Source organism: Phacochoerus africanus, chromosome 6, assembly GCF_016906955.1.
Source record: "Phacochoerus africanus isolate WHEZ1 chromosome 6, ROS_Pafr_v1, whole genome shotgun sequence".
NCBI classification, from domain to species: Eukaryota; Metazoa; Chordata; class Mammalia; order Artiodactyla; family Suidae; genus Phacochoerus; species Phacochoerus africanus.
This window is the reverse complement of record NC_062549.1, coordinates 110922907-110994496: the sequence shown is the minus strand read 5'-3', so window position 1 is coordinate 110994496 and position 71590 is coordinate 110922907. Positions and strand designations below refer to the sequence as shown.

The 71590-nt window shown below is 43.0% G+C and overlaps 2 protein-coding genes across 2 annotated transcripts; both read left to right on the top strand.

Annotated features, from left to right (window-relative positions):
- Positions 1-11333: 11333 nt before the first annotated feature.
- Positions 11334-12839, top strand: GPR61 (G protein-coupled receptor 61). Its single transcript, XM_047783085.1, has one exon. It carries the CDS (start codon positions 11397-11399, stop codon positions 12750-12752), a length of 1356 nt encoding a protein of 451 aa, XP_047639041.1. The 5' UTR covers positions 11334-11396; the 3' UTR covers positions 12753-12839.
- Positions 12840-17109: 4270 nt separating this feature from the next.
- GNAI3 (G protein subunit alpha i3) lies at positions 17110-67055 on the top strand. Its single transcript, XM_047785100.1, has 9 exons — positions 17110-17366; positions 46025-46067; positions 46183-46324; positions 50032-50189; positions 52696-52824; positions 56058-56187; positions 56541-56694; positions 62717-62929; positions 63020-67055. The coding sequence occupies exons 1-8, from the start codon at positions 17249-17251 to the stop codon at positions 62905-62907; spliced, it is 1065 nt and encodes a 354-aa protein (XP_047641056.1). The 5' UTR covers positions 17110-17248; the 3' UTR covers positions 62908-62929; positions 63020-67055.
- Positions 67056-71590: the final 4535 nt, after the last annotated feature.

The following is a 71590-nucleotide window of genomic DNA, read 5'->3' as shown; positions in this document are numbered from 1 at the left end:
GAAGGAAGGGTCAGGTTCCCCTAGGGCTCAGTTGAGCTGGCAGGGCTGAGTTAACAGCGCTTAGTGGGAACTAACCCAGAGATGTAGAGCAGGGGCGCCCCCTTGAGTCAGGGACCAGGAACTGCTGGGAGTGCTCTGTGGACCCCAAATAGGGAAACCGGACCTAGCGAGCTCGTTGTTCTTAGGTCAGAGCCCAGGAACCGGTGGTGAGGGGGGCAGTGCTGGAATGAGCAGCTGGGTGGTCCAGGGTGTCCTGTCGCTACAGATCAGGCTGGGCAGCTTCTTAGGACACCATGAGTCTGAAAGGGAGATTTCCCGGCACTCGTTTCCACTCTACCCTTTGCCTCCCCTACAGAAGGGACGTGCAGGTCAGGCGTCGCCCCGGACGCATGAGCACCATCTGGTCTGTACATCGCTTCATCTCTGAGGTCCCTTTCCTCTGTGTTCACTCTGTCGTGTGTTCACAGGCCCTATCTCTTGGATGGCCTACGTGTTTTTTCTCCTCTCTTTAGGCCTGGGTTTCTCTGGGAAATTCGAGCCTTGAATTCACCCTGGAACTTGTGGGTTCAAAAAATACTTAACTGACTCACTAAAAGACTGGAGATGGGCACACCTGTGAACCTGCATGTCCCTGCTCAAAATGCTGATCTCTGCTAACTTTTCAGCCTGGCTGATCAGGCCCTCACGGTCCAGCCAATCTCCTTCTCTGGTCTCACTGCTTCCCTACACACAGATTATTTTTCAGTCTGACTGGACAACTCGTTGTGCCCTGATACTCCATAAACCTGCCTGTCTCCGTGTTTTGGCTACATCAGCTCCTTCACCTGAACTCTTCTCCTTCCCGCCTCTTTCAGCTACAGTGTAAATCCTACCCCTCCTTTAAGACCCATGCCACTTCCTTCATGAAGACTTCCCAGATTTCCCAAGGAAGTGGGTTCACTTTTTCCTTTGAATCTCCAAGGCCCTTTGACTCTTCTTTGAGGCTTATAACCTGCTTTGTCTCTATTTTAGATTGTTAGCACGAAGAGGGCAATGTTTGTATTTGTTTCACTTTTGTGTCCCCCCCCCCCACCCCAAGATGGAGCTGTGCATATAGTAGGTGCTCAGGACAAATTTCTTGACTGGAATGAAACAAAGCCCTTGGGAGCTGCAGGAGGGGGAAGTGGGATGCCCTGAGGCTTCAGGCGATGCTAGGAGTGTGCTCAGAATGGAGACGCAGGGATGGTACATGGAGGTGAGTGGGGAGTCTGGGCCTCCTTAGACCCTTGCCTGGGAAGGAGGAGAGCAGGCAGCTGGATGTGCTGGGTTGAGGAAGGAAGTCTGGTATTGGGGGGGACTTCTGGTTTGCTCCAGCATCAGGTATAACGGACCCCGAATTGTCCTTAAAGACAGGAAAACAAAACAAAACAAAAACCAACCAGAAATGAGGGAGTAGGGGAGTTTCTCTGGTATCGCAGCAGGTTAAGGATCTGGCCTTGTCACTGCAGTCATTTGGGTCACTGCTGTGGTGCTGTGGAGCCTTGGGCAAGTTACTTCCCCTCTCTGGGCCTGTTCTTCTGTAAAGTAGTTACCCACGACCCTTGCAGCTCTGCTATTCTGACTCCGGGCCAAGGTTCTGAAGTAGAGGGGGAATGATTAGTGGGCATTTGTACACGAACCTCCTCGGGCCTGAGCACCAGGAATGATGCCACCTAGGTTCTGGGCCAGAGAGGGTGACAGAATCCAAAGCCATGAGGGAGGCAAGAGCTTGGGGCAGCCGTGGCCTTTCTGGGCATGGGAGGAGGTGGGTAGCGGGGAGACGAACTCCCAATTCAGGGTGAGCAAAGTGCCCAGTTATGAGGCCCTGGGGAGGGGCTTTCAGGGACCCCCACCCCTTTCCTTTGCTGTGCTTCCCTGTCCTCTTCCTTGTCCCATCCCCAGACTCAGTAAATATACACAAATATATATGAATATACATACATATATATGTGCATATATATATATACATATAGTTTGGCCACACCCACAATATATGGAAGTTCCCGGGCCAGGGATGGAATCTAAGCTGCAGCTGCCACCCATGTCACAGCTGTGGCAATGCCAGATCCTCAACCCACTTCACAGGGCTGGAGATCAAACCCACGTTGCCACAGAAACAATGCCAGATCCTTAACTGGCTGGGCCACAGCTGGAACTCCTGCGGACTTAGGAAATATAGCTCTGGGTTTTAAATCCCAGCTGCCCAGCTGAGTGGCTCTGTCACTTAAACTCTCTGAGCCTCAGTTTCCACATGTGTACATGGAGTTATTGAGAGACTGTTAACTGAGAGGTTAACTAAGTTAATTGAGAAGGTTGTTGTGAAACTTCTCCCATGAAAGTGCCCAGTTCTGGGGCTTTGGCAGATCTCCCTCCCTCCCCGAGTCTGGAGAAGGGTACCTGGTATGGACTGCTCCTCAGGCCACAGGGCAAATGTTAGTGGTGCTTTGCACTTTGCAGGTACATGGGGTGGCGGCGGGGCGGGGGGCGGGGGGGGAAGCAGAGGAATGCTGCCCAGGCCACCCTGACGCTAGTGAGAAAGGGCACTCTGCCTGGAGACCTGTTTATTGTGCAATTATCAAGACCCAGCAGCTCTCTGGGAATTTTTTTAGGGGGTCCACTGAGCCCCAGCGGATGGATGGGGTGGGCAGCATGGGGAAGGTCCCTGCTCTCAGAGCAGGCCTGGTCTGCACATGCACTGTGGGTGTTCCTGTCACTCTTTTGAGTCTGGTTCATCCAAGGCCCCCAGTTTCTAATCTGGTTGGGAAGGATTTATTTTTGGGTCCCTGTAACCTAGCAATGGGCTCACATGACCAGTGGCAGCTGCAGGCTGAATATACTGTTGGATCTTGGCTCCTGGCAGGGGGTGGAGGCCAGACTATGGGGGAATAAAGGGGATGGAAAGGCTTTCACCTCTGCTTTCCTCCGACTCCCTCCTCAGCCCCTCGGCGTGGCCGCAGATGGTGGGCAGGCGGGTGTGTGCCTGGGGAGCAGGCGTGGCTGGCGCTGGCACAGGGGCTCTGGACAGCCGGGCGCCAAGCTGTGGTGGGGAGGTCCCAGCTGTGAGCCTGCTCTCCGCGTGGGGAGGGTGGGGCGTCCGTGTGGCTGGAGGTGGGTGCAGGGAGGGCGCCAGGTTGGCATCCCGGGGGGCGGGGAGGGCAAGGCCAGCCTTTGTTGTGGGATCTCGGGGACACCCCTGGTCGATGCTGGAATCCCAACATCCAGCTTCTTCCCTTTGTTCCCTGTGAAATTGTTAATATTCCTGGGAGTGAGAGCACATTTAGCTGCTCTCAATGGGAACGGATTTAGCAGCCTCTTTCCCGAGAGCGGGTTTTGACGGAGGCAGAGAGAGCAGAGGAGGGCAGAGGGTGCCAGGAAGCAAAGGAGGGGTTATGGGTGTGTGTGTGCGTGTGTGCCGTGGGGGCATGAAAAGCATTCCAGAGACTATTGAATACATGGATGACCAGATGAAAGATACACTGGGTCCACCTCAAAGTCTCATCTTGAGGGGGCGGAACAGAGTGGGTGGGGATGGACGCCACCCCATCAAGAGGAGCTGGTGGGCAAGGGCGGGGCCGAGCTGCACCAGGAGCAGGTCTGGGATGGAGAAATCAGACCTGAGTGGCCAGGTGCTCCCCTACGATCCTGGGGAAAGGGGTGCCCCTGCCCGTAACAGGGGCCCACTCCTGGGTGTGCACGCAGCTTGGTAGGGCATGGGTCTCCTCCATGGTGCTAAGCTCTAAAAGGGATTGGCAGGGCGGAGGGCTGTAATGTCAGCAGTCACTCCAAAGCCCGGTGGAGGTCGTTTAATGAGATACAGCATAAAAAACCCCTGCCAGGAAAGGCGGGGCAGGGGGAGGGGTGAATTAGGAGTTAGGGATTAACATATTCATACTACTATAGATAAAATAGGTAACCAACAAGGACCTGCTATACAGCACAGGGGACTCTACTCAATATTCTGGAATAACCTATGTGGGAAACGAATCTGCCAAAGAATATAACTGATTCACTTTACTGTACGCCTGAAATGAACACAACATTGCAAATCAACCATACTTCAAGGAACAATAAACATTCAGGTCTCTCGTGGTACAGCCATTAAGGATCCAGTGTTGTCACTGCAATGGTTTGGGTTGCTGATGTGGCACAGGTTCAATTCCTGGCCTGGGAACCAAAATAAAATTAAATTCCTGGCATGGCCATAAAATAAAATGAAAAAATTAAAAAAAAAAAAAAAAAAAGCCTCCCCAGGAGTTCCCGTTCCAGGTCAGCAGTGACAAACCTGACTGGTATCCATGAGGACTTGGGTTTGATCCCTGGCCATGATCAGTGGGTTAGGGATCTGGCATTGCCTTGAGGTGTGGTATAGGTCTCAGATGTGGCTCAGATCCAGCGTTGCTGTGGCTGTGGTGTGGGCTGGCAGCTGTAGCTCTGATTCATCCCCTAGCCTAGCCTGGGAACCTCCATATGCTGCAGGTGTGGCCCTAAAAAGACCTGCCCCCCCCCAAAAAAGGAGCTACTATCATCAGTATTGTTATTATTTTATTATTATTGCTATCAGCTGTCTCTAGGCCAGGATAGGCACTTTTTCTTTCCTTTCCTCTTCTCTGGAGCCAAGATAACTTCCAGTAACTGTGAAGATTACTAGAAGGGGCTTCAGGACCTGGAGACTAGCCCCCTGGCCCCCACACCAGTTGTCTGGCCAGCCAGGGTAACCATCCTAGCTCCCTCAAGCCTGAGAAGCAGGCTGTATATTAGAGGCTTCCTATCCTCACTAGATAATCTAGGAAGTAAAGGATTGTGTCCATTTTACAGATAGAAAGACTAAGGCACAGATGGCTAATTCATAGGCTAAGGTCTAACTATCAACCAATAGAGTTGAGCCCAGTTAGAACTAAGAATTTCCGACGAATCCAGTGCTCTTTCTATAAACTCGCTCCAGTGAGCCCGAGTCCTCTCTGGTTCTTCGTGAATCCTTGGAAGGGGGCTACGTGAGCCTGGGTCAGGCCCCTGCAGGAACGATGTGGGTGCTGATCAGGGAGACAGGCTTTTCCTGACCTCGGAGGGTTTGACAGATGCCAGGATGATCTTGCTAACATGATCGCAAAAGGTTTGATAGAAGTCACTTTGCTGTCTTCAGGTTTTAACTTGATGTTTTAATTTGATTTCCCTGTACTCAGGTATATCTGATTTTGTTTTAGGCTGTTTCCTGGAAGGCAGCGGCCACTTCTATGGAACTGGCTTTAGGGCTTTGACCCAGACTCTCGTGTCAGGCCTCCAAAGGAGCCACGGGGGCAGGGCAGGAAGGAGTACGTGCTTTGGCTGTGAACAGACCTGGGCTCCAGGATGGGCGCCGGTGCTTCACGAGCCATGTGCTCTGGGCAAAGTCACTTCACCCCAGTGCTCATCTCCTCGTGGGTAAAATAAGAACTGGTGTGAGGATTGAAGGCTCTGTACGTAGAGGGACTGGCCCTCGTAGAGCTCCAAGAAGGGGTGGCCAGGGACAGTGGAGATCAGAGTGTTGGTCTGGGCTGGTCACTGGCCTCTTGGTTGTTGACCTGGGGTCTGGGACAGCCACTTTGCCCCCTCTGCGTTCCCTGGGTAATTCACTGATGTTATGGCTCTTTGGGTTGCGGCTGGTAAACAATTCCAGAATTTCCTTTCTTCCCTTTTAGAGACAGAGGGAGTTCCAGATACAGGAGTCTCCGGGCAGAGGGCTCTGGGTGTCATGCCTGAATTCTTTGTCTGGGCTCATGACTCTGCCATGTGTGGCTTTGGGCCATCTCTTCACCTCCCTGGACCTCAGAAACCTGGATGCCTTGGCCTGTAGGATGTCTTACAGCTTTACAGTGTAGGATCCTATCCTTGGGTGTCCCCCGGGGGAAGTGTTTTCGTCATAGCTGGTAGGAAGCCATGTCCTTTCATGTCACCTCCAGAGGCCCATCACCTGGCCTTGGACCTTCTGTGGACAATGTTCCCCAGCTGTGCTCAGGAACACAGATTCTGCAGATCAGTCAGCGCCTTCCCAACACCTGCCTCCCAGTCTGCCTCGTGGGAGCAGTGCTGGCTCGTGAGGGTGTTCGATCCCCCCCATCCCCACCAGCTCTCACAGCCCCATGAACATCCAATCTAAGAAGACGATAGCACTGCACTTTTTGAGGGGCAAGTGCAAGGTTAGGACAAGGCCCTTAGCTCCTCTTCAAACCTGATCCCCACTCTGAACCTGCCCTCTCTACGTACATGGCCGCTTCCAAAGGAGCCAAACCTCGGACCATGCCCTGGAGTCTGGGCCCCGTCAGACCTGACCCTGGGCTCTGTGTCCGTGCTGACTGGCCTGCTGCAAGACACCTGGGTTCTGATATCACGGAACCATGCAATGGCAGGGCCATCAGGAAACTCGCAGATGACCTGTCCCACATTCCCTTTGAACAGGTAAGAAACCAAGGCCAGAGATAGCAAGTGACTTACTCAAGGTCACATAGTTAGAAACTGCCAGATAGGACCTAGACCTGGATTTTCTTTTTTTGGCCGTGCCCATGGCATAGGGAAGTTCCCAGGCCGGGGACTGAACCCGTACCACAGCAACAACCCCAGCCGCTGTAGTGATCCTTAACCCGCTGTACCACAAGTAAACTCCAAACCTGGATTTTCTAAGTCCAAGTGCTCTCTTTACGTAATCGGGCTGGCTAGGAGGGTCTCCCCTGCCCACTGTCACCTGGTCCCACTAGGCTTTTGAGCCACCACCCCAACTACCTGAGAGGAGTGGGAGAGGCTGGGTCCATTCTGGGGGACCTTGCCTGGGGCAACTGGTGCCTGGTGCCAGGCTCCAGAAGTGGCTCCAAGGGGCTGGGTGGGAAGAAGGAGGCCATTAGGACCCAGAAGCTCTCAGAGCAACCTGCTCTGCCGGCTGCCTCTCACCATCACTGCAGTGGTTCAGGCTTCAGCAGCCTTGGAGAAGCATCAGCTGAGAGGAGCTATCACATGGGAGCCGGGAGCTGCTCAGCAAAGGTAGGAGTTGCCGACTAGGCCAGGAACAGGGGGCCAGACCCAGGCCTGGTGGGGAGTGCTGAGGTACCCTCCAGAAGGGTACAGCCCAGCCTACCTTACGGGGGGCAGTTTTGTCAGAGGATGGGCTGCCAGGTATCCCGAAGGCAATATTGGGGTGTGGGCTTCTCTGAAGCCTAGAGATGGGGGTTGATCTCCTGCCAGCTGGAGTACCCACATCCCAGAGACAGACAGGCTTCCCCACCTATCTTGCTCCATGTCACGGAAATGGGCCCCTGCATCCTAGGAATAGGTCCTTTGGCATCCAGGCTGATGGGCAACTCTGTGTCCTGGGCATGGGCAACTCTGCTGGGGAAAAGGGCTGGAGCCCCCTGATCATCTTCTCTGGCTTAGGAGGGGCACACTCTTGTCTGAAGGAAGGCCAGGCTTGAGTCCTTGGGATGGAAGCTCTGTATCTAAGAAACAGGTGCATGTGGATCCCAATACCTCGGTGGCCTTGGGCCGGGCACTTCTGTACGTCTTGCATCCTGAGACAAGGCTGTCTGTAGCCTGACCATGCCTCTGCTAAGGCCCAGGCCTCAGCCCCCTGGGTGGCAAAGTCTTCCAGGCACTGAGAGGTCCCGGAGGTGAGGGAAGGATTGCTGGAAGGAAGCAGTGGGAGGATAAGAGCATCCGAGAAGGCACGATGATAGGAGGAGGAGTGGATGAGGCTCCCTGGGTTTCCCTGTGGAACCGTTACCCCCCAGCCCTCCCTGTCCTTACCCCCAGCCCTTGGTGAGGAACGGCTGGGGAGCAGGCATACTGGCCCTTCTGTAAGGAGGTAAGTAGGAATCCTGGAATTTAGGAGTCAGAATGGAGATGCTGGCCAGGCGGAGGGGGGCCTGTGAAAAAGAGAATGCCCATGCCTTCTTGCCCGGGGCTCCATCACGGCCGACAGCTTCCCTCCTCCTCCATGTGGAAACTACGACCTCGGCCCTCAGTCTGGGACCCTGGGCGAGCCCTGCGGGTAGACTCTTGGTGTCCATGCAGACACGGTGGGTCTCGACTCCTTTAGCGCCCGGGGCTTCAGAGTCACGTCTCCTGGGCCCCATGCCCAGGTAGAAGCGATGAGGGAGTCCTGGCACAGAGGGCGAGGGCCACGTTCGTCTCCCTCACATTTCTGCCCGCATTTTTTTTTTTGGGCAGATTGTCTTAGGAGAAGAGTCTCCACTTCTGGGCCCTCCCTTCACTTTCTCCGCGGCCCCGGAGCCTGTGTGGCCCTGTTAACTGTGACACGAGCTGGGGAGAGGCAGGTCTCTAGGAAGTTGTCCAAAGTCAGGGCTGCCTCAAGTCTAGGAGCCCAGGTGACTCTTTCCAGAAAAGAGGCCCCTGGCTGGCACACAACTGCTGGATGGAGGGATCTTAGCTGTCCTGGGGGCGGGGATTCAACTGCTCATTCTGAGTTTGATTCAGCTCACAAAATTGAATTGAGCACCTACTGCATGCATAGCATGCTAGAAGTTAAATTAGCTCAAGGTTGGCGGTAACGCCCCAAACCAGTGTGGCTGTAAGGCTGAGGCTGTGGAGGTGGAAGGTGTCTCCCAGGTGGGCTTTTTTTTTTTTTTTTTTGTCTTTTTGCTATTTCTTTGGGCCGCTCCCACGGCATATGGAGGTTCCCAGGCTAGGGGTCGAATCGGAGCTGTAGCCACTGGCCTACGCCAGAGCCACAGCAACGCGGGATCCGAGCCGCGTCTGCAACCTACTCCACAACTCACAGCAACACCGGATCGTTAACCCACTGAGCAAGGGCAGGGACCGAACCCGCAACCTCGTGGTTCCTAGTCGGATTCGTTAACCACTGCGCCAGGACGGGAACTCCAGGTGGGCCTTTTTATTGCCCTCAGGAAAACTATGGATTTTTAACTGAGCAGCCCAGGAACTCTCTGAGCCATCCAATGTATCATATATGGGAAACTTGGAGGTTGTTTGGTCCAACCTTCCCATTTCACAGATGAGGAAGCTGACCTGGAAAACTTCTGACTTGTCTGCAGAAAACCCATCAGACTTAGCATGTCCATAGTTTGCCTCTAATGTGACACTCGCGTACACTATGCCAAAGGAATCTGGACTGTAAGGATAGCATACACGGAGTTCCCGTCCTGGTGCAGCGGAAATGAATCCGACTAGGAACCATGAGGTTGCAGGTTCGATCCCTGGCCTCGCTCAGTGGGCTGAGGAAATGGTGTTGCCATGAGCTGTGGTGTAGGTTGCAGATGCAGCTTGGATCCTGAGTTGCTGTGGCTGTGGTGTAGGCTGGCAGCTACAGCTCCAATTCAACCCCTAGCCTGGGAACCTCCATTTACTGCAGGTTCAGCCCTAAAAAGCAAAAAAAAAAAAAAAAAGATAGCACACAAAATTAAAAAAAAAAATTATAACTGATCCTTGAACAACTCAGGGGTTAGAGCTGCTGGACCTCTGAGCAGTGGCAAATCCGTGTATACTCTAGAGTTGGCCTTCTGTTTCCCAGTTCTTCCAAACCCTTAATTCTGCATCTGCGGATTCAACCAACTGCTGATGGGATCCTATGGTGCTGTAGTATTTACTATTGAAAAAAATCAGCGTATTATGTGAACTCCTGCAATTTAAACTTACGTCATTCAAGGGTCAGCTGTACATTGGATAACATTTCAAGTCTATGCAAAGCCAGCAGGGATAATGAGACACATAAAACAGCTTCAATCTGCCATTTGATTAGGAGAAATGAGAGATGCTGAACTCCCAGACTTCTTCCTTTGAAAGTTTCTTCCGGTGGTTTTCCTCTCTGCTTTGTGCTCACCCATTTCCATCCCGGGACCTCTTACACGGATGCCTACTCCTCCCTTGTTGTTCGGGGACAGGAGGGGTTTAGCCCTGGGGTCCTGTGAGGGTCAGTTCCAGTGACCAAAGATCTGGGAGGTTCAGGGCAGCTCCCCTCCCACCTGCAGGGACACGGTGACCTTGGGAAGTTAATGGGCAGGTGGAGAAGGGCCGCTTTCATGACTTAGGCCCTTCTGGCTTTGGGAGCAGTGGAGGCTGGATGAGCTGACCTCGCAGGTGCCTTCCAGCTGGGACGTTTTGTTTTCACTGCCCCTTCTCCACCCTCCCAAAGGGGCTGCTCTTTGTCTTGGGCGTGGCAATGTCACTGCAAACTAAAGCACAGTCCTTCCCCATTCCAGGTGATCTCTTCCCAGTGGGAGCCCCTGGGCAGTAAGAGACATTTTTAGAGAAGGTTCAAATGCGGCTGCTCCTTCCTGAATGCCTGTTATGTTCCAGCCGCTGTGGAGCTCCCATCAGCATGGCACGGTGGGCCAGACAACTGGCCCCGGAGCCGGGCCTCCTGGGTGTGCACCTGGACCTTGCCACTTACTAGCTGTGTGACCTTTGGTAAGTTCCTTTATCTCTGTTGCCCTGGTTTTAGGGAATTGAGATAATATCGACCTCAGGGTCACATGAGGATTAAAATGAGTTAAGATATGTAGAGTGCTTAGAACAGGGCCCAGCATGCGGAAAGCACCGTATATATATTACGGCTTATTAATAGTTTTTGGGTTTTTTTAATGGCCGCACCTGTGGCATATGGAAGTTCCTGGGCCAGAGATCAAACCCGTGCCTCTGCAGAGACCCGAGCTGCTGCAGTCGGATTCTTAACCCACTGTGGCACAGTGGGAACTCTCTGCTTATTATTTGTATTTTTATTAATAAATCTCTTTGCATCTTCCAAACACAATGGTGAAGTAGGTATATTCCCTTCATTTTGCAGCTGCCTTTATGAAGAAACTGAAGTTCAGAAGTGTCGCAGAGTTAATAGGTCCCAGACCTGGGACGGGAAACCAGATCGCCTGCCATTCTGAGGAAACAAGAAGTCACGAAATTTACATAAGCACCCTTAAAACTGGGGCACTATCCCGGAGCTCAGCCTGACTGTGGGAAAGGGAGACAGAGGACTTAGAGTTCTCAGGATAACAGTCCTTGGAAGGGGAGAAGGGCGTGGAGAAGAGAGGAAAGGAAGTAGAAAAGAAGGGGCCAGAGACACCCAGAGCTGGAGTGGCAGGTGGGCGAGGCTCCCGTGTCTCTCACCCCCTGCTTTTTTGCAGTCACCAAAGTGGAACCCAAGCTGCCTCCTGAGCCAAGTCCCCTTGAAGGCTGGCAATACAAGTCTACTTGAGAGGCTCTAGCAGAAGGCACTCCCCCGCCTCCCCAGCAGCCAACACACACACACACACACACACACACACACACACACACACACACAGAGTTGGGAAGCCTAGGCCTGGGTTTGCCATCCCAGGATCATTGGACTAGGATGGGGGATGGGCCTGTGACAGGAGGTGCCTTGGGTGTCCTCTTTCGGCCCCATGGAGTCCTCACCCATCCCCCAGTCAGCAGGGAATGCTTCCACTCTAGGGAGGTTCCCTCAGACCCCAGGTCCCTCTACTGCCAGTGGGGTCCCAGAGGTGGGGCTGCGGGACGTGGCTTCGGAATCCGTGGCCCTCTTCTTCATGCTCCTGCTGGACTTGACCGCCGTGGCCGGCAATGCTGCTGTGATGGCTGTTATCGCCAAGACGCCCGCCCTTCGAAAATTTGTCTTTGTCTTCCACCTCTGCCTGGTGGACCTGCTGGCCGCCCTGACCCTCATGCCCCTGGCCATGCTCTCCAGCTCTGCCCTCTTTGACCAGGACCTCTTTGGGGAGGTCGCCTGCCGCCTCTACCTGTTCCTGAGCGTGTGCTTTGTCAGCCTGGCCATTCTGTCGGTGTCGGCCATCAACGTGGAGCGCTACTATTACGTGGTCCACCCCATGCGCTACGAGGTGCGCATGACCCTGGGGCTGGTGGCCTCCGTTCTGGTGGCTGTGTGGGTAAAGGCCTTGGCCATGGCTTCTGTGCCAGTGTTGGGAAGGGTCTCCCGGGAGGAGGGAGCGCCCAGCGTCCCCCTAGGCTGCTCACTCCAATGGAGCCACAGTGCCTACTGCCAGCTTTTCGTGGTGGTCTTTGCGGTCCTTTACTTCTTGCTGCCCCTGCTCCTCATCCTCGTGGTCTACTGCAGCATGTTCCGAGTGGCCCGCGTGGCTGCCATGCAGCACGGCCCGCTGCCCACGTGGATGGAGACGCCCCGGCAACGCTCTGAGTCTCTCAGCAGCCGCTCCACGATGGTCACCAGCTCGGGGGCCCCCCAGACCACCCCGCACCGGACGTTTGGGGGCGGGAAGGCGGCCGTGGTCCTCCTGGCCGTGGGGGGACAGTTCCTGCTCTGCTGGTTGCCCTACTTTTCTTTTCACCTCTACGTTGCCCTGAGCGCTCAGCCCACGTCGACTGGGCAGGTGGAGAGCGTGGTGACCTGGATTGGCTACTTCTGCTTCACGTCTAACCCTTTCTTCTACGGCTGCCTCAATCGGCAGATCCGCGGGGAGCTCAGCAAGCAGTTCGTCTGCTTCTTCAAACAGGCCCCGGAGGAGGAGCTGAGGCTGCCCAGCCGGGAGGGCTCCATTGAGGAGAACTTCCTGCAGTTTCTCCAGGGCACTGGCTGTCCCACGGAGTCCTGGGTTTCCCGCCCTGCACCCAGCCCCAAGCAGGAGCCAGCCGCTGTTGACTTTCGAATCCCAGGCCAGATAGCCGAGGAGACCTCCGAGTTCCTGGAGCAACACCTCACCAGCGACATCGTCGTGTCGGACGGCTACCTCCGCCCTGCCCCCTCACCGAGACGGGAGTCCTGATGGGCTGCTGGACACGAGGAGGGAGATGGGGCTGGGGGCTGGTTATGACTCCTTGTGGGATCACCTTTCTCCAGCTAGCTGGGGCTGCGGCTGGGGTCTCTGCACACAGCTTTTGCTTAGTGTTTTCTGGGTCAGGAACAGAGCCAACAGGATGGATGTGTGGCAAAAGCCTTGGACCTGGCTATGACCCTTGACTTCTGGGGGAGGGGAACCTGGTGAGATGGTGACGAGAGTAAAGGGTCATGAAGGTGAGATGATGCCTTTCAACCTTCCACGTCTCAGGAAGCAGGGAAGCTCTAAAGGATGGAGGATGGAGGGCAGCAGGCCAGACTTGGAGTTATTCTGGGGACCCTTTAGGATATTTCAGTTTCCAATGTAACTTCCAGGGCAGACATTGTACCCAAGCAAGATAAGATATTGACCCATGTCTTCTAATTTCCTTGCTAGGTTTAAAAGGAACTAGGGAGTTGCCATTGCGGCTCAGTGGTAACGAACCTGACTAGGATTCATAAGGACGTGGGTTCGATCCCTGGCCTCACTCAGTGGGTTAAGGATCTGGTGTTGCTGTGAGCTGTGGTGTAGGTCATAGAGGCGGCTTAGAGCTGACGTTGTTGTGGCTGTGGTGTAGGCCCGCCGCTGCAGCTCCCATTCGACCCCCAGCCTGGGAACTTCCATGTGCTGGGAGTGTGGGCCTAAAAAGGCCAAAAAAAAAAAAAAAAAAGAACTAAATTACAGCCAATTGTTACCATTTGAGTTACTAGATCTTTTTTGTTGTTGTTTTGTTTTAAACATGAGTTTTCCTTAAAGTAAGAACACCAACTGGGTATAGCCCTTTCTTGAGTTTGGCCAGAAGCAAGGGAAAATAGCACTCAGGGTACACAGAGTAGAAGACAGGAAAGCTGACTGCAGCTCTCTCTCTGCCACTTCCGGGAACAGCGTTTCTGTTGTATTTTTCTGTCCCTCTCTTGCATATGGGATCAACTTTGGGGCTTGACTTCAGCAGAGGCAGAATAAAGCAGGATGCTCCTTCCCCCTGTCTTTTAGGATGAAGAAGGGAAAGACTGGGGGTTGGATGCTGAAGGTGGGGTTTAGCATTCGAATTGCTAAGGTTACTGGCTACAGAGAGGCCTGTAATCACCCTGACCAACAATACTGTAAATCTTTTTTTTCCAGAACTGGACTCCCTGATCTCTCTCCTCATGGCAGTGACCCATCGCCAGCCCCCTGGACAATCGGGTACAAGAGAAAAGGTTGGGAATGGGAAAGTTGGGTCCATTAAAATGCCTCTCTACTCCTATCCATCGCTCTCAAAATTAGCTTCAGTGACAAAGACTTAAATCTCTCTCCTACCTGCAGCCCTGGGTTGGAGAGGGGGCACAGGACTTGGGCTCCGCTGCTCTGTTTGAGACTGTAGGAACTATGTTGGTTGGTATTGGTGGTGGTGAATTCAAGGGAGGGGGAATAATTGCAAACTGGAGAGGACACCCACCCGGGATTACCTGTCCATCCACTTTCCTCCATTCAATCAGGTAACATTAAAGAGTCAAGACAGGACCAGACGGTGGAGTGGATGACCTGTATTTGACAAATCCCTGGCTTACTGAGCATCAAAGAGGAAGATGGGCTGGTGGGAGTGGGACAGCTTCCCCTTTGAACAGCCAATAAATAATTTTTATTCTAAAAATTATGTTGATATCAACATCGACTCCTTCAGTTCAACTCCCATTCTCTGGGACTCACACAGAGGCTTTGAAATCACTGCCTTCAAGGTGTTCATAGTCTAATTTGATCAGGAACCTTGTATTTTGACAGAGCAGTCACAGCCGGTAAAGCAGAGAATGTGTTTGAGAAACGTATTGAAGAATAAGTTCCTGAGATTTCAGCCCACGGCAGCAAGAGGCCGACATGGAGGCTTCCTGCAAACTGGAAAGAATAAGGGCTGTAGATTAAACTCTGCTTTAAGAATATCATTTATTAAATGAAACTGGGCAGCTTTCCCCCTTTAGATCTAGGAAATTTTCCAGGTTTCTGTCTTCCTACCACTAGCTTTATTCTACTCCAGTGCCTATTACATTGAGGAAATCCATTAGATAGTATATACACCAGGGAGAGTCTTTTGTGATTGAAAGGCATGTTCTTCTCCTCTCTCCTCTCTTTTAAGATAAATTCATAAGGGAGGAATCGCATTCCTAGCTAAGGGGAAAACGTCCAGACATCATTGATGTAAACCCCAGGCATTGCCAGCAGGTGGCAGTGTGAGTCCAGTAGCACCAGGACAGATGCGGGGCGGGGGTAGGGTGGGTATAGGGGGCTTCAACAGAGCCTGGCCGCCATTTTGCTAATTTATTTTGCTTTTCCTTTGACTTTGTCCTCCAGCCCTTCCTTCACATACATCAAAGGAGAAAATTTTAAGTCCAAGGATATGGCTAATTCAGGCTGAAATTTCTTGACACTGTGATTTCACTGGTATTTATTACAGAATTTGACATGTGCCGGTTCATTTGCCGTTACTTTTTCCCCTGAGTGGATCATGAAGGAAATAAAATTTTCTCTTCTATTATGCTGAGAACTTCCCCAACAATTTCTGTCATGACCATCTTCCAGGAGTTTTCTGGTCGCCAGGGTTGCTTGATAAAATTCCATATGTAATCCTCAGCTGTGTAAACTGTTCTTGGATGAAATTTGACCTCTCAATCCACTGAAGAAATCAACAGGTTGAGAAAACTGTGCTCTCAAGTTAATTTTTCCTGCACCGGGTGGTGTTTGGGTAACTCTCAATTCCAAATGAAAAACTCCTGTTGACAGGTCTCCCAAGTAACATCTTATAGTGGCATGGTAGAAAAGGTGAATTTGGAGTCAGATCTACTTGCTGTGTGAACTTGGGAAAGATGCTTAATTCCTCTGAGCCTATTTCCTCATCTGTAAAAATGGGGATAACATTACCTACCTCACAGGGTTGTTGTGAGGAATAAGGGACATGACACATGGAAGCACCTGGCCATACCTGGCAAATAGGTACTCAATAAATATTGATTTTTCTTCCCTTTACTTTGGCCCTTTTTCCCTTAAAGTGTTGAATATGGAAACGCAGTCCCTTTTATTCTAACAGTCACTTAGAAAAGAGTAGGAGACTTAGAACTTGGAAGATCTGTTCTTGATATATGATGGTAGATGAGGCTGTTTAGGTTGGCTCTCAAGAAATCCCTCTGAGGGTCAACAATCACTATATAGACCTTTCTGTTGGGACCTAATATTCTAAGGTTTAGATTCTATTAAGGAAATAGTTTTTAATTTCAGGGAAAGACTTGGAGGCTACAAGAATACCTCTTCCTAGACTATATGGTGAGAGAATTTGCAGGCTATTTGGAAATGAAGGTAATTAAGGGACACTTTCACTGTAGTATCCAGGATTATGGATAAAAAGTCTGGGGCTTTCATAGGGGATTTATCAACTTTCAGGTGATGCTATAGCCGAGAGGCAAATTTTACTAGAACTTCGCTTTTCTTGTGTTACCACAACAGGAAGTTTTAGGAGATTTATAGGATGTACTGGTTTTGGGTGTGGGACTTTGATTGACTAATCTTGGTAGACGTCCTAACCCCTAATGCAGGACGATCTGTGAGCGCTAACACTGGCTTGTCTTGGGGAAAGGTAACGCGGGAATTTTCTGGAGCAACTACACTCTTTATCTTTCAGGTAATTTAAGATATGTTAGCGATTTCACGTGGCCCTTTGCCAACATAGTAGCTGGGCAACTCTCAAGCCCACAGGGTACAGCTAAGAGAAGGAGGCGGTGGGCCAGAGGGCAGAAAGGGATCCATGAAGTCCCAACCATGGCCGATCTTACTTATTTCAGATGTGGAGCGTGGCCAGGGTCCAGACATAATTCTCACCCTAGCGATCTGGCTGAGACAACCCTGGCAGAGAAAGTGTTCTACACTTGGGCAGGGGCCCCAGATCGTCACAGCCAGAGTTCAGATGGGCTTTCTGGCCAGTGAGAAATTCCCAGCAGAAATTCCCGTGCGGGCTGTGGGCAATTATTTGGGAAGTCCCACCCCCCACGCCAATCTGAAGCTGGCTATGTGACCTCGGGAGGATGCCTTGAGCTGGAGAAACCAGTCCCTGGCTTTTCTGCATTTATCCAAACAAGGCAGCCGAAAAAAAAGGTGAAAGGGGACTAAGGTCGAGCGGAGCCTGGGGGAGCTCAAGAGAGCCTCCCCGCTTCACCAGAATCGCCGACCGCCCTCCCATCCCTCTCTCTGTACTTCCGCTTTCGGTTGTGCCTCCCCTACCCCAGCCAGAAAGGTCCGCGCAGCAACGGCGCGGGGCGTCGCCGGAAGTGTCGTGAAACTCCGGATATCCGGTTCCTTCGGGCGCTCCGGGGGCTGACGGAGAGGGCCGCCGCCCAGCAGTAGACGCTGTCTCAGCCGGCCGAGCCGCAGTCTCCGCGGTGTGTTAAGTGAGCCTCGGCCCGGTCCCCACTCCCGCCGCCGCCATGGGCTGCACGTTGAGCGCCGAAGACAAGGCGGCGGTGGAACGGAGCAAGATGATCGACCGCAACTTGCGGGAGGATGGGGAGAAAGCGGCGAAAGAAGTGAAGCTGCTGCTACTTGGTGAGGAGCTGGGGGCGGGGCTGGCGGAGGTTTCGGGAGGGCCCAGGCACTCGAGAGCCCTGAGCCGGGGTCAGACCGGGCCCTCGGAAAGGACCCCGAAGGGTCTGGAGGCAGTGACGGGCTCAAGGCGGGGTGTGGGGTTGGTGACTGAGGCCCCGGCGGGCTTGATGAGAGGTGGGGTTTTGAGGTGTTTGAAATTAGGAGAGAGGGTGCGACTCCATGCTGGAATTGCGTTTAGCGGAGAGAGCTTGGGAATATGGTCCAGTAGGACATTGAGACTGTATTAGGAATATGGGAAGAGCTCAGATTAGGGAAGGTTTTGCAAGTGAGGGGTTGGAATGAGTTGGTAGCAAGGAAGGTGGGAGAGGGTGTTGGGCTTGTATAATGGCTTGTGAGTGTGCAGCGTGGTGATACTTTGTGACAGGATAGAGCTGGGAGGCTTGAGTGGTTAATAGAAATAGAGGGGCTGAGACAGCGGTTCCGGAGGACCTTGCGATTTATTAGAGTGGGCATTTTGAACTGTCTGGAAGGCGAAGGAACCCCGGGTTATCCAGGAACACGAAGATGTGTAGTTGAGGTAAATGACAGGTTCTAGGGTATAAAGGAAAAGAGTTCGGGTGCAGAGGCTGTGTGTACTTATCCACCTTTTTCTGTAATTTTTATTCTCTTAAGGTTTTATAACTCCTTGCCTTGTTTTCATAAGGGGGAGGTGGTGTGAGCTGAGGAAATTTAAGTCCTGGTTTGTTTGAGGTTTGTGGCATAAGATGTAATGATGTCAATAGATTACACAGTGGAAGTTTCTGAATAGTTGCTAAGAATGATGGGCAGTGGGAATGCAGCTATCTAAAGATAAATTGTGGAATTGGACATACTTACTGTTAAAAGTGTGACAGCGACAGACCTGTACTTTTTTTGCTTTTTCAAACTAAAAATAATTGGCTTCAAAAGTTCCCGCCATAGCGCAGTGGAAAGGAATCCGACTAGGAACCATAAGGTTGTGGGTTCGATCCCTGGCCTTGCTCAGTGGGTTAAGGATCTGGTGTTGCTGTGGCTCAGGCCGTAGGCCAGTAGCAACAGCTTGGATTGGACCCCTAGCCTGGGAACCTCCATGTCCCGCAGGTCTGGCCCTAAAAAGATAAAAATTTAAAAAAACATAAAAATATTGGCTTCAGGAATTACTGTTTATTTTACTTGACATTCGTTTTACATTCAGATGCATTTTACTCAGCATGATTTGTTTTAGAATTTTGAGACACTGGTTTCTAGAGGCTCAGTGAATCAGATAAAGTACCCTAGCATCAGCTTACCAATAAATCAAGCCACATTTCTTCACTGTTAGTGTTTTCTAGGGATCCGTTAGGGAAGAACAAGTGAGAGTAACAATTTCTGTAAGCAGTATCACTTTACTTTTTGAAACAATTGACTTTTGAGAAAAAGAGGTTGATTTAGGAGAAGTGCTAAGTTTTTATAATGTAAAGCTCCAGAGGATAGAATGCACCACCATAACCCGAGGTTTGTTTTGGGCGCCCATGCTAGTCTCTTCATGTTAACATGTTTGATGGTTTGTAAATTGCAGAAACCCTGGTAACAGCTTTTTGAATAAAGAGGGAAAGTTAGGCATTGGAGCTTGAGCTTTCAGTTTGAATACCTAATCCTATAGAATGTATGAATTCAAATTGAAGTTCCAGTCTGCCACTCTCTATTAACAGCATTTGTGAATGAGTGGGGTCGCTGGTATGTAGTGGGTGCTTTTAAAATACATACTGTTAACCAGTTAATGTTGGACATTGCTCCTTGGGGCTTTTCAGATGTTTGATATAAACCATAATACTTAAGACGTTGGGGTTGTCTCTATTGACTGATTGGTTATGAAAGTAAAGGTAAACTGTGAGTCTTTCTTTCAAATGACAGGATTTGGCAGGCAGAACTTAGGCAAGCAGAACTTGTTCAAATGTCTAGAAAAATCTTTATTCAAGACTTCATAAATATTACATTTAATTAAAAACAAAATTAGACAGATGATCACTTAGGGAACTTCAAAAGCAGTAAGTAAAATTAAAGTATTAAAGCATTTGCTTTTACTTTTTTTTTTTTCTTTTTGGTCTTTTTGCCTTTTCTAGGGCTGCTCCTTCAGCATATGGAAGTTCCCAGGCTAGGGGTCTAATTGGAGCTGTAGCCGCCCGCCTATGCCAGAGCTGCAGCAACACCAGATCTGAGCCGTGTCTACGACCCACACCACAGTTCACGGCAACCCACTGAGCAAGGCCAGGGATCCAACCCGCAGCCTCATGGCTCCTAGTCAGATTCGTTAACCACTAAGCCATGACGGGAACTCATGCTTTTACTTTTTATCAATTTTATTGTTTTAAGTAAGAGTTTAAAAATATTCTTGAGCAAGTTAAATCAACAGATTCAAATAGGTTACAGAGACAGATGCTCTTGCTTGAACCATAACATAACCCACCTATGAAATTAGATATCTTCCTTGCTATTTCTGTAAGCATGATGCACCCATCACAGCGTACAAATAATTTTCTTTTTGCTGTAGAATAACTCCTTTGATGTACATGCAAGTCATTTTTATTTCAACACGGCGAGACTGTTAAACTTAGTCTAAGTTGAAATCTGTTTACATACTCTTGTCTCTCCTGGCACATAATAGGTGTTCATTAAAGATGACTATCTTTTCCTTCCTTGCTGGGAAGCGGTTTAGGGTAGTGATTAATAAATAACATGGGGTCTGAAGTTAGACTGTTTCAAGTGGTAGTTTCCACTTACCAGCTATAACTTTGGGAAAGTTATTTACTCATTTTCTCTCTGCCTCAGTTTCCTAAGTTTTTTCTCCTATGTTTGGCTGCCCCATGGCATATGGAGCTCCTGGGCCAGGGATAGGATCTGAGCTCCAGTTGTGGCCTATGTGGCGATGGCAGCAGCGGGATCCTTTAACCCCTGTGCTGGGCCCAGGATTGGACTTGCATCCTGGCGCTGCAGAGATGCCACCAAATCCCATTGCACCACGGTGGGTACTCCTCTTAATCTTTTTTTGTTTGTTTGTTTTTTTGCCTTTTTCTAGGGCCGCTTCCCGCGGCATATGGAGGTTCCCAGGAGGCTAGGGGTCGAATCGGTGCTGCAGCTGCCGGCCTACGCCAGAGCCACAGCAACGCGGGATCCAAGCCGCGTCTGCAACCTACACCACAGCTCACGGCCACGCCGGATCCTTAACCCACTGAGCAAGGCCAGGGATTGCACCTGCAACCTCAAGGTTCCTAGTTGGATTTATTAACCACTGCCATGACGGGAACTCCCTCCTCTTAATCTTTAAAAGGGAGAAAATAGAGGGACTTCATAAGATTGCTGTGAGGATTAAATATGATAATAATGTGAAGTAGAACACAGCTTGGCGCACAGTTTTAGTGTAGTGCATATTAGCTATCATTGTTATATCAAAATGAGTGTTACAGATTAAAGATATTATAGAAATTCAGATTAATTTGGAAGAATGCAGTATTATAATTCCTCAATTACCTTTGGTTTAAATTTCTTTTAGATGTGTTGTTGAAAGATCTTGATATATCACATTGGTGTTTAATCATAATATTCTATAGAAAGACAAAATTGTGTTATGTGGGGTTTCCTAACCACAGTGTAGTGCGTAGAAAGGCATACAGTGCGCAGTTTGCAAATGTTTTGTTTTTATTTTTATTTATTTATTTTTTTGCCTCTTTGCCTTTTCTAGGGCCGCTTCCTGCGGCATATGGAGTTTCCCAGGAGGCCAGGGGTCAAATCGGAGCTGTAGCCTCCGGCCTATGCCAGAGCCACAGCAATGCAGGATCCCAGCCGCGTCTGCAACCTATACCACAGCTCACGGCAATGCCAGATCCTTAACCCACTGAGCAAGGCCAGGGAAGGAACCTACAACCTCAAGGTTCCTAGTTGGATTCGTTAACCACTGTGCCATGACGGGAACTGTGCAAATGTTTTATGGTTTTGAAATTTTAAATCATTTTTATGATTTTTCAAAATTTTACAGCAGTTAGAATGATATTTGAACATTTCTGGTATGATTCCACTGGTAAACTTTCTAAATTTGGCAGTTGAAAAATGTTTGATTTGGGGAATTCCCATTATGGCTCAGCAGTAAAAATCTGAGTAGTATCCATGAGGATGTGGGTTCCATCCCTGGCCTCAGTGGGTTAAGGATCCAGCGTGGCTGTGAGCTGTGGTCTAGGTCACAGATGTGGCTCAGATCCCACCTTGCTGTGCTTGTGGTTTAGGCCAGTAGCTGTAGCTCACATTCGACCTCTGGCCTGGGAACTTCCATATGCTGCAGGTGCAGCCCTAAAAAAAAAAATTGATTTAGAAGATTTATATCAATTGGTATTTAATGTCATCTGCAATATTTTGTATCTTATTTTTCAAGTCATAATTTTGTAATATAAAAAATATATATATTATTTTCACCAAGTCCCTCCAGCTTACTTCATTGGCATGTGGAAGTTCCTGGGCCAGGGATCAAACCTGAGCCACAGCAGCAACCCAAGCTGCTTCAGTGACCACACTGGATTCTTAACCTGCTGGGCCGCAAGAGAACTTCAAGATTTCCATTTCTTGATAGTTTCCCTTAGCAGATCTTGAGAGAACATTATTATGCAAGATGAGATTAATGCTTTGTTCTTCAGGATTTTGCTGGTAGTGGAATGGCAAAAACTAAGTTGCATGTGGAGAATTGGAACCATCTAAGCCGCTTAAACCCTGTGTTTTATAGTTGATTGTTTTCAGTTAAATATCTGCATGTTCCTGGCTGAATAGGTTATTATTGAAAATCAGACTTTGATGAATTAATACTGATATTTGTCCTTTGATAAATATGCTGTTATGTTATACTGTCATAAGATTTTTTTTTTTTTTCTTTTTAGGGCTGCACTCCAGCATATGGAGGTTCCCAGGCTAGAGGTCAAATCAGAGCTGTAGCCACTGCCTACACCACAGCCACAGCAATGCCAGATTCCAGCTGCAACCTACACCACAGCTCATGGCAATGCCAGATCCTTAACCCACTGAGCAAGGCCAGGGATTGAACCCACATCCTAATGGATATTATTAGTCTGGTTTGTTACCTCTGGGCCACAACAGGAATTCCTATGCATTCTTTTTCAGATTTCTTTTTCTTTCTTTCTTTTTTTTAAATTAAAGTATTGTCGATTTACAATGTCGTGCTAATTTCTGCTGTACAGCTAAGTGGCCCAGACATACATGTATATATGTATGTATATACACTTTCTTTTTTTCCTTTCTTTTTTTTTGTCTTTTGTCCTCTTAGGGCCGCACCCTTGGCATATGGAGGTTCCCAGGCTAGGGGTCTAATCGGAGCTGTAGCTGCTGGCCTATGCCACAGCCACTGCAACGCTGGATCTTTAACCCACTGAGTGAGGCCAGGGGTTGAACCCGAAACCTCATGGTTCCTAGTCGGATTTGTTTCCGCTGCACCACGACTGAAACTCTGATTCTTTTTCTCATGTTATCTTCCTTCATGTTCTATGCGAAGAGATTGGATATAGTTCTTTGTTCTATACAGTAGGATCTTGCTTATCCATTCTAAATGTAATAGTTTGCACAAAAAGCCTTTTATTCCCTCTTTTGGGGACAGTTTTTTAACTTGGAATTTTGGAGCAGTCTGTTTTCTTTACTTGAGATGGCTCTTCTTTCTCTGGTTCCCCCAGTGAATTAATGGGCTACTCACTGCCACTTAACGTGGAGTCAATATATCCAGTACTGAACTTGCCTCCCAGATCCACCTGTTGTAAACTTTTCTGTTCCAGCATTGTCATTCTCAAAATATCTATGCTGAAAACTGAACTTGTGTTTTGAACTCCTTGCTTGCCTGCATCTTGTAACCAATCAATTGGCAAGTTGTGTGACTCAGTTGTTACTAGATTTTTGGACTTCATGGACCAGTAAAATTAACTCGTTTTGTTGTTTACTGACTTAGGAGTCCAACATTTTATTTTTCTTAGTAAATACATTTTGAAAACATCCCAAACTCCCATCTATTATGGTTACTATTTTAGTTCCCTTTGCTCCATGAAACCTTTTTGATGTTCTGAATTGGATATGATCTGTCTCTCTCTTTGAAATTTTATAGTACTTTTTCTGCTTATAGCCTGCCTTATATTATGGTTATTTGTATATTTAGCTGCCCCTAACTATATATAGTCCTTGACGGCCAAGAACTAGGTATTTCTCATCTTTGTATCTGCTGCAACACCTAATGTAACACTAAGATGTTTTTCCTATAAGGAATAGAAACTCATTCATGTATACTTGTTCCAGTCAAGGAGGGCTCTGTTGAAAGGACGTAGTAGGCAACCTCATAGGCATCAGACATCCAAGGATAGATAAGAAATGAAAGACCACCAGGTCGAGCGTGCATGGCGTGTAATAGAGGCCCCTTCCTCCGCCATTTCTCCTAGAGTAGGCTGCTCACTTGCTCTGCTTTGTTGGTAAGTCACCTCCTCGGCTGTCTCTGTTCACTTAAGGACTTCTTTGTCCCTACTCCCCCTCCCCCAGTCTTTAACACTGACTTACCCTGACGCCTCTGGCTCACACACTGCCTAACCTGGTAGTTCAAGTAGTTCATGTCATCGGACTCAGGTTCCTGGGAAAGAATATCAGATTGACCCATCCTCATCAGGTGCCGACCACAGTCTAGTCTTCCATGCTGGGAGTATTATGGCAGGGTGGTGGAGTTTGTGAGTTTCTTAAGACTGACCCTTTTAGGGACTAGGTGGGTCAAGGTCTCTATTAAAAGGGCATGGCTAGAGAGTTAATGATTGATAGATGACAAAGCCTACTACCTATTAGACACTCATTAAGTATAAGTTGAACTTAATGGAGTGAGATGGGAATATTGAGGAACTAAACAAGTTGCTTTAGTTTTTCTTTAATTCATAAGAGCATGCTTGTGCTCATTCTCAATGTTGCCATTTTGTATGGTTGGGAAATGTAATTAAGTTCAACTTAAGGTGGGTGCAATATTTTAAACTCCCATTGTCAACACACCCATCGCAGGACAGTTAATGTCTCCTGAATTTAATTATTTTTTATTTTAATTCAGGAATTTTCTTAAGTGCATTATAATCAGTCCCGAGTCTATATTTCATTGTCCCTACTTTTATTATTATTATTATTATTGTCTTTTTAGAGCCGCATCCGAGGCATATGGAGGTTCCCAGGCTAGGGGGTCCAATCGGAGCTATAGCTGCTGACCTACGCCAGGGCCACAGCAATGCCAGATCCGAGGCTCATCTGCGACCTACACCACGGCTCATGGCAACGCTGGATCCTTAACCCACTGAGTGAGGCCAGGGATCAAACCTGCGTCCTTGTGGATGCTAGTCAGATTTGTTTCCTCTGAGCCACGGCAGGAACTCCTGTCCCTGTGTTGTTTTGGCTAATTTTTTCACCTGTTATTTGTATGAGCACCAGAAAATTGTCCAAAGCTAAGGGAAGAGGTAAAATGGACTATTTTGCACCTTGTTAATAACCTTGCCTAGAGATTTTTCTTAGGGAGCAGGTAAAAACATTTGGCAAAGAGATTGCTCATGGATTTTCATTATCTGTGCCATGTCTTCTTCTGTTTTAGTTTTGTTTTATTGGGGGGTGGGGCTTGTCGGGGGAAACAGAGAGGAAGAGATGCTTTAAGTATTTAGCAGCTAGAATATTAGCAGTGAAGCCCAAAAATTAAAATGTGGGTCTAGAGCACTGGGCACTAAATTTGTTCAGATATCTGAAGTTTGTTTTAAAATTTGTTTTGTTGTCAGCAGAATTCAGTAGGCTAGCACTAATAAAATCTGTATGTTTGAACGAGTAACTCAAGTCTGAAATAGGAGATACTGTGTGATGGAGGGCAAAGAGCAGAGACGGAAAACTGGGAGGGCGGCCCTAATCTCTGAGCTTCATTTTCCTTTTTCTGTACAATGAGGTCCAATCTCAGGAGCCCCTTGTCTGTGAAGTTAATATTACCAACTAGATAGAATATTTTAGCAATTTATAAAGAGGGCTACTTTTGTGTATTTCCCTTGGTCTTGAATTTGATTGAAAGTAGTTTAACATAATAAAGCTGTTTAGGAAGATAGTTAAAAACCTGAAAGACATAAATTCATAAAATGCCCATCTGTAAATAGATGTTCAGGAGACTAATAAAATTATTCTAGTATTTGATTTCCCCACCAATTTTAGTTGTCTTCATGTTGGTATAATTCTTTATCAGTGTTGAGCAAGTTGGAGTTATCTTTAAGTCTTTATCTATCCAGGCTATCCTGTTACCTGCTTAGCAATCATGGGTATCTTTTCTGTAATTCAAGCTGCTTGAACTGAATAACATTGTGTTAAGATCACTGTTTAATTGTTCTAGTTTTGACATAGTGCTGTATGTAAATGAAGTATACTCTTTTCTATGTCCTGCTATTAAATGGTGACAGAAATGAATATATGTGATAACCAAGCGAAGAAGCATACCAAAAAGACTAAATTTGTTTGACTTGTACCTGAATAATGGCCTAGGTGATCTTAGAAACAATTTTTAGGATGATATAGTCTTTAGACATGAATTTTCCTTTGATTTCTAATTTAAACTTGGAAGATACTTAAAATTTAAGACTGGTAAGGATAGTTGGATGTTATTGTGTACACTGTTCTATTACTGTTTTGCTACTATGGCCCTCTTTTTCATCATCAGCTCTAATTCTCAAATAAGTATTTTTTTTTTTTTTCTTTTTAAGGGCCTCACCCATGCACATGGAGGTTCCCAGGCTAAGGGTCGAATGGGAGCTACAGCTGCTGGCCTACGGTATGCCACAGCCACAGCAAGGTGGAATCCTTAACCCACTGAGTGAGGCCAGGGATCAAACCCGCATCCTCATGGATACTAGTCAGATTCATTTCCACTGCACCACAACAGGAACTCCCAGTGTTTTAATATTCATACAAAAGTCTTTCAGTTTTTTTAATGATGTTAGTGTTTTAAATCTCAAAAAGTTTTTGTTGCTTAACTTAAAAGTGGATAGTATTCTAAATTTTTTCTAGGTGCTCATGCAAATCTACCCCTGTAGCATCAGGCATGTCACACCATGATTAAAATATACACTCTTTGTGTATTTAAATTGTTCGCATATCTTTTGCTATTATTCATCTGGCCTGTTGTTACACTTATTACAGTGGTGATATAGGGACTATTTAAATCAGACCTTTTTAAAATTAGCAAGGTAACTTGATTCTTGACATGTTATAATTAATCGTCTTATAATGGTTGATTGTGCATCCTATTTACCCTGAGTCAAATACTCCCTTTTGCCTTTCAAGTTGGATTTTAAAACTAGAATAGTATTCCATTGAATTCTAAGAACTTATACAAGTGTTACATTGTATTTGGATTTCTGTTTTAGTTGTGTATTGATATCCCTAGTTTCTATATTTTTTAACTTAATGTGTAGTGTTGTATGTTATGATATGACCTGGGAACTTACTAATATGACTTTAGAATGATGAGGTTAAAAAATATTTTAAAATCAGTTGAGAAACAGCAAAGCTCCTCTTTAGTCACTGCTCCTGAGATAATGTGGAAACGAATTTTGCCCAGGACCTTGGAAGTTACACTTTACAAATTCCTCTAAGTTATAGAAGGATTGTTTTAGAGTGACATGCTTTAGCAGAGCGCTTCCCCCTCTATTTCCTGAAGTTAAAACGTGAGAATCATTAACTCCAAAACAGGGCTCTCTTTGAAGTAAAACTCTAATGATTAATACAGATTAGTCCAGTTCTGATGTATATGATGTGATGGCACAGTTAACTTTTCTATGCAAGTTATTTTGGTGTTGTTATGTATTTCCGAAAATAAAAGTTGAACTATTTCAGTTTAATGATGTAAATCATTTTCGCCATTTTGCAGCATTTAATAAATCCTCATATTTTGGTTAATTTCAGGTTATTAAATAATTTCCTTCCTTACTCTCTTTTTGAGAAGTATATTTCTTGTTCTTTTATTATTTTTTATTTTTTATTATTATTTTTTTTTGTCTTTTTGCTATTTCTTGGGCCGCTCTCGCGGCATATGGAGGTTCCCAGGCTAGGGGTCGAATCGGAGCTATAGCCACCCGCCTACGCCAGAGCCACAGCAACGCAGGATCTGAGCCACGTCTGCGACCTACACCACAGCTCATGGCAACGCTGGATCATTAACCCACTGAGCAAGGGCAGGGACTGAACCCGCAACCTCATGGTTCCTAGTCAGATTCGTTAACCACTGTGCCACGACGGGAACTCCTTGTTCTTTTATTTTTGTTATATGGTTGCATTTAAAATCCACATTTATAGTCTCGCTGGTATTTGTAGTTCTTTCATCTTTTTCTAGACAACTTAAAAAGTTTTTTTAGTAAACTTTTTGTTTTGGAATAATTTTAGATTTGTAGGAAAGCCACAAAGGTAATGCATGGAGTTCCTGCCTACGGTTCACCTGATTTCCCTTAATGATGACAGCTTGCATAGCTGTGGTATATTTGTTAATTCTAAGGGATTAATATTAGTGCATTAATGTTAACTAAACTTAACACTTTATTTGGATTTCAGCAGTTTTTCCACTGATGTTCTTTTCCTGCTCCAGGGCCTAATCCAGGACACTGCATTGCATTTAGTCAAGGCTGCTTTTCTTTTTTTTCTTTTTAGGGCCATACCTGCAGCATGTGGAAATTCCCAGGCTAGGGGTCTAATTGGAGCTGTAGCTGCCGGCCTACACCACAGCCACAGCAACTTGGGATCTGAGTTGCATCTGTGACCTGTGCTGAAGCTTGAGGCCATGCCAGATCCTTAACCCACTGAGCCAGGCTAGGGATCGAGCCTGCATCCTCATGGATACTAGTTGGGGTTTTGACCTGCTGAGGCCCAACAGTAACTCCTAGTCAAGGCTACTTTTTATTAACCAAAAGCTTAATAAAATGTTCAAAAGGAGGATCATTTATTAACTTATTTACGATTAGGTATCTGATTGTCTTATATGCACACACGTACTTTCCTAGCCTGGAGGTGTAAATGAAAAATAGACAAAACTCTTAGACAGTTCAAGTACAGAGACTGACAAACAATGGTAGTTTATGTGGAATATGGTTACAGAAAGAGTAGCCAGTTTTACAAGGAGGGAGAGAGAAAGAGACATGTCAGGGAAATATGTTCTCCCACAGGAGGTGATATTTGAGATGGACCTTAAAGGATAAATAGGAACGCTTAAGGTAGTGACTGGCAAGAAGCATATCTGGACAGAGGGAATAGTATGTACACAGACTCAGAAATATAAGTGAGCAAATAGATTTGCTCTGGAATAAAGTGTTGCATGATTTATTCCAGAGTGTAGGAGGTGTGACTAGAAAGGTATGCAAGGGATTTGGAGAGTGTCGATTTGAATTTTTAGTAGCTGTATTTAAGCCACAGTTTATTACATAGTGAGATCGAGAGATAGGTTTAATTTGGGGGAAATCATCTAGAGACTCTTTATTCCCCTCCCTTTTATTACCTGCCTATTTTGCCATTCCACTGCTAATTGATGCTGTAACAAAGATTAGTGGAAGGAAATACATGTGCTAAACCCAGACTTTTTTGGGTTTTTACTTACAACATTGGTGAGTATTTATATGGTAAAGGAAATTGAAATTGTGGGCATCCTTGTGGATGTAGGAACTGAGTTTGAATTGAAACTGAAGTTGTCGGCAGTTGAATTTATATTTTGTTATTGGTGAGTTTTTGAAGTTGGTATTAATTTACATTCAATTAAATAGGCCTGTAGAAAAATTCTCTATGCTGCCACCAATATTTGAGACTCAGGTAAGGATATGATTCTAACATTTTTAAATGTTAACATGTGGGCTGTATGGGATTTGATGAGTGGATTTCACATTACAGTTAACTTTGTAGCACATTACAGTTACTACATATGAAGAGTTATTTATAGGGGTTAAATGTGTATTTTACATTTCTATCTCAGAAAATTTTGAGGCAGAGCTAGTAAGAAATGTACCTATCCAAAAATAGTGTTCAGTTAGGTCACATGTACGTACCATATAATTTAGTGTTAGTACCACAGTGACTTTTTGTTGCACTGCTTTCAAAGAAGTGAAAATTAGAATTACTCACCAGAAGCCAAAATTAGAACATTGCAGCAGCCAGAGGATAATCCCCCTTCTTGCTAACAAATGACTGATCCCTTAAACATTCTTTTTATGTTCCACAAAAGCGAGGAAGAAGTTCCACTTCTCCCTCTTAATTAGCCACTTGCCCAAAGAGAACACATAATCTTAAGCAGCCCTCAAGTTACCTTGTTCATATTCTCAAGTGAAAAGATTTTGTGGACAGCTGCTTGGCTAAGTGAGCTGACTCCTCCCCCCCCCCCATTTAATCAAACCGGCATCCTTTTTAGGTAATTTATGAATGTTAAAATGGTTATTAGCTTTCCACTCTTTTTTTTTAAATTTTTTAATTTTTTTTATTTTTAGGGCTGTACCTGTGGCATATGGAAGTTCCCAGGCTAGGGGTCGAATTGGAGCTGCAGCTGCCGGCCACAGCCACAGCCACAGCAGTGCAAGATTCGAGCCGTGTCTCTGAACTATACCGGAGCTCACAGCAACACTGAATCCTTAACCCATTGAGTGGGGCTAGGGGTTGAACCCACGTCCTCATGGATACTAGTTGGGTTCTTAACCTGCTGAGCCAGGGAACTTCGCTAGCTTTCCACTTTATGCTTTATAAGGCTTGTAAAACGAAAGGATCATGCCCATGAAAGATGTGAAACTGAACAAAGCATGCACTACTGTGTAAGCTGGATGTGTTTTGGTTGTTAGGGCTTTTTAAAAACGTATCTCCCCTTCCCTCATTGCATATTTACTTTCTAGAAATATTAAATGAAAAAGTAATTGATATTGGGGAGGGTTACATAGGTGACTTCAGAAGTAACTGGTAATGTTTAATTTTTTACATTGGGTGATAGGTACATAGATATTTTGTTATATATAGGTCATAAATATCCCTTTTTGATTCAGTATTTAATAGAAACAGCTTTAAAAGTTTTTAGGAGTTCTCTGGTGGCCTAGCAGTTAAGGATCTGGCATTGTCACCTCTGTGGCCAAGGTTAGATCCCTGGTCCAAGAACTTCTGCATGCCATGGACATGGCCAAAAAAAAAAAAAGTTTTAAAGGACGAAAAAGGGGTAATTGATTCTAATTAACTTAAAGCCAGTTCCATTCAAGGTGTTTTTTTCTTGGTGGTTTTTTTTTTTTTTGGTTTGTTTTTGCTTTTTAGGGCTGCAACCGTGGCATATGGAGGTTCCCAGGCTAGGGGTCGAATCAGAGCTACAGCTTCCAGCCTACGCCACAGCCAGAGCAACATGGAGTCTGAGCCGTGTCTGTGACCTACACCACAACTCACAGCAACACCGGATCCCTGACGCAATGAGCGAAGCCAGGAATTTAACCTGCATCCTTATGGATACTAGTTGGATTCGTTTCTGCTGCGCCACAAAGGGAACTCCTGTTTTTGCCTTTTTTGTCTTGTCATAAGGGATAGAAAAGTCAAACTAGCTCAGAGAGTTGGAGAGGGGACTTATTGTTTGAATATAGGTAGGTTTTATGAAAATGCAGGAAGAGCTAAAGAATCAGACTGTAGAAACAGGCAGCTCTGAAATTGGCCAGACCATTGTCTCTGCTTTTCTTCTGTTTCTGTCTTTCTCATTTTCTTCATTATTTACTGTTTCTGCCTTTTTTTACTTTCTTGTCTTTACTTATTCTCCTTGGTCTCTTCTTCCTCTCCTTGGACCCACCTGTTCTGTTTCCTCACTCCTTTTCTGTCTCTTTTGTGTAGCGTCTCTTCTGTTAGGACCTCTCTAAGTCCTCTGTGCGTTTGTCTATTGTCTTTTCTCTCCAGACCAACTTCCTCTGAATCCTTTCCTTCATGGTATTGATGTGCATGAAGCCCTATAAAGGTAGCCTAGGTTTTTACACATTGTGATCTTGTAGTTTAGGATGACTTTTTCTGTATTTTCTAGTGCAGAGTCCTCAGATAATCTGACTTGTTCTACTTATCTTTTGGGGTGTAGGCCCTCTGTCAGCCTGTGAGTATGGTGACGCTTGGGTCAGGAGTCCAAGAGCCAGTCACAGAGCAGGGCATTGCTCAGGTTCTGTAGGCCGTTTTCCCTACCCCCACCCCAGGAAGCAAAATAAGGGTTTCTTCAGAAGGAGTTATGGGCAGGCAGATACTCTAAAATTCTAACACATGTAATAAGTTTTATCGAACTTTCTTAATGCACTTGAAACCTCTCTAGTGATTGGTATGTGATTGCTTCTTAGAAAAATATTTTCCTAAGAAGTGACCTCTTATCTCTGCTCCTATAACAACTCACTGCCATCTTTTATTCTTTTTCTTTTCTTTTTTAAATCACCATACCCACAGCACATGGAAGTTCCTGGGCCAGGGATTGAATCTGAGCCACAGCTGCGACCTAGGATGCAGCTGTTGCAACGTGCAGGCCAAGGATTGAACCCATGCCTCCACAGTGACCCGAGCCACTGCAGTCAGATTCTTAACTCATTGTGCCAGAAGGGAACTCCTTATCTTTTATTCTTAAGATGTTCATTCATTCATTCATTCACTGAACAAATAATTAATGAGCACTCAACAGTGTTCCTTGCATTCTTTCAGATATTGAGATACAGGGTGGACAGGACAGATTGATAGTAATTAATTTCACTGAAGCAGGTGGTGGATGCAAGGGAACTGGGACAGAGTTTGCAGGGAAGGCTTAGAGGAAAATAAGGAGAATAGAAGCTTGTGGGTGAGTCCAAATTTCTGGTCAGGTTTGGTTGTGGGGTGAGAGCTGAAGGCATAGCCAGGAATGGGTGTGGGGCTGACTAAAGATAGCAGAGGAATGGAAATCTGTTTCTGTTAACTGCCCACATAGAAAATTCCATCAATTGCAGCTGGCATTTGCAAAATGTGATTAAGCAACCAATGAATCTCGCAGAAACTCAAACCATTCATCCCACAGTTACTATGTGTCTACTCTGTCCTAAATTGTGCTCTAGACTGGGGGTAGAGACACAAAAAAGAAGGCACTGTTCTGTGTTTTCGAGGAGTGTACTTTTGAGTTTAGGACTAATGGAATTGTAAATAGGCACTGACTGAAATAAGTAAATAATTTGATCAGGCATTAGTGTTAAGGTTTTTGACATTAGCCTGTAGGGTCAGGTTGCGCTTGGGCAGAGTCACCTGGAGGGAGCATTACATAGATGTGCAAGGGTTGTCACCAAAAGAAACCATTTTAATCAAAATCAAGGAAACCTGCTATCAGCTTATGAGATCAGGCATTGCAAATAGTCTGATTTTTTTTTTGAGCAGCCAGAGCTGGTTAGAGATGAAATGAGGTGATGTGATTGGGAAGGACATTTTGGGACTACCTCTGGGACTAATGCTAAAAGGAAATAGTCCATGGCAGCCAAGGGAGCGGGAGTAAGAATGAACTGTGTTCAGAGGGCTTCAGCAAAGAGTTGAAGTTTGGCTTGAATAGGATTTTCAAGAATGTTTCAGTGCAGAGGCTTGGCATGCTTAGAAGGACAGTGGGCTGGGTGAAGAAAATTATTCTGATATTTTAGGTTAAGGAAACTTGGTAATTTCACAAGAAAAATAAATCTGACTTCTCTCATGAGACCATAAATTCCTAAGTTTATTTGTATTCGAAGTTCAGTGTCTAGCAGTTCCAGGCACATGCATGATATGTTTGTTTTTTAAAAACGGCTGAATAACAATTTTTATTTGCTCTGTGACATTTTTCCCATCTATAATTCAGCTAACCATTTCTTTTACTAAATTAGGAATCTGGGAACTAGTTTTTGTAAGTATGGTACCTTGAAAAGCATTTTGTTTCGTGCTTTGAAACAAAAAAGCATGTCATTTTTTAAAAAAGCATGTCATTAATTTTTAGCCATAATCTGAATTTTTATCCTGTTAGCTACTTATGCCTCAACAGGAAGGAATCAATGGGAGCAGTAGATAATCTTATTATTGGGAATAGCCTGAACTGTGCTCCTTTGATTTTTAGTTATAGATGTTTACTTTTTTTTTAAGACTAGCAATCTAACTTGTATATTCTCCTAGTTTGAGACTATATAATTATAGAATATCCTTGAACATGAATATAGGAGGTGGGCTGCCAGACAACTCTCATTTCCTTACTGTGCTGCACTCTTTAATTCTTTCTGCTCTTTGTCTCTTCTTTTTTTCTTTTTGCTTTTTAGGGCCACATTTGCAGCATATGAGGTTCCCAGGCTAGAGGATGAAATGAAGCTGCACCTGCTGGCCTACAGCATAGCTCATGGCAACGCCAGATTTTTTTTTTTATTTTTATTTTTTTGGTCTTTTTTGTCTTTTTGCCATTTCTTGGGCTGCTCCCATGGCATATGGAGGTTCCCAGGCTAGGGGTCCAATTGGCGCTGTAGCCGCCGACCTACGCCAGAGCCACAGCAACACAGGATCCGAGCTGCTTCTGCGACCTACACCACAGCTCACGGCAACGCCAGATCCTTAACCCACTGAGCAAGGCCAGGGATTGAATCTGCAACCTTGTGGTTCCTAGTCGGATTTGTTAACCACTGAGCCACGATGGGAACTCCTGGCAATGCCAGATTCTTAACCCACTGAGTGAGGCCAGGGATTGACCTGCATCCCCGTGGATACTACATGGTTTGTTACCACTGAGCTGCAGTGGGAACTCTGCTCTTTGTCTCTTCTTGATCAGGAGTGTGTTATCAGAGAACATGCTGATAACTGTATTATGGCAGTATTGTGAATTGTTGGGTTAATAGAAAGATGTGGATCCATGGTTTGATTTGAAGCCTCTTTAAAGTCAGAATTAGAAATTTAGTCTGCCTTTAGCATTATGTAGAATATTAGAGTGCAGCCATAAAGCACATCTAGGCCAAAATCCTTCACTTTTTTTTTTTTTTTTTTGTCTTTTTAGGGCTGCACCCACAGCATGTGGAAGTTACCAGGCTAGGGGTTGTATTGGAGCTGCAGCTGCCGGCCACAGCCACAGCCATGCAGGATCCGAGCTGCGTCTATGAACTACACCAGAGCTTATGGCAACACTGGATCCTTAACCCACTGAGCAATGTCAGGGATCGAACCTGCATCCTCATGGATACTAGTCAGATTCGTTACTGCTGAGCTATAATGGAAACTCCAGTCCTTAACATTTTGCATATAAGGAGATAGGCATTAAATTAGGTAACTTGCCCAGGGTCATGTAGCTAGTCAGGGTAGAGCTAGCACTAAAATCTGCTCTTCCATAGAGTTTATTATTATGTTTTATTCTTAAAAAAAATCTTTTTAAATACCTGAGTTTAAAATGAAAAGTGAGAATACATTAGAAAGAAAATCAAATTTACTGACTAAACTTTCAATCTGCTGTGGGAGAGAGGCTCTTTCTGCTTATTCCAATCATATGTTCCCATGTATCTGATCATGGAGCCCTGTAGAGAGACCAGGAGAGTCTCCTGGTCTAGCCCTGGCTAGAGGGTTATCCAAAAATAGTGCCATATTGGGACTTAGCTGTGCAGACTTCTAGAAAATGGGTGTGCTCTAATTATAAACCTGGGGTTTTAGAAATCTCACCATTTTCCCACAGAAATAAGTATTTAAAAGGAAAAGGAGCTATTTCAGGTGCCACTGGAATAACTGCTAGTACACGTGGTAGTGGTACAAAGACCTGTGAGGGAACGTCAAAGAAAAGCTGTAGAGTACAGATGGTGAGACGTGCGGGAGAAGAGGTAGTAGACAGGAGTGACTAAGGCTGAAAATAGGTTTAAGGAAGAAAGTGTTTTTGTTCCTCAGGGTGGGGCAGAGAAAAATCTCTATTGCTTTGATGTAGTTTGCAGTAGCTGTCAGGTTATAGTCGCTTTCAGGTTATAAGTTTGTGAATCCAGGTTCTGTCTGTGGTATTATCGTGAGACAGCAGCTAAGTAGTGAAACCCTTTCTACTGAGATTTTGAACCAACATCAATACCCAAGAAGTTTTTGTTAAATCCTTTGGGCCTTAACATCACTTGGTGGTATTTGGAGCAGAGGAAACAGCATTCACAAATAATGGCTAGTCAACAAACATTTACTGAATACCTAGTATGTGCCAGGCACCGTCCTGAGCATTCCTGTTGACCCCTGTTTTATAGATGAGGAAATTCATTGTGCCCAAAGGCACTGAACTATAAGACAGCATAATAGACTCATGTACCTTCTTTGGGCTGGCTTTAAGTTTTCTTTTAGTCAAAATGAAAGAGAAAAAGAGGAGGCATCAGGTGACACAGTGTATTTGAGTATCAGCCATCCTTCTGGGTTAATTTTTTCTTTTTAATTGAATTAAATAAGTTCACGGTTTATTGGGCCAGGACAAAGAAATTTATTTTAAGCAGGGTGGGTAAACAGAGCAAGAGCCTGCACAGCATGTCTCAGCTCCATCTTCTTTGGATTCCAGGATCTATTATGGATCCCATGGTTGCCACTTGCATTGTCTTTGTGAGGTAGTGTACTGCTATATCTGAAACGCCAAAACTTCATTGCTCACCACATCCTTTTCCGTACTCAGGGCTTATATCCTCAACCAGTGAGAACTTTCACAATAGGAAACACTGACAGACCTCCAGAACCCTGCCAGTGCACTCCCGACCCTAAGCATCATCTCTGCATCCCTCTTTATTGCATCCTGGAAAAGTGCATCTTTGCCAGATTGTCCTTAGGACTTCTATTAGAGGGAGTCTCGGAGGAGCCAGGGTTTCTATTCTTGGAGGCTAAAATCTTGCTGAAACTAAGACATTCAATTGTGTGCCACATCGCAGTTTTTTTATACCTGGGGGTTAAATCATTATTTTTGAAGAACTTATACAAATTATCCGTGTCCCTAATGTCTTCTTTTAAAGGACTTACAGACTCTTTATTGTGGAGCCAAACTCATCCTCATCCAGGAAAAAGGCAGATTTAGAGTTCATGTATTTCTAGTAGTCTCTATGTCTCTGGTTATCTAGTATTGTAGAGAGTTCATTTCCCATATGAGCCTCTCATGATGAGAAACTGGGACGGCGCTTTGAAATACCAGTGACAGGAGTCCCCGTCGTGGCGTAGTGGTTAACGAATCCGACTAGGAACCATGAGGTTGAGAGTTCGATCCCTGCCCTTGCTCAGTGGGTCAAGGTTCCGGCATTGCTGTGAGCTGTGGTGTAGGTTGCAGACGCGGCTCGGATCCTATGTTGCTGTGGCTCTGGTGTAGGCTGGCAGCTGCAGCTCCGATTCGACCCCTAACCTGGGAACATCCATATGCTGCAGGAGTGGCCCAAGAAATGGCAAAAAGACAAAAAAAAAAAAAAGAAAAAGAAATACCAGTGACAAAATAAAATTTTTTTAAGTATCAGAAAGGTTAGAAGCATGAGCTAAAATATAAAAGAAACTAATCAGAAACTAACTTAAATATGAAGTTCTACCTTTAGCCCCCAAATAAGCATTAAAATGAGAAATAGAAAAGATCTGACTTTTTATTGTTATAAGTACATATGATTTTTTAAAAACCAGCCTTTTAATGAACTGCAAGTTTAATAAGAGCCAGGAGAATGAGCCATCTTAGGGAAAAAATATATCCATAAATGTTCTAATCAGTGGTGCTAATAATTGCTTTCTATGTGTTCCTCAGCTGAGGCAGTAGCTGTGGCGTTTGGGTTAATTTGGTATATGTCATTTCAGGGAGGTAATACCAGCCATAGGACAAGATCACTGCAATGGTCGAGGGTCTCAAAACCATGTCTGATGATAATGAGAATGGTAACAACGTCCAGGTATTGAAGTCCATTGTGTGCTCTGTGGTGGACATTGTCCTTGAAATGGCTTTGGACTTGGATGTCTTCAACCGAAAAAAGACAAGGAGAAGCTACCTCCCCATCTAAACTTTAAACTTCGTGTTGACAGGGACTTTTGTACATAATCTTCAGATGGTAATGAAGATGCCAACGAAGCATGATAGCTGCTACCCAGTCTTTGAGCAATAAATTATCAGTTGTCAGGCAGAAAAGATTATGTGGCTTCAGAAGGGAAATCTGATTAAACGAATTGAAGTTATAGGGAGGCCAATTAAAGCCCAAATATAAAAAAGAAATTTCTGCTACTTATTGTTGCTCAGAATCGTCACCAGAAATATATATATATATATTTTTCTCTTTTTGCCTTTTCTAGGGCCATTCCCTCGGCATGTGGAGGTTCCCAGGCTAGGAGTCGAATTGGAAGCTGTAGCCACCAGCCTACACCAGAGCCACAGCAATGCAGGATCCGAACCACGCCTGCAACCATAGCTCACGGCAACGCCGGGTCCTTAACCCACTGAGCAAGGCCAGGGATCAAACCTGCAACCTCATGGCTCCTAGTCAGATTCGTTAACCACTGCGCCACAACGGGAGCTCCACCAGAAGCCTTTTAAGGAGGTCCATCCACTGTTAGGGGCTCACTGGGTGCCAGCTACAGAGGTTGGCACCTTGTAAAGTTGATACTGTTATCCTCATTTTATATGTGAATAAATCAGATGGCCAATAAAAACTTGGCAAAGTTCACACAACTAGGAAGTAAAAGATAAATGTTTACTGACTTTAAAGTTCATGTATTTTCACTAAGCTATAATCATCCTTATCATTGGAAACAATCTTACATAGCCATTGGCTGAATGTCCATCTGCTGAGAACATGTTTAAGAGAATTCCTGCACTGGGTGAGAGTAATTTCCCCCTGCCCCTTTTTAAAGTTTTTGCCCAGCAGAGGAAACCATAAACAAAATGAAACAACCTATGGACTGGGAGAAAATATTTGCAAATGTTGCTACCAACAAGGGATTAATTTTCAAAATATATAAACAGTGCATATAGCTTAATATCAAAAAAATAAGCAACCCAATCAAAAACAGGCAGAAGACCTAAACAGACATTTCTGGAATGCCTGTCTTGGCTCAGTGGGTTAAAAACCCCACTAGCATCCATGAGGATGCAGGTCGAATCCCTTGCCTTGCTCAGTGGGTTAGGGATCCAGCATTGCCCTGAGCTGTGATGTGGGTTGCAGGTGTGGCTTGGATCCCAAGTTGCTGTGGTGTAGGCCAGCAGCTCCAGCTCCAATTCAACCCTCACCCTGGAAACTTCCATATGCTGCAGGTGCAGCCCTAAAAAAAGAAAAAGCAGAAATAATTAAGATCAATGTATATATGAGCTGAATGTGTTTATTTATATTAGCAATTCACTGGCCTTTGAAAAAATCTTGCAAAGGAATCATCACCATCTTTTATTTCTCACACTCATAGTGCAGTATAAGTTATGGGCAGAAATAGGTGGGTGTGGGGTATGGTACCTGCTCTCATGGAGCTCCTTAAAAATAAAATTTGGAATATATTTAGGTAAATACAGTCATTCTACAGTAGTGTATATACTGATAAGTTGTTTTTGTGTAACAGTGTTGCTGATTATGTGTGCTAACCTGTACACACACTTCTTTCTCGTTCTTTTTGATTGTTTAGAACATGATTTTCTAAATTAATTCTATTTTTTTATTCCCTGCAGAGTGCCTTCTTTTATTGGGCACGAGACCGTCTACCTTAGCTACTTGTCTTCCTCTTCTCTCAAAAATCTGCATAGCTTCAGTCTTCATCCTTTCTCCCTCTATATATAGGATATTCTTTAGATATATATCTTTTTTGCTTTTTAGGGCTGCACCCATGGCATATGGAGGTTCCCAGGCTAGGGGTCTAATCGGAGCTACAGCTGCTGGCCTGCACCACAGCCACAGCAACACCAGATCTGAGCCATATTTGCAACCTACACTGCTGGATCCTTAACCCACTGAGCGAGGCCAGGGATCGAACCTGCAACCTTATGGTTCCTAGTTGGATTTGTTTCCACTGTGCCACAGTGGGAGCTCCTATCTAGATATATATCGTTTTTAAGGATAAATCTTTTAAGTTGAACTGATCCCATTCCCTCCTGTCTCTGGAACCTTTCAGACTTTTCTCCCCTATATTTTCTATTCACTGCCCACTTCCATCCCTTCTGCTTATGGTCATTTTCGTTTCCTTTCTCTCCAAGCCATAGATTCTGTCTCTGCAATTTCTTTTATATCTGTCCCATTCTTTATATCCTTACTATTGAATATTGGAGATGGCTAAATGAATCTCTCCTTAAACTTGCGACGAACTTTAAGGAAGATGGGTTAAAAGATGTAGATCAAGTTAGGAAGTTTCAAACACCGTGTGTGTGTTGGGGAAGAGAGGTCAGACGAGAGAAGCAGTTTGGGGAAAACCCAAGTGTGAGATGTTACTAGAGAGAGCTTACTGCTGAAGCAATGGAACACAGAGGATTGAGGTAAAAATAGAGCTCAGGAGTTCCTGCTGTGGTGCATCGGGATTGGCTGCTTCTCTACAGCACCAGGACACAGGTTTGATCCCTGCCCGGAGCAGTGGGTTAAAGGATCCGGCATTGCTGCATTTGTGCCGTAGATTTCAATTGTGACGCAGATCTGATCCCTGTTCTGGGAACTATATATGCTGTGGGCAGCTAAAAATTTAAAAAACAAGAGTTTAAAAAAAAAAAAAATGGAGTTCAGACCTAATAAGAACAGGTTAAAAGAATGTTAGAAGAATTTGGAGACTTATTAGATAAATTGGTATTTTTAATAGTGCTATTTGGAGATGATGAGAAGGAAGTGGGGCTGTGAGCTAGAAGTTTGAGAAAATTATAGCGTGACTATAAGGTGTAAGGTGAGGCTCAGACATGTGAGGAGTAGAAAGGATTAATTTGAGAAATGCATAAGAAGATTTTGTTACCGCTTGATGTAAGGTGAGAAGAGTGAATGGGTTCCAGATGACTCTTAGATTTCGTACTTGGAAGAAAGGTAAAATGGTGGCACTTTTCATAATGATCTAGAAGCTGAATGGTTTGGTCAGAGGCTTGGTACAAAACAGTTTGTTCTTTATTTGAATGAAATGCCATGGAACACCCACTAAAACAAATCCTGTATTTGGTTCTGTGGTCAGTAAGAGGTGCCTTCTTTTAATAGATGGAACTAGATGGCTGGTGAAAATGTGGGTGACTGTTGATAATAAAGAGGACAAACTGACCTTTTATCAGGGAGCCTTGGAAAAAACATGAGAGAGACAGCATGTAACATTAAAATAAATAAATAAATAAATAAACGCCTTCTTAAGGTAGAACTTAATGAGATGATTTTGAGATTAATAAATTCATTATTTCTTTCAGACTAATCTAACATCAATGGTAGAACACTGTTTTCTTTTTTTGTCCGTGCGGTTAAGTTGGCTAGTGGCATTTTTAAAATTTATTTTTATTTATTTATTTATTTATTTTTTGTCTTTCTAGCTATTTCTTGGGCCGCTCCCGCGGCATATGGAGGTTCCCAGGCTAGGGGTCGAATCTGAGCTGTAGCCACCGGCCTACGCCAGAGCCACAGCAACTCGGGATCCGAGCCGCGTCTGCAACCTACACCACAGCTCCCGGCAACGCCGGATCATTAACCCACTGAGCAAGGGCAGGGACCGAACCCGCAACCTCATGGTTCCTAGTCGGATTCGTTAACCACTGTGCCACGACGGGAACTCCCTAAATTTATTTTTTAATTGCAGTATAGTTGATTTATAACGTGTTAATTTCTACTGTACAGCAGTGATTCAGTTATATATGTATGTGTAAAAAGATTGTGTATGTATATCTATGTACTTTTATGCATATCTGTATGTGTGTATGTGGATATACATACACATTCTTTTTTAATACTCTTTTCCATCATAAGATATTGATATAGTTCTCTGTGCTATACAGTAGGACCTTGATGTTTTTCTGTTCTGCGTATAATAGCTTCCATATGTTAATCTCAACCTCCCACTCGATCCCTTCCTCCAACCTCTCCCTCCTTGGCAACTGCAAATCTAGTCTCTGTCCTTGAATCTGTTTCTGTTTCATAGATAGGTTCATTTGTGTCATTTTAGATTCCACACGTAAGTGATATTATATGGTATTTGTCTTTCTCTTTCTGATTTTCTTCACTTAGTATGATAATCTCTAGTTGTATTCATGTTGTTGCAGATGGCATTATTTCATCCTTTTTTATGGCTAGGCAGTATTCCGTTGTATGTATGTACCACATCTTCTTTATCCATTCATCTGTTGATGGACATTTAGGTTGTTTCCATGTCTTGGCTATTGTAAATAGCACCGCTATGAACATAGAGACACATGTATCTTTTTGAATTGTAGTTTTGTTTGGATTTATGCCCAGGAGTGGGATTGCTGGATCATATGATAGTTCTTTTATTTTTTATTTTTTATTTTTTTTTGTCTTTTTGCCTTTTCTAGGGCCACTCCTGCGGCATATGGAGGTTCCCAGGCTAGGGGTCTGATCGGAGTTGTAGCCACCAGCCTACGCCAGAGCCACAGCAACGCGGGATCTGAGCTGCCTCTGCAACCTACACCACAGCTCACGGCAATGCTGGATCCTTAACCCACTGAGCAAGGCCAGGGATCGAACCCGCAGCCTCAGCGTTCCTAGTCGGATCCATTAACCACTGAGCCACGATGGGAGCTCCTGGTAGTTCTGTATGTAGTTTTCTGAGGAATCTCCATACTGTTTTCCATAGTGACTGCGCCAAAGTACATTCCCACCAGCAGTGTAGGAGGGTTTCCTTTTCTCCACTCCCTCTCCAGAAATGCTATTTTCAGCGTATAAAAGATGGTAATGGTGTTGGAATTTCCTTTGTACCTCAGTGGGTTGAGAACCTAACTAGTATCCATGCTAGTTTGATCCCTCACCTCACTCGTTGGGTTAAAGATGCAGTGTTGCAGCAAGCTTCAGTGCAGGTTGCAGATGCAGCCTGGATCTGGCATTGCTGTGGTTGTGGTGTAGGCTGGCCACTGCAACTTTGATTCAACTCCTAGCCTGGGAACTAGGAACTGTTCAACTTCTATATGCCCTGGGCATGGCCATTAAAAAAGAAAAGAGAAAAAAAGGAATGGTGTACATTACTTCATTAATCTCTACTTTTCATAATTAATTTTGTAAATGTTGCTAACATGGCATAATCGGGGAATTCTCTGTGTAAACTACTTAAAATATAACTGGTGTGCTTTTGTATTCTCTTCCTCAGAATTGAATCATTTGCTTTTTAAAAAATTTGTATAGCTATGAATGATGGGAGAAATCACTTCTTTCTGTCATTAGAAAGTTCTTTATGTGCTACTTGAGTATTGGCTGTTTTAGTACTACTGTTGATTATCAATTAAGTGATAAAAATAGAGATAAAATAACATATAAATGTCCCTCTTGATTCTGTAAAAATGTAGAAGTCTGGAATTTTTTAATTTGAACTTTAACATTTTTGGTTGATAGAGTTGAGGAATATTAATAAAGGATCATGTTATTAAATCCTAGTCATTCATCTGTTAGACAGTTTATCTATGTAACCAATTTATGTCAGGCCCAGTCCTAGGCCCTGGGAACACAAGGGTGAATAAATATTGCAGTTCCCATCGTGGCGCAGTGGTTAACGAATCCGACTAGGAACCATGAGGTTGTGGGTTTGATCCCTGGCCTTGCTCGGTGGGTTAAGGATCTGGCGTTGCCGTGAGCTGTTGTGTAGGCCGCAGATGCGGCTCGGATCCTGCATTGCTGTGGCTGTGGTGTAGGCTGGCAGCTGTAACTCTGATTTGATCCCTAGCCTGGGAACCTCCATATGCCGCGGGTGCGGCCCTAAAAAGGAAAAAAAAAAGCAAAAATGTATGGAGCTTGGATTTTTGTGGAGAAGAGAGGAAATGAACAAATCTGTAAGGTGAAGGAGTGATGTGTGCTTTGAAAAGTAGAGTAAGGGGAAAGAATGTGACCGAATGGGGGCTCTTTAGATAGATCCGTCAGGGAAGGCTCTTCTGAGGGAAGCAGAAACCCAGGCGAAGAAGATCTTGCAAAAACTTATCCCAGGCAGAGGGAATAGTAAATGCAAAGACTGTGAGTCAGGATCTAGCTCATTGAGAACCAGTTTGGTAAGTTGGAGGAAAGGCAAGAAGGCTGGTCTGCCAAGGGCAGAGAACAAGTGGAGAATAATAGGAGTTGAGGGTGAAGGTATATTGGGCCTTATTGCCCCTGAATTTTAGTTTGAGTGTAATTGGACACCCAAGTGCAGTTTTTGAGGCAGAGTCCTGACACTGTCCGATTTGCAATTTACAAAGACCATTCCAGCTACCAACTGGAAAACTGACCATAGGAAAGGTGAGTTCTGAATCATTGGACCATTTAGGAAGCTTTTGCAATGATCTAGGCCTGTGGTTTTCAGTGTGCTCTTGATTATCCATTGTGGTGCAAGAAGAAACTGTTAGAACTATATATTTATTTAAAAAAATTAAACTTTACTGATATTCAATATACACATTGGTCCTGGCACCCACATTCCATCTGTGTTAGCTACATGTCAGTTAACCAGTTTTGACCTGAGCAACAAGGTGAATGCTGATGTCATTTACTGAGATGAGAAAACATAGTGGAGCAGGGTTTGTGTGAGGGTAAGGATGGGGAAGCAGTACCTTAGTTTGGGGCCTTGTAAGGTTGAGATGCCTGCTAGAAATCTAATGAGATTTATCAGGGAAGTAGTTTAGTTTTATGAGCCTGGAGCCAAGGTTAGAAGCCAGGGTTTAGATTAGAGATCTGAATTTAGGAATCCTTGACATAGAGGCAGTGTACAAGAACTTAGAAGCCCAACTATGTGAGTGCAAATTTCAGCTCTGCCACTTACTGACTGTGTAAGGGTAGAGAAATTGAGATCTCGCTATAAAATGGGGATGGTAGTAGTATCTCCTTTACTGGGTTGTTGAGAGGATTAAATGAGTTAACACAAGCAAAGTATTTAGAACAGTGTCTGGCTATGTAGTACTTGCTAGACGTTAATTGTTGCTGTGGGTTTATAAGTGTGTTTAAAACCGCGAGGTTAGATGAGATGACCTAGAGAATGAATGTAGATAGAGAAAAGGTTACTTTTTGTTTTTTTTTTTAGGACCATACCCACGGCATGTGGAAGTTCCTAGACTAGGGCTGGAATCAGAGCTGCAGCCCTTGACCTATGCTGCAGCCACAGCAACGCAGGATTTGAGCCGCCTGCAACCGATACCACAGCTCACGGCAATGCCAGATTCTTAACCCACTGAGTGAGGCCAGGGTCCAGGAAAGGAGCCCTGAAGGAATACAGTCGTTAGAATTCAGAGACAGGAGGGAAGATACTGAGAAGGAGTAGGGTAGGAGTCAAACCAGTAGATGTGGGATCTAGGAGCTTGCCTCATGAAGAAAATATTTCAAGGTAAGTCATCAGCTTGGACAAATTTGCTTGAGAGTTTGAGTAAGATGAGGACTGAGAATTGACTGTTGAATTTAAGATGGAAGTTGTTGAGGAACTTGAGAAGTGGGTTCAGTAGAGTAGCGAGTGTAGAGTAGTGAGTGTGAACACTTAATTAGGGTGGGTTAAGAAGAGAATTGGGGGTACAGAACTGGAGAACAAGTGTGTAGATAGCTCAGGGGGGTTTTGCTATGAAGAGGAAGAGAGGAAATGGAGTGGTATCCAGAGGAAGATTTGTGGAGTCAAGGAAAGGTTAGAAGTGGGGCGTGTGTGTGGATTTTCAGGTGGAAGATAGAATAGTAGTATGTATACTCATGAGAGTGACCCAGTGGGAAGAGAAAAACTTGATGATATTTGAGTGACATGGGATAATTGCAGCAGCTGAGACCTTGAGTAGATAAAATGAGGTGCATAACCGCGCAGTTGGAGGGGTTAGTCTGAGACTTTGGCAGAGATAGTTTATCCGTTGTTGGAGGTAGAGGAGATTAATGGAGGTGCCGATAGATGGGTGGGTTTGGTTATGGGAAAATGAGATAACTTTTTCAGAGTGCTTTTCTTTTTCTGGTAAGGGAGGTGGGATCATTAGCTGAGCGTCGGAAGTGGGAAGGGGAATGTAAAGTGCGAGAGGAGGTGATGTCAGATAGGCACCCTGGTAGGTGGGAAAAGGCATTGACTAGGGAAATGCAGGTGGAATGTCAAGGGGTTCAGAGGGCACATCTGATGTTTGTGGTTATGAAGGTGATTCCAGCTGGCTGAGGAGGGACGTGTGGTCTTGAGGGGGGTATACAGTGGAAAAGTGGTAGTAGGGGCAAGGCCTCTTCTGTTCAGAACTCTAGTCTCATGGCTGAGAGGATTAAGCTTTCCTCAGGTCCATGGATGTTGACAGAAGAATTAATAAAAGTGAATAAGCCAAAAAATAATCATTTCATTTCTGCCTGTGTTCAGTATCTATATCATGCATGGTGGGACAGTTTCGGTGAATTATATTTGGTTGCTGAGTTGTGTAAAGAAAGTAAAATCTCTAAGGAAGAAACTGTAGTTTTTCCTGATAGAAAACCTCACTAAAGTTTTCTCTAGGACCTGTGATTTCCATTGATCTAGAACTATCACTCATGTTGATTTCATACTTTTGAGTTGGATTACAGAGGAGTTCAAAGTCTGATTTTCTTTTCTTTCAGGTGCTGGAGAATCTGGTAAAAGCACCATCGTGAAACAGATGAAGTAAGTTGGAACATGGCCTTTTGTAAGACTGTATTTCCTCATAATGCATAAAAGTCCATAATATCTTTTCATTTTAGGTCCAGGGTAATGATTTGTGGTTTTCTTCTTTTTAAAGAATCATTCATGAGGATGGCTATTCAGAGGAAGAATGTAAACAATATAAAGTGGTTGTCTACAGCAATACTATACAGTCCATCATTGCAATCATTAGAGCCATGGGACGGCTAAAGATCGACTTTGGGGAAGCTGCCAGAGCAGTAAGTGTTTCTCATTTCCTCTTTACTTGCTCTTTTTCAGTAGATGCAGTTAAGCAAAATTTGCTTCATGCTTTAGGGAAATGAAGTTAAGCAACAAGGTAAGGTGCAGCAAAGTACTGCTTGCTCATTTGAGACGTGTTAGCAAATCTGCTTTAGGAAATATTAGATTACTACCACAAGATGAGTCTAGGAAATGGGATTCTGTGGACATACTGTAGGTTTTTGTGATAGCTGTTTGATTCACTTGCTTCTTTTATAGCACTGTTGACTTCTATAATAGTAAATGACAGTAAATTGAAATAATCTAAAAGAGGTTGACATGATATGTGGCTCTGCTTTCTGAGGTGCAGAGATTAAAGGCCAGTATCATTCTCCTAGGATAAACTTGGTAAGAACATAAACACTAAGTCTCGATTTTAGAGGCAATTTTCCTCAAGAATAGTATATCCCTGTACTACATTGAACTATGGACTATGGAATTAGATTATACCATGTCCTAGTATAATTCTTGCACATGTCAGGTATCCAGAAGTTGTGTTGACGGATTATAATACTTGGTGGGCCCTGAAGATCTAGTTAGTTAATTAGGATGTTTGATGCAGTGGGGAGAGGGCCAGAATGAAGGCAGGGGATCTTTTGTGTCATCATAAGCTAAATTCCAAGAGAAGTCTGAGAATGTATAGAATGCTTTCCTAGAACTAAAGTAATCATCAGCCATGTTCAGTGTCATACTTAGGTGCTATGGGCAGTGAAAGGAAGTGACTTGGGAGACTCCCTGGAAAGGCAAACCCTATGTGTCTGTGAAGTAGCTTAGGGACTCTGCTAAGCAACTCTCAACTTCTCAGATATTCAGTAAAGAAGTGAGGAGATTGTTGGAGGGAAGAAGAATAAAAGGAGGGTTATAATTGGATGGAATTAGACCAGGAAGCCTACAGGTGCCGTCAGGAAGGGGAGCTAGAGTAAGGAATGTGAAATGATTGGAGCGAAGAGGAGCAAAACAAGAACAGAAGAGGGGTGCGTGAGACGTGACTTCTATGGTTTTATAAAAAGATTCCGTATCACAAAAATTAGAGACTTGATTTTTCTAAGCCTCTGAGCAGGGAATATGTGATGGCTAAGGCAAGAGGATAAACTGCTTTTTTTTTTTTCTTTCTTTTTTTTAGGGCCGCACCCAAGGCATGTGGAAGTTCCCAGGCTAGGGGTCAAATCGGAGCTGCAGCTGCCAGCCTACACCACAGCCACAGCAACGCAGGATCTGATCCGCATCTGCAACCTACACAACAGCTCATGGCAACATCACATCCTTAACCCACTGATCGAGGCCAGGGATCAAACCTGCATCCTCATGGATTCTAGTTGGGTTTGTTATCTGCTGAGCCAGGAGGGAACTCCAGTCTTTTTCTATCTTATTTCTTTCTATCCCTTCTCTCCCTTCTCTCACCTGCTTCCTCCCCCCCCCCCCTTTCTATCAGCTTGCTCTTGTGTTCTTTCTTTCTTTTTTCATTTCTTTGTATCACTTGTTTCTCTGTTGTATTTGCTCTATGCAATAACTGGTCAGTAATACTGTATTCTTTTTGTTTGTTTGTTTGTTTGTTTTGTCTTTTTGCCTTTTCTAGGGCTGCTCCTGTGGCATATGGAGGTTCCCAGGCTAGGGGTCTGATCGGAGTTGTAGCCACCGGCCTACACCAGAGCCACAACAACTCGGGATCTGAGCTGCGTTTGCAACCTACTCCACAGCTCACGGCAACACCGGATCCTTAACCCACTGAGCGAGTCCAGGGATTGAACCCGAAACCTCATGGTTCCTAGTTGGGTTCGTTTCTGCTGTGCCACAATGGGAACTCCTCATTTGTTTCTTTATTTAAAATTGTTATCTCTGTAAAGAGAAGAGGGAATTTAGGTAAAGTTTCCTAGAGAGTGTTGGGTCTAAAGTATTACAAGAGAAGTTGCCTTGTGACACTGTGGGTTTAGGACCTGGCATTGTCATGGAAGCAGCTCAGGTCACTGCTGTGGCTCAGGTTCACATGTGGGAACTTTCACATGCCATGGGCATGCCAAAAAATAAAAAGAAAAAAAGAAAAAAAGTATCACTAAGAAAGACTAGAGGAGAGGATCTCAAAGAAAGAGTATTACTTAGCAAAAGCCATTACGGCTGAAGATCCTGAGTTCAGCAAAATTAGTCGGAGTGCAGTATTGTTAGCTTTGGTTTTGTGAACACCCAAGTTTGGGAATACACAAGTCTTCAAAGTTTTTGCTTATGATTTCACTTACAGTCAGAACTGCTGTTCGCTTGCTGGTCCGTTGTCCTAGTGACTCCTTGTAATACGACTGATTACTCTCCTCCCCCTTTACTTTTTCTTTACCCAGTATGTGGGTATCCGGCAAACAGCTGGGCAGAAGAAAGCAAAGCAGTCACGTTTCTCTTAGCCCTTTCTGCCCTCTTTACCTCTCAAGTGTTTTAAGTTTAAAAACTCTTAACCACCTACGAAGCTGTAACTGTGAAGCAGGAAGTTTTGATCAATCTCTGTAACTTTCTTTTTTTCTCCTTCTGCCTTTCTTCCTCTCTCTTATTTAGAGGAGTATTATTCCTTTGGGGAACCTGGAGACACAGATTTTTCCCAGAGGGATATATTTCCTTCACTAGACTTCCAGACTTTTTAAAATGCTTTAGTCTCATCCTCCTGTTCCTCTCTGAGCTTAAGAGGAAAAAAGAGATTACTGTTGTCTCCTTTATCTGATTAATGTTTTACTCCCTTTGACGTGTTTAGACTTTACCTCTTACGTGCTAGTCTTTTCATTTCCTTTTTTTTTTTAAATGGCTGCACCTGCCAGGTCAGGGATTGCATCCAAGCCACAGCTGTGCGGCAACACCAGATCCTTAACTCACTATGCCGGGCAGGGGGGCAGGGGATTGAACTGGCACCTCCACAGCAACCCAAGCCACTTCATTCAGGTTCTTAACCCACTCTGCCACAGCGGGAACTCCGTTTCTGTTTTTATTGTAGGCTTTCTTTAACAGAATGGGGAAGTATCTGTCTCACAGATCAGTTTTTTTTCAGTCAGAAAAAAAACAAAAACACATAAAACTCATGACTAACTAGGATTGAAATTTGTAGGCCAGTCATAAGAGATCTTTTCAGGGGATGGTGGTGGTGGAGAAGTGGGAGTGGAGTGAATTCATTCCTGAGCTCAGCTCTGCACCTCTAACTGTGGTGGAGTAAGAGGGGGGACACACTTCATTGTAAATTCTCAGACTGGCTACCAGGAAAGGTCTCTTCAATACCTCTTTTAAAACAATGTATCAGGAGTTCCCGTCGTGGCGCGGTGGTTAACGAATCCGACTAGGAACCATGAGGTTATGGGTTCGATCCCTGGCCTTGCTTGGTGGGCCGACGATCTAGCGTTGCCATGAGCTGTGGTGTAGGTTGCAGACGCGGCTTGGATCTGGCGTTGCTGTGGCTACAGCTCCAATTAGACCCCTAGCCTGGAGAACCTCCATAAGCCGTGGGAGTGGCCCTAGAAAAGACAAAAAAAACCCCAAGGAACAATGTATCATATAGTGTGTGTGTGTGTGTGTGTGTGTGCGTGCACGCACACGTGCAAGAATGTGCATGCATGCATGTGATGAGTGTGTGTGTGTTAAAGAGACTCTTATCAAGTCTTTAAGAAATGGAGAATCATCTGTCTCTGTTAACTGCTTTCTTCAGGACGATGCTCGGCAGTTATTTGTTTTGGCTGGCAGTGCTGAAGAAGGGGTTATGACTCCGGAATTAGCAGGAGTAATTAAACGGTTATGGCGAGATGGTGGGGTGCAAGCTTGCTTCAGCAGATCCAGGGAATATCAGCTCAATGATTCTGCTTCATAGTAAGTAATTTTTGTCTGTGAAACTAAAACAGGAAATAATTTGTTGTTGCTAGAGAAAGTTCAGTGCCCATTCTTAAGGAAATGTTTAAGGAACCCTTAGAAGTCTATAGGATCCCTTTATAAATATTGTTTCAGTTTAATGTTATAGAGCCCTCTGTCATTTTGTATGACTTGGAGAAAAGTATTTCCTCTTGGAATGTAAATGGGAGACTTGGCATCATGAAAGTAGCTCTATGGTCATTTATAGCAAGCAGGTGAAAGAGGAGAGAAATCTATTGCAGCTGAGTCCTGGATCTCTTCCACCTCAGTTCCATCTGCATAAGGGCTTTCTGTTGATTGCCGTCTAGTAAGGGAAATTAAAATTGTGATTTGTTAGGTGCACAACTCTCTATGGGTGGACTGCACTATGGTACTAGTCACCACTTCTAAATCTTTCACCAGATTGCAGTAGCAGACTTTGTGTAGAAAGAGAATGTTGAGTCTTTGAATGAAGCTGATGCAAAATCTTGAGTGTTACATAGTTTTAGAGAATTTGTAATTAATACTTTTCTGTTAAGCTATTACATGCTGTCCTATATTGCTTCTTTGTTAAAGAAGCGAAGTGCATTTTTTAAAATGTATTTTGTAGAGCACTTTTAAAATATGTTTATTTCTAAGACCTATATTCAGAATGTGTGTTTTTTTCCTTTCCTTTTGTCTTTTGTCTTTTTGGGGCTGCGCCTGCAGCATATGGATGTTCCCAGGTTAGGGGTCGAATTGGAGCTACAGCTGCCAGCCAATGCCAGAGCCACAGCAACGTGGGATCTGAGCCACGTTGGCAACCTACACCATAGCTCATGGCAACACTGAATCCTTAACCCACGGAGCGAGGCCTGGGATCGAACCCACAACCTCATGGTTCCTAGTCAGATTCGTTTCTGCTGTGCCATGACAGGAACTCCTCTAGCTTATTCTTTAAATGAAAATTTGTCTTTAGAAATATTTCAAGATTCTTGCCCATCTCTTAATAATATTTTTTTAGTTGAAGATATTGACAGTTTAAACAATCCTCCCAGTAGTAATCAAAGCTAGATTGTAATTTTTTACATCATGCATTCAGTAAGCTCCGAATCTTCTAACTACACCTGAAGACACATGATTTATAGAGGGTTTTTTTTTTATAATTGTTTATCTAAGCTTGATCAGTTCCTTAACATTAATGATGGTTCTTAATTTTATAGATCATTAATGATTCACTTATAATGGTATCACCTATTCTTAAAAAAAATCTTTAGGAACCCTGAAATCGTGAAAAATTTAATTTAGCTTTGAAGCAGTTTTTTTTTTTTTTTTTTTTTTTTTGCTATTTCTTGGGCCGCTCCTGCGGCATATAGAGGTTCCCAGGCTAGGGGTCCAATCGGAGCTGTAGCCACCGGCCTATGCCAGAGCCACAGCAACGCGGGATCCGAGCGGGATCCGAGCGGGATCTGAGCCGCGTCTGCAACCTACACCACAGCTCACGGCAACGCCGGATCGTTAACCCACTGAGCAAGGGCAGGGACCGAACCCGCAACCTCATGGTTCCTAGTCGGATTCGTTAACCACTGCGCCACGACGGGAACTCCTGAAGCAGTTTTTAAACTATTTTACTGATCAAGTGAAGTTTCTTTGGAGGTATTTACAATTAGTTTTTGGCATAGGTTTTTAACAAATTAAACCTACAGCTTTTTTTTTTTTTTTTTCATGAGTGAAAACAGGAGATACTCATTCTTATTGAGCTTAGTTCTTTTTAATTCTAGTAATCCAGATAGCTATTTTCTAATGTCCTAGCAAATGTTTAAACATACGAATGACCCATTAACTTTAAATGTCTGAAGGCTTTTGTTTTGGTTAGGGTTTTATAAGTAGGCTGTGCCTAGTTGACTTAATATTAAATTTCAGGGATCTTTAATAAGAATAGCATTTCCATGGTTTTTTTTTTTTGGTCTTTTTTGTCTTTTTGTTGTTGTTGTTGTTGCTATTTCTTGGGCCGCTCCCGCGGCATATGGAGGTTCCCAGGCTAGGGGTTGAATCGGAGCTGTAGCCACCGGCCTACGACAGAGCCACAGCAACGCGGGATCTGAGCCGCGTCTGCAACCTACACCACAGCTCCCGGCAACGCCGGATCGTTAACCCACTGAGCAAGGGCAGGGACCGAACCCGCAACCTCATGGTTCCTAGTCGGATTCGTTAACCACTGTGCCACGACAGGAACTCCCCTCCATGTTTTTTTAAATTGGCTTTCACAGTTTAATTTTGGTAAAATTAAAACCACTTTATTGTAGTGTATATAAAAACTACTTTAATTGTCCTATGTTTGGTTCACTTTTTCCTCATTATTTCTATGATATTGAAGATCTGATTTGTTCTGCCACTTTAGTGACAGATTCAGAATTCACTTTTGGCAAGGAATGAGTTTAGTCTATGGACTTGCTGTGTGTATGGTTGGCTTTACTAAGTAAAATAAATTTGTATTTTACTTATTTAGTTACCTAAATGATTTGGATAGAATATCCCAAACCAACTACATTCCAACTCAGCAAGATGTCCTGCGGACAAGAGTGAAGACCACAGGCATTGTGGAGACACACTTCACTTTCAAAGACCTGTACTTCAAGTAAGTCCTTAGCCTCTTCCTAGATGTATCTTTGCTCTAGTTAGTCTCTTCATCAGGGTAACGTTTTTCTGGGCAGTATTCCTTGATTTAGAAACTTATGTTCATCAGCCAGTATTTGACTATTGTAAGTGTCAATGTAAACATTTCTTCTTTCTTTAAATAGCATCAAATATTTTTGTCCATTTGCAGGAATTTAAATTCAAAATGAAACTGTAACTTACATGTCAATAAAAGTAATCACATGGTTACCAATTTATTTTATTTTTAATTTTATTCTTTTCAGCTGCTTTTTTGTTGGAATCACCAAAACAGGTATTGAATGTTTGTTGTTTAGAAGGGTAACAACAATACTAAAAAGATAGAAAACCAGTGTTTTGGTTTAATTATGTGGCTTTGTTCTGGCATTTTGATGTTAAAGTAGAAATGCTTTTCATCAGGGTCAGTCATTTCTTGGATCACACTTTAAGTTTAATGGGACGGTGCTAATATTGTCGTGGCCTTTGGTTTGTACACAGTAAGTATTATGCACAACCAGCTTCCTAATACAGTGCAGAATGAATATTGATCTGGGGCTAGAGGTATTTTGGAGAGAGGCATGATGACATGTAAACAATTATTGTTATAGAGAGAGAAAATTCTTGTATTCTAATGCAGTGGATTTTCTCATCAGCATTAGTAATTCTAGCTTCAGCTTGTCTCTGCGTCAACAGTCTTATGTAAATAATAGAACTGTCTTTATGGTTCCTGTCTTCTGCTTTTGTGACCTTTGAGGTTAGGAGTAAACTTTTCCCCTTCAGTGTATGATGTCCTTTTTAGCTGCTTCATTATGCTTGTATGTAGAATGTGATATTCAGCACTGTTGCATGCAAATGTAACTTCTAGCTCAGATTCTCTATTTTCTCTTGAAAAAAAATTGCTTCATGGGATTTGCAAAATTCACACAGACTTTAGGTATTATTAAATACTAGTTGAGGTCTTAAAATCTTAATACACCAAAACAGATTTGAAAATTGATACAGGAAAATAGCAGTTCAGCTGAATATTTTTAGAATAGAGGAACCACTTATACTGATGAATTTATTTAATAAAAGTAGCAAAGGCTCCATAAATCATCACCCAAGAAACTGAAAGAATGAGATACCTCTTTGTGTGCTATAAGGTTAGTAATCCATTTATAATTATATGTTGTGACTTTTATTTATTTAGTGTGGGAAACTTTTTTGTTGATGTCATAGATTGATCTTTAGGTAGGTAAATCCTGTTGGTCTTTTTATGTCAGGGTAAATAGCCAGATCTAATTAAGGTGCTGCACCCACTTTATTGCTGGCATATAGATATCTGTTATGAAGTACTATCATTTCTTCCTTTTCCTCTTCTCTCTAGGCAAAACCACTATCCATTTATTCAAACATTTATTGAGCATCTCCTATATGCAAGGCATTGTGTAATTGCTTACTTGCCTCTCAGTTATGAGGTAATGTTTATAAAATGTTGATCTGTTAGTGAATGATACTGTAAATGTTAATATGTGTGGAAAGCCCACCTTGGGAACTTCACAGGGTTCAGTTTTATGGACTTTATAGAAAAAAATGGAGAAGCAAAATGAAATTAATGGTGTACAGTATGTGTCTCCCCTTGAAAGATCCATGGCGAAATATATAATCTTAGCTTTCCTAAAACCTATATATGGTATGACCTTGTATTAGAGCCAGTTTATGAGTGCCTCATTCCGGGTGTCAGGACTAAAGGTTGAAAAGAACTGCGTAAGATCAGCCAAAAGAAAAAGTTGGGTCATGGAGAGATGAGATGACTATTCTTTTTCAAACATACATTGAGAAATTAATCAACCGTGTCTTATTTCTCTCACTCTCTAAGAAGAAAATTCTCTGGCAATAGACTCCTAGTCACTATAGATCTGGTACAATGAACCAGCTTGGCAGAGTTTACACTTAAAACATTTTATGATTGTCATCAAACATATGTCTTAAGAGTAGCTAATCATTTGTATGCATACCTCCTAGTACTAGTTAAAAGACAAAGCAGTGTAGGTCCTCCTCTTACTCTAGATGGTAGATGAGGACACTGCTGACAGAAGTTCAGCAGCTGATTCCTAATAGCAAGTAAGCGCCCCCCACCCTGAAGGGAATAGTGGACTAACACTAACCTCGAGTGGAAGTGCGTGAACAATTGAAGCTTTGTTGTTATTGATTAGGTTAAAATAAAACTTGGAGTTAGAAAATACGGTTTAAGTTTTGGGTTTAGATATTAGGTTCTTAGAGTCTTATCCTAAAATATAATTTACTTTTTTCCATAATCTCTAAAATGTTTTCCTTAAAGTAAGAAAAATGTATTTCAATTATATCTCAATTTAAAAAAAAAAAGGAAAACAAACTTTTAAATCTGGAAGCAGAAAGCAAGTTGGGGAATTTATATTTTTTCATTGTTCTTTTTTTTTTTATTAGAGAGATAAACCATTTTGAAAGGCAGAGTGGTGTGATGGGTAAGAGTTGGTTACTGGAGTTAGAGTTCCAGTCCCCATTTGTTAGTAGTGTGCCCTTAGGTAAATTATTTAACATCTCTGTGCCTCAGTGTCTTCATCTGGGATAATAACAGTACTAACCGGAGTGTTATGAGGGTTAAATGAGTTAATGTACTTCAGGATGTTTAGGATAGTGTCTGGCACCAGTAAACACTCAAACAGTAGTTATTATGGTTACTACCTCGAGTTTTATCATTCATCTCTTTATTTTTCTGGTCTTTTTTCCCTCCTTTCATTAATCCATTTCAGTGCTTACTCTACTGACTTTTGGTATGTATGATATAAGTTTTTGGTAATGAGGAAGCTCAACTGTTTATCTAAAATGAGAATTTTTTTTTTTTTTTTCATTTGGGTTGCACCTGTGACTTGTGGAAGTTCCCAGGTCAGGGATTGAACCTGTGCTGCAGCAGGGACCTGAGCCACAACAGTGACAATGGTGGATCCTTAACCTGCTGAGCCACAAGGGAACTCCCTAAAATGAGAATTTTTATTATTCCTAAATTTTATATTCTCATATTGTTCTCTTTTACATTTAATCACAGATAATGATTTTGACTACATTTTATCTGCTTTCTTTGTCTTTTTATTATAAATGGAGTTTTGAATATTCAGTAGTGAGAAGTTCCGTAACTATTTCAGTTTAGGGAGATGTGTGTGACCTTTGCTGAAATTGTGCTTTTTTCCCTTTACTCAGGATGTTTGATGTAGGTGGCCAAAGATCAGAACGAAAGAAGTGGATTCACTGTTTTGAAGGAGTTACAGCAATTATCTTCTGTGTGGCCCTCAGTGATTATGACCTTGTACTGGCTGAGGATGAGGAGATGGTATGTTGTAGCTTCTGGTAAATAAAAGGCCTGTCTAATGCAGACAGGACAAAAATTTAATGTCTTTAAATTTTCTCTATGTCAGTGAGATTAGATTTTCCAAATACTGATCCATGCCCTTTTAACCCTTCACTGATAAGACAACATGTTGAGTATATAGGCAGGAGTAAGTCCTCTTGTTAGCTACCTCTAAACCTCCAAGAATTAGAAAAATGAGGACTGACTTAGCTTTTGTGTTGTCGTTGTCTGATTTGTGTCCATGATTTCCCAGACTTGCTGGTCTGTTTTTTCATGAAGAGTTAATCCACTTTTATTTTTTGCTACTGACCTATCATCCTTTGTTTCTTTTTCAGAACCGAATGCATGAAAGCATGAAACTGTTTGACAGCATTTGTAACAATAAATGGTTTACAGACACTTCCATCATTCTGTTCCTCAACAAGAAAGATCTTTTTGAGGAGAAAATAAAGAGGAGTCCATTAACTATCTGTTATCCAGAATACACAGGTAAGGGATCATGAAAAATTTTGTTGGAGTAATCTCACTGACACATCTTAGATCAATACTTTAGTGACCTTCCTACAGTTGTCTTTTGTTTTGAACAATGTATGTATCTTCTTATGGAGAGGGATGAGTAGTATTAACGTTAAGCATGTGATTAAGACCCCTTTGGTCTAAAGTGCTATTCCAGACATAATTGAGTTAATCATGTTTATTTTTAATTTCAGTCCTCTTCATTTTTTGAGGCAAATAGAGAAAGATAAAAATCAAAATTTGGTGTAAACATATTCACAAAATATAAGGGTAAGGTGCAGTTATTACACTCAAGAAACTGACATGAGTTGTAGAAAGAGGGAGACAAAGAATTTCATTTTAGTGTAAAATGGTCATTAATAGAAAAGCAGAAGTGATTACATTAGTGGGATCAGTGTAGTCTTTTTCTAAAGGAAATGACACTTGGAGTGAGATAGCAAAAAGATGAACTAGAAATCATCAGGCTGATGGGGGAATAAAAACATTTTAGGAAGAGGGAATAGCATATATGAATGTATAGAGTTAAAAATGACTTGATGGGGAGTTTCCTTCATGGCTCAGGGGTTAGCAAACCCAGCTAGGATCCATGAGGATGTGGGTTAGATCCCTGGCCTCGCACAGTGGGTTAAGGATCTGGTGTTGCCGTGAGCTGTGGTGTAGGTCGTAGATGTGGCTTGGATCTGGCGTTGCTGTGGCTGTGGTGTAGGCTAGCAGCTGTAGCTCTGATTTGACCCCTAGCCTGGGAATTTCCATATACTGCAGAGGTGGCTACAGAAAGTAAAAAAAAGAAAGTAAAAAAAAAATTTTTTTTCCTATTTAGGGTATGGCCCTAAATAGGAAAATAAAAAGACTTGATGGAGTTCCCGTTGTGGCTCACCTGGTTAAGGACCCAGCATTTTCTCTGTGAGGATGTGAGTTTGATCCCTGACCTTGCTTAGTGGGTTAAGGATCTGGTGTTGCTTCAAGCTGTGGCATAGGTTGTAGATGGCAGCTTGGATCCAGTGTTGCCATGGCTGTGGCATAGGCCACAGCTGCAGCTTGGTTTCAACCTCTAGCCCGGGAACTTCCATATGCTGCAGGGGTGGCCACAGAAAGTAAAAAAAAAAAAGATTTGCTCTAGAACCTAGGAGGAGTTCAGTATTGCAGGAGCTTAAAGTGGTGAGGAGGAGTGACTGAAGAAATGGGCAGGGATGCTCGTGGATGGCATTAGATCCCATGCTGAGACAGTGGGGAGCTATTGAAGGATTTTCATTGGGGGTACGTGATGTAGTAGAAACTGTCCTTTAGAAAGATTATGCAATTGATGGCAATAAAAACAGATAGTAGGGGAGCTGAATTAGTAAGGACTCTCATGATGCAAAAGAAACTTAACTTTTTTCTTTTTTGGCTGCCCTGGCATATGAAATTCCTGGGGTGGGGATCAGATCTGAGCTGCAGTTGTGACCTATACCACAGCTACAGCAATGCCAGATCCTTAACCCGCTGTGCCAGGCCTGGGCTCGAACCTGCAACCCAGCACTCAAGAGATGCTGCCAATCTTCTTGTGCCACAGCAGGGACTCTACAAAAAAACTTTTGGTGGAAGTACAGTGATATATCATTGATGTCAGAGACGAGAATGCCGTCAATTCTTAAGAATTCCATAAGAATTAGAAAATCGCTGTCAAAAACCCTGGAAACACTTTTTTCCACATCTTTTCTCTCCTGTCTGTGTCTTCTCTGTTCTCTCTCCTTATCAACTTTCTCTGCTACTCAGTTAATGTGACAAAAGATGGTCCTGCCACAATTTCTATGTCTCCTCCATTTAAAAGGCCAAGATTGGTTGGCCCGAGGTTCATGTTCCTAAGGTTAAGTCAGGCAAAAACCCTTAGCTCAATCTAAGGTTGAGGACACAAACATGAGTGCCAGGGCTGTACCACTATGACCTTTAGATCAGAGTTTATTATTTCTAGGAAAGGGGTACTCTTTTTAGCTGAGCAGACACTGTAAATGCTTTGTATAATAAGAGTGTATCTAGGCTGAGGAAGTGGAAAGAGTCAGAGGTACTCTCAGAATTTTGTCTTGATTGGGTTCTGTTACTGTGGTCTGAATTCATATTTAGGAATGTTAGTTTTGAAGTATCTGTTGAACATCCCAGTGTAGATATCTAATAAGTAATTGTTTATGTGGCTTTGCAGCTTGGGGCAAGGCTACAGGTTAATAACAGATATTGATTTGGGACCATGTGTAAATACAATATGGAATTAGATGAGATGGCCTAGATGATGATAGAATGAGGAGAGAAGAGACTAGAATGAGAGGGAATACCAGCCTCTGTTGGCAGGAGAGAAAGATTTGTGTAGGATGCAAAGAGAAGATAGAGAAGAATATGGAAAGGCAAAGTATCAAGAACTAGAGGAGAGTTTAAAAAGTGGAGTGCTTAAAAATGTCATGTGCAAATGAGTACAGTGAATACCTTTTGAAAATGGCCTCTGGAGATAGCATCCAGGAGATCATTGACTGTTAACAGTGAGCATTAACAGTGAGTCAGGACCACTGAGTTGAGTGCTAAGTGAAAAAGACAAGTTTAGCCTACTCTTGAGCAGCTTAGATTACAAAGGAAGGAGAGATGTTTATAGGATTAGAGGTAAGATCCTAAAGCAGATGAGAAGTTATACCAGAAAACCATTAGAGCTCATCAATGATTTCAGTAAAGTTGCTGGATACAAACTTAATATACAGAAATCTGTTTTGTTTATATACACTAACAACAAAATATCAGAAAGATAATGAAATAAGCCCATTTATCATTGCATCAAAAAATAAAATACCTAGGAATAAACCTGACTTAAGGAGGCAAAAGACCTGTACTCAGAAAACTAGAAGATGCTAATGAAAGAAATTGAAAATGACACAAATAGGTAGAAAAATATACCATGTTCTTGGATTGGAAGAATGAATATTGGCAAAATGTCCATACTACAAGGCAGTCTACAGATTCAGTGTAATCCCTATCCAATTACCAATGGCATTTTTCAGAGAATTAGAACCAAAAATATTATAAAATTTGTATGGAAACACAGATGACACAAAATAGCCAAAGCAATTCTGAGAAAGAAAACAGAGGTAGAGGGATCAGGCTCCCTGCCTTCAGACTATACTACAAAGCTACAGTCATCAAAACAGTATGGCACTGGAGTTCCCATTGTGGCACAGTGGTTAATGAATCCGACTAGGAACCATGAGGTTTCGGGTTCAATCCCTGGCCTTGCTCAGTGAGTTAAGGATCCGGCATTGCCATGAGCTGTGGTGTAGGTCGCAGACGTGCCTCGGATCCCTTGTTGCTGTGGCTCTGGCGTAGGCCGGCAGCTACAGCTCTCATTCAGCCCCTAGCCTGGGAACCTCCATGTGCCATGAGAGTGGCCCAAGAAAATGGCAAAAAGACAAAAAAAAAAAAACCCAAAAAACAGTATGGCACTGTGCAAAACCAGACATACAGATCAATGGAACAGGATAGAAAACCCAGAAATAAACCCACACACCTATGGTCAATTAATCAAAAGAGGCAAGGCTATACAATGCAGAATAGATAGTCTTTTCAATAATTGATGCTGGGCAAACTGGACAGCTACGTATATAAGAATGAAATTAAAACCTACTCTAACATCATATACAAAAATAAAATCAAAATGGATTAAAGATCTAAATGTAAGACTGGATACCATAAACATTTTAGAGGGAAACATAGAACACTCTTTGACGTAAGTCACAGCAATTTTGGGGGGGGGTCTATCTCCTAGAGTAATAGAAATGAGACCTAATTAAGCTTAAATCCTTTTCTTTTTCTTGGTATTTTTAGGGCTGCGCCCACAGCATATGGAAGTTCCCAGGCTGGGTGTCAAATCAGAGCTGTAGCTGCCAGCCTACACCACAGACAGTGATGCCAGATCCGACCTGTGTCTGCGATCTGCACCACGGCTCACAGCAACACCAGGTCTTTAACTCACTGACCGAAACCAGGGATTGAACCTGTGTCCTCATGGATACTAGTTGGGTTTGTTACTGCTGAGCCATGATGGGAACTCCTGCTTAAAAGCGTTTGTGCAGCAGTGGAAACCATAAACAAAATGAAAAGACAACCTGTGGGCTGGGATTACAAACGATACAAAATACTTACAAACGATGCTACAAGGGATTAATTTCCAAAATATATAAATAGCTCATATAGCTTAATATCAAAAAACAACACAACCCATCAAAAGATGGACAGAACACCTAAGTAGACATTTCTCCAAAGAAAACATCCACATGGCCAACAGGCACACGAAAACATGCTCAACATGCTAATTATTAGAAAAATGTGCGAACCCCCCGCACACAAAATGGACCATTACTCAGCCATAAAAAAGAATGAAATAATGCCAATTGCAGCAACATGGATGGACCTAGAGATTATCATACCGAGTAAAGTAAGTCAGAAAGACAAATGTCATGTGCTGTCACTTATATGTGGAATCTGAAAAAAAAAAAAGATAGAAATGAACTTATTTACAAAACAGAAACAGATTCACAGGCATAGATAACAAACTTATGGTTACCAAAGGGGATTTGAGGGGGGCATAAAGTAGGAGTTTGGGATCAACATATACACACTACTATATATGAAACAGATAAACACAAGAACCTACTATATGCTGTATGCTGATACAGCACGGGGAACTATATTCATTATCTTATTTTTTCTTTTTAGGGTCGCACCTGCGACATTTGTAAGTTCCCAGGCTGGGGGTCTAATCGGAGCTGCAGCTGCCACAGCTATAGCAACATGGGATCTGAGCCATGTCTGTGACCAAAACCACAGCTCATGGCAATGCCGGATCCGCAACCGACTGAGTGAGGCCAGGGATCCAACCCAAGTGCTCATGAATAGTTGGGTTTGTTACTGCTGAACTGCAAAAGAGAAATCCTTATTATCTTGTAATAACCTATAATGGAAAAGAATCTGAAAAAGAATATATAGATAGATAGATATGTGTGTTTATATGTAACTGAACCACTTTACATTTGAAAGTAACACAACACTGTAAATTAGCTATACTTCAGTTTTACTTTTTTATTTTTTATTTTTTTATTAGAGCCACACCCATGGCATATGGAAGTTCCCAGGCTAAGGGTCGAATTGGAGCTCCACCTGCCAGCCTATGCCACAGCCATGCCAGATCCAAGTATTGTCTGATACCTGTGCCACAGCTCACAGCAACACCGGATTCTTAACCCACTGAGCCAGGCTAGGGATCAAACCTGAATCTTCATGGATACTAGGCAGATTCACTACTGCTGAGCCACAGCGGGAACTCCCTATATTTCAATTAAAAAATAAAAAAAAAGTAGAAATAATCGACGGAACAAGATTTGTAAGCAGATGGGAAAAAAAGGAATCAAGAATCTAAAGGAGGATTGGCGTTCCCAGTGGCCTAGCTGTTAAGAACTCAGTGTTGTCACTGCTGTGGCTCAGGTTACTGCTGTGGCATGGGTTTCTGAGAACTTCCTCATGGCATGGGTGTGACCAGAAAAAAAGATTGTTAATTACAGATGTCATTTAAGTAGGGTTTACTTTGTAGTTCCCCCTTTTTGAAAAAACAGATTTATTGAGATATAGTTCACATATAATAAAATTCACCATTTAAAAGTGTGCAATTTAGACCCCTCTCCCTTTTGCATCAACTAGTTTACCTTTGCTTATTTAAATTATTGCCATTAGGCTCTGAGGCTAAACTGCGTGAAAACTGAAATGATTTTGAAAAGAAGCCTCACTTACCCCTTTGAATGGTTTATTTCAACATCACTCCAATGAACACAAACTCTCTTACCTTTTAAACAACTGTTCTTCTAGAAGTACATCCTTCTACTTCCTAGTTTCCTTTTATACTGTCTAGATTTTTTTAGCTGAAAAATCTAAATGAAAGGGAAAGGGAAACTTTATAATTTGAACTGAGAGTATTGGGTGTCTGCTTCAGGTTCCAATACATATGAAGAAGCAGCTGCTTACATTCAGTGCCAGTTTGAAGATCTGAACAGAAGAAAAGATACCAAGGAGATCTATACCCACTTCACCTGTGCCACAGACACCAAGAACGTGCAGTTTGTTTTTGATGCTGTTACAGATGTCATCATTAAAAACAACTTAAAAGAATGTGGACTCTATTGAAGAGGGTGGATGTTAATAAAAGGTAAAACTTTGAATAATTTATTTATAGTGCTGTAATGATGTCTGTTGACTTTGTAAACTTTATCTGATTACCAGTGTTTTTCTTTTCTAGTTATTACGGTGTGGAGTTTCGAGACCAGACTTCTTTTGCTGTCTCATTGGGCAGTTGCAAGCATGAACGGGACCAGGGAATGGCAGCGGCATGCAGAATCTTAGCACTCTTTAGCACAATCTTTTGTATTAAGGAACTCTTAATTGACACAGATGCTAAAGTCAGATATTGGAATCGAAATAACTGTAAAGTATGATTTGATCATCAAGACATCACTTGGAGTTCACAGTCTCATGTTTAGGGCAGATATGAAGTTGAGGTGCTGCATTCTAGAACTTCAATATGTAGCGTACTCTTTTTTCTTCTTGACAAACCATCAGTAGTTCAGTGTTTTAGGTGTTTTTGTTTTGTTTTTGTTTTTCCATCAAAGGAAGAATAACTTCACTAAATTTTAGTTCTTTGCAAAAGAATCTTTATTAAAACACAAACAATCTTAACTATGCACACGATGTGACAAGATCATCTTGAAAATACTCTTCTTAGTAGGAACTCTTTGTTTTTAACTCTCAGTATGATCAGAATATAATATTTGCATAATTCTTTAATTCTTTGTAGTTATTGGGACTGTAATTATAGCTTTTTGGATGCAATTAATGTTACTGTCCTTTTCAGAGTACCATTATGGTTTCTAAATGGTAATTACATTGAAAAGCTCTGTAATAAGATTCTAGCTCTCTCTTTTTTTTTAAGCTTATGGTTGAAGGTTAACATGGTTTATGCTGATTACCAAATTACGAGATAAATGCTGATATAGTATGATAAAGTCAGCTTCTTGGATACAGACATACCAAGGGCAGCTGCCAATTAGAAATGCAAATTGCTAAATTCCAAACAGAACCAGTGACTTTGCTGCTACATATCTGCTAAATTGGCCACTTTGATTCTTGCTTGTTTGTCTCAGTCATAGGGAGTTCTGTAAGAGATGCCCCCTGTTTTCCATCTACCATGGCCTTTTTCTGTTGAGAAACATCTAAAGTGTATTAATAGTGCATGCTTTTACTTTGCAAATGTGGTGCCAAATCCCTGTTTGCCACTGTTTTTGTTGTAGCAATGTTAATTGTAGTAATCCTTAGTCAGTACCTTCCTTTGCTGAAACCATTGATTTTAGGACTTTTCCCCATTGTGTTGTGTGTACAGATTTTAATCTGTTATAGTTGGCAGCAGTATTAAAATGGTGAGTAAAGAGTCCAGGTTTGTTCCTGTTTGTAACTAGTCCTTTTCGGAAATATCTTCTTCTGTTTTTTGCCCCGGCTGAGTGTGCTTTGGCTTTTGTCTGAGAATGGGTTTAGGTAGGAGGGTTCCCTGAAGGTCCTAGTCTTTTGGTGTAATAGTATTGTTGAGTCTTGGCCTGACTGAGGGCCATGTCATATCCATGTAAGTGGTATGCAGTCAAAACCCATTTTCAAAGTTTACATTTTGGTTGTGCGGAGAGCTCTGTTCACCTCAGCCTGCAGGCCGTTTGTGTACAATGTACAGCAAATGTCTTTAAGTGTTGAGTGGTCCACTGGGGGAAGGCAAATGAAGAGAATGCATTTTGAGCATTCCAAATCAATAGTTTGAGCAGTGCCTTTTGGGGTCCAGTCTTTTTGGATTGGATTCTATTTCATCTTTTGATGTGACCTTTCACTCTTTTTTTTTTTAAGGTTGGTGGTCATCAAATCAGAAAGTTAGCCACAGCACTTCAGTGCCTTTATTGGTAGTTTTCTTTTTTCTTTTCTTTTCTTTCTTTCTTTTTTGGGAAAAGTATAACTCTGCAGATGGTATTGTCTAAAAAAAAAACTGAAAGAAGGAAAATGATCAGCTTCATTCGGTAACTGACTTATGTCCACAATGTAAATAGGGTTGATACTTGTTCATTTTGAATATGTTTTCCTTAGTATATTCTCTAATACAGGATCATCTGGGAAAATGAGAACTGCTGGAGTGTTGTTTTAACTGTAGTCTTTCTATAGTCCAGGCTAATGGGATGGTACTGTTGATAACCCAAAATAAGAGATAATCCCGAAATTTAATTTTACTTTGAAATGCATTTTGCATTTTAGTTTGGATACGTCTGCCTGATATGTTATTTTTTTAGCCCTTCTGTTAATGAAAAATAGTAGTTCTCCTCTACACCATTTACATTTGTCATTATGTTTATGTGAAGATCACCTCTTACCCCACCATCCCAAATAATTTATCTCAATGCACAATACTTGAGGACATAGGGACACAGTTTCAGTCAGTGGTTTTCAAATATGCCTTAAGTCAAAAATCACCTAGATCTGTCTCAGAGATAGACTCTTGGTTGGTGGGCTGGCATTCTGTAATTTTAGAACGGTGATTTTGATCCTCAGCCATACAGATCGCTATTGTGTATTGAAATAAAAGATCTTTTCTTATCAGCAGGGCCAGAATGTGGGGGTGAAACATCATATCTACCAGCCTGGAGAAAAAGGATTGATATTTGTAATCAAAGAAATGAAAAGTTGCCTTGTGTCTTTTTGGTGGAAAATACTGGAGATTGTGATGGATCATGTTTCAAAATTCAGGCGGCCAGGCTTTGGACCATCTGAGAAATCAACACATCTAAAAAAATTTAACAAATAAAGAACGGTTAATAGATCCTAGCAGGAAGGACTATAACAATAGCTTTATTTTTTTGACAGTCACATCTTCTCTACCTGTTTAAATCCTGGGCTGTAGAATTGCCATCCATTACGCTCTCTGTAAAGAGGAGATATTCTGCTCCTTCATGGCCAGTCTTCCCTAACCTTATAATTTCAGCCTTGCAACAGATTTCACCTCTTGGCATGAGGATTCCAAGAACTTTTACAGTTAATTCATGAGTGGATCTTGATATGTCATTTTCATCTTGGATAGTTTGACTTCTATACCTCTAGTTCAGTGTATCATACTGATGGATTGTTATTTTTCACAAGGTGCTGCATTCTAAGAATAGATGGACCAAATTTTCAGAAACTGTTTTCTTGCCTTGTATATCTTTTTATTCTCTTACGTATTCTATTTGTGTTTTATTATATGCACATTTTGGAGTATTTAAAAATAACTGCTGGTTCTTCTAATGTATTTGTCCACCTTATATTCTTATATCCTGGCCAGTATTCTCTGATTTGTAGCTATGACTTTCTTGAGACATTGCTTACCTGATGTGACATATATTTATCCATTTGCGTAGCATAGTTCTGGAGTTTCCTGTTTGCAGAGCTCCTTGCTGCATTGGCAGTTACATATAAGGTAAAGTTAGTCTCTCATCCAATTAAATACCTGCCTCTGATTGATTTTTTTTTCCCCCTTCCAGATATTCAAAAAACAACAGTCCTCTACTCATTTATATAAACCTAAAATAGTATTAATTCCTTTCACTGTATTCCTGGGAAAATCTTTAAGAACAATCTCAGAAACACTGGTGGCTCAGTAGGTTAAAGATCTAGTGTTGTCACTGCTGTGTTAGGTCACTCCTTTGGCTTGGGTTTGATCCCTGGCCCGGGAACTTCCACATCCCTTGGGCTTGGTCAAAAATAGCAAGCAAACAACAAAAGAACAAAATTTCTGTTTCATAGTACAAATCAGATACCTGACCTGGACCAGCCACAGATCTCTATATAACTTTATGGCCATCCAAGCACAAGAAAAAAACGGGGTGCTTAGATGCTTGAAATTGAAAGTTGCTCTTGCTGTCAACTAACACGAAGTAAAAGATATAGGTGAGGCCTACTGGAGAACTGACTTCCAGGATGGTCAGTATCGTTTCTTTACCTTTGTTTAGGTTTTAAACCTCCACTCCCACCCCCCAATTTTCTCATAACCTTTTATGAGTTATGAAATATGAGAACATATTTCAGAACAAATCAGGGCAGGACAGTTTTTTTCTGATACCATGTCAGGCTTACACCTGGCTTTACCCAGGTCTTCTCAGGAATAAGAGATAATGTGGAATATTATGCAGCAATAGCTACCCAAGGTACAAGATTAACATATGCAAATTCTCTGGCAAAACTCCACTCAATAAAGTGTCTGAGCCACTTCCTGGAAATACGTATTTTTTAAATAAACTTCTCAGGTGGTTCTGATGCAGCTAACCTGGGCTAACATTTGGGGACAACTGAACAGACCTTATATTAAAGTTCAACACAAATAGTCAACAACTTCAAAATCAGTAGTGAATGACTGAATTATTTTTTTATATGCCAGTAGTTACAAAGCACCTTTTGTACTTGACTTAAAAGTGCCTTTCACTCGGAAAATTGGAATGAGGACTGTGTGGTCAAACACCGTTCCTACATTTTAGACACAGTATTTTGTTTTTATACAGAATTAAGACAAAACAAGGTATTTGGGGTTTCCAAACATTTATTTCATGTATTTCATTCCATTTATTTATTCAGTGAAAATTGAAAGATACACACAGTAAAGTAAGATAAAATCCTATAACAAAGGTAACCGCATGTGTAATAACATGAACATTCATTTACTGGTGGTAGATTTTGTTGGGCTTGGGGTTGGGAAGGGCTTTTTGCAGGGCTTGGAAAGCAGTAGCTAAGGGGAATAATTAAGGAGTCAAATATAATATGAAAGGATTCACATGCCTAGTGATATATGTTTTCATTTCCTGAAATCTAATGGGAATCAACATGGTAGCAGAAATAATGAAATACTAGTAAATATACTGCTGCGATACACCATCTCAGTGTATCAGCATTCACTAAGCTGTAAGGGCTTTGACAGCGGGAGTATTGAATTCTCTACACCCTGGTTTGTCTCCTCTCCTCTACTCACTCCCCCTGCTCCCTGCCCTCATCCTTTGGGTATCCAAACATTTTTACCTAAAGCCTTGTTAGTAAGAGAGATTCCCAGTAGATGTAACAAGTCATAAGAAATGACCTGTTTTTTTTCTAACTGTTCATCCTTGTTCATGTAAGATAAAGGTCCTGAGACCTCTCCCAGTCTTAGGAGGCTGAAGAGTTGTTTGGTGTGCTGGGTCCTGGTCTTTTCCCTGCTTTCAGCTGGCTGTGAAATCTTTCACTCTTTACATCCCTCATCTAAAGATGGACTCAGTTAGTCTGCCCGGCTATGGTGTTCTATGATTCTGATCACATAGAAATAACCTATCTTATTTTGTAAATATTCGTTAGGATATTCAAGATTGTACTCTGCTGCAAAAAAGTTTACCTCCTAAGACAATACCAACAAATGTATTCATTGTAGCTGGTTGTCTTTTCTCTGCATCACTTTTGCCACATTCATTTTTAAAACCTGCTAGATTGGTCTGTATTTTGTGAAGCAAGACAAAAAGGTCTTTGTTTTGCATTTAAATCCAGTTCTTTATTTTCCATTCGAACTAGTGCTTGCTTTTCCAAGGTCAAAGGGCAGAAAAGTTCCCTTATGTAATCTGCAGTATATCTGTGTGACCTCAGAGAGATGTCTTCACGATTTTACCTAGCAGGGTCACCAGAAGTTCTGCCTTGCAGTCCCTGGCCCAACACTGAAGTCCTGCTGGAATCCGAGCTCCAGGGGCTGTGCCAGGTAGAGAGGGCCACGGGAGGTAAGAGCTTTTCACCCCTCACCACCTTCTCCACCCAGCATGGCCGGGACACTTTGGTCTATGGCACATCTCCAAGGGTAAAATGGTTTCATGTGTGTGTGTGTGTGTTTTGTCTTTTTAGGGCCACACTCAAAGCATATGGAGGCTTCTAGGCTAGGGGTCCAATTGGAGCTATAGCTGCCTGCCTACACCACAGCCACAGCAACACCAGATCTGAGCCGTGTCTTCGACTTACACCACAGCTCATGGCAACGCTGGATCCTTAACCCACTGAGCGAGGCCAGAGATCGCAACCTCGTGGTTCCTAGTCGGATTCATTTCCACTGCACCACAATGGGAACTCCTAGAATGGGTTTTGAGTGCAGTTAATTTTTCACCTTGGGGATAGGCCACACTGATTTGGACTTATTTGGGGTATGTGTTAGTGGATTTTTTAATCATAGTAGGAACTGTTTGAAGTAAATGTGTCTTTTATATTGCTTTTAGCCTGAATTTTTAGACTGAATTTTTGTGCTTCTTTTATCCATTAATCCACAGAAACATAAAAGCATTTCAATGATATTTTTCCACTTTTTTATTGTGGAAATTTGCCATTTTAATCATTTTTAAGTGTGTAGTTCATAGTATTAAGTGCATTCACATTATCACCAACATTCATCTCCAGAACTTTTTTGATCTTCCCAAACTGGAACTCCGTGCCAGTTAAACAGTAATTCCCCATCTCCTTCTCCCGGCCCCTGGTAACCATCATTCTACTTTCCATATTTACTTTATGACTAATTTAGGTATCTCATATAAGTGGAATCATACTGTATTTGTCCCTTTATGTCAGTCGTATTTTTGTAAAGAAAAAACAGCCGTCATCAGATTTACATGAAATGGAATCTAATTTACATTCGGCTTGCCGTCATCAGTGTCTAACCATGCAAAGCAAGGGAAATATATTACAGTCTCTCCCCTCCAAGGATAAGAACAGGAAATTATACCTTTGACAAACAAAGATATTTATATTTTTCTAATTTTATGCTAATTTTGAATTCCATCTTGAGACCACTTTGTATTTAGTTTGGAGATGCTTTTAAGTATCTATGATTTAGAGGTGGCATAATTTTAAAATAACCAAGGATTTGGTTGGAAATAGCAGGAGCTTAGGAAAAAGAGAAGATGACTTTAATGTTATAATGTATGGTGGGCTGTTGGTAGCATGGCGCATAGAGAAAGACCACTGACTCTGGATTTAGAAGACCTGTTTGAGTTTTCTAGTACTGCTACTTCCTAGTAGTGTGATCTTGATGAAAACATACCACTTCCCTTAGCCTCCGTGTCTTGTCTATAAATTGCTAGACATGGACCCGTAATATTTTAAGTTTCTTCTGATTTTATCATTCTAAGAATTAAGATTGCAGTATATTAAAATAGGATTGAGTATTAGTTACTTGTTTTTTTTTTTTCTTTTTTTTAGCGACACACCCGTGGCATATGGAAGTTCCCAGGCTAGGGGTCAAATGGGAGCTGCACCTGCTGGCCTACGCCACAGCCACAGCAACTCAGGATCCAAGCCACTTCTGTGACCTACACCACAGCTCACAGCAATGCCGGATCCTTACCCCACTAAGCGAGGCCAGAGCTCCAACCCACGTCCTCATGGATACTAGTCGGGTTTGTTAACTGCTGAGCCACGATGGGAACTCCTAGGTATTAGTTTCTAACCTGTCTTGTTACAAAAAGGAATTTGTAATGACATACAATTCAGTAGTATAGTGTAAATGTAAAGCGAAGCAAAAAAAAAGACATGTAGAGACCAGAGTGAGTGTATGGTTTAATTTTGATTTTTAGCTTTCTAAGAGCCATTTTATACAAAAAGACCTTTTCATGCACGCAATCAAAATGTCCATGAGATAAAATAAGCCAGTTGTGTGGGAGAAGTCCTGGTGTGGTTGTCTCTGGTAGTGTAAGGTTTGGGAACCATCTCTGGGTCTGACAGTTGAGCTAGGGTAAGGATTAATGCCTCTTTTGGAAGCCTATCCAGAACATTTCAAAGTAAATTTCACAGGTAAAATTCTCTTACCTTTTCAGAGAAGAGCCCAGTGTTGGCTAAGAGCTTCAGAAGATTGTTTTGACTGTTCTAAGAAACAGGTGGATGGATGACCAAGGCCCCAAATTTTATTCTTTATAGACTCACTAGAAGAGTTTTAGTTTGAAGACATGAAATGATTAGCCAGATCCTAACTTCAGTAAATCAGCTGCTACTTCAGTACTGCTACTTCATCCAGCCTCCAAAATAAACCTATTGCAAAGTGCATATAGGGTGGCTTGTGTGAATTTGTTTATAAACTAGTTAAAAGTGTTGGGATGTCTGCCGAAGCAAAAGAAATATAAAATACAACCATGTTTTATTCTGCTAGAGATTGTTCTACCAGAAGACCTGTCCCACTGGCTCTGTTTTCATACTAGTTCTATAGGACAGGTTCTGTATGAACGTCAATCTTTTATAGTTTGGCCCATAACCAATTCCTGCCTAGAGCCAAAGATCAAGGAAAACTTAATTAAAGGAACAGGATTTCCCGTTGTGGTGCAGTGCAAATGAATCCAACTAGGAACTATGAGGTTGTGGGTTTGATCCCTGGCCTTGCTCAGTGGGTTAAGGATCTGGCGTTGCCGGGAGCTGTGGCATAGGTCCCAGACACAGCTCGGATCCTGTGTGGCTGTGGCTGTGGCATAGTCTGGTAGCCATAGCTCCGATTCAACCCCTAGCCTGGGAACCTCTATATGCCACAGATGCAGCCCTAAAAAGAAAAGGAAAAAAAAGAAAAGAAAATAATCTGGCATGATTTGGGGGTGGGTGGGGCTATCCTACTTGAAAGTGGAATAAATGGGAACAATTACGCTTGGGCCCTACATAGATAAGATCATGGCTGTAGCAAAGATTGTTAACCTGGGGCTTCAGAACACCAAAGATAGAGCTGAATTCAGTATGTCTGTTTCCTTTGTAATTCTGAATTCTATTTTATGCATTTTTAACTATT

Coding starts and splice junctions, on each gene's coding strand:
- GNAI3 (XM_047785100.1), top strand. CDS start 17,249: ATGGGCTGCACGTTGAGCGCCGAAGACAAGGCGGCGGTGGAACGGAGC. Junction 46,325..50,031: donor TTGGGGAAGCTGCCAGAGCA/GTAAGTGTTTCT, acceptor TGCTTTCTTCAG/GACGATGCTCGGCAGTTATT. Junction 50,190..52,695: donor CTCAATGATTCTGCTTCATA/GTAAGTAATTTT, acceptor TTACTTATTTAG/TTACCTAAATGATTTGGATA.
- GPR61 (XM_047783085.1), top strand. CDS start 11,397: ATGGAGTCCTCACCCATCCCCCAGTCAGCAGGGAATGCTTCCACTCTA.